The sequence below is a fragment of the Balaenoptera borealis genome, assembly GCF_965194805.1.
Source record: "Balaenoptera borealis genome assembly, chromosome: 16".
In the NCBI taxonomy this organism is placed as follows: domain Eukaryota; kingdom Metazoa; phylum Chordata; class Mammalia; order Artiodactyla; family Balaenopteridae; genus Balaenoptera; species Balaenoptera borealis.
This window is the reverse complement of record NC_138872.1, coordinates 8,513,065-8,585,153: the sequence shown is the minus strand read 5'-3', so window position 1 is coordinate 8,585,153 and position 72,089 is coordinate 8,513,065. Positions and strand designations below refer to the sequence as shown.

The window sequence follows — 72,089 nt, the reverse complement described above, 5'->3', positions numbered from 1 at the left end:
CAAAGAAGCTGGCCTGACCCCACAGTTGCACATTTACCAAATGGTAGAGTTGAGATTTGCACTATGTGTCTGATGTTTGTGATGTAGCTCCTGTTTTCTTAAGCACTCTGTTAAAGGCTATCAGGCAACGAGTAAACAAGTCTTATTTTCACATTAAAAAATACAAATAAACCTGATAAAAGATGTCCAGGGCTTTTGTTATTGTTACCTATGTCTTTTTGTGTCATTAAAACCAGCCAATTATTACTGTTTATATTTTCTGTGTTTCTAAAGGATAAGCAACCCAACAAACAATTTACCTGAAAACTGTTAACACTGAGAAACATAAGGTTAAGCTGGCCAGAGGCTAATAGGATAGGCTTGCCTGCAAAATGCCCAGTGAATATTGCTAGTGCTTGCATGTCCTGTAAACCGGAGAATGCATCTCTGGAAATGGTAACCTTCTCTGGATCAGCATTAAATGCCTGTTTTGTTCTTTTCAACTTGCTCAAGTTCATATTAGGGCTCTGGTCCTGATTTCTTTCACCTGTTCTTTAAAGTTGGTGACTTCTTCCCTGGTTGCCACGATAGTTACAACCCCTTCATCCTGCCACGTTATACCCGAATCAATCTTTACTCTTCTGCTTCCCGGGCCATTTATCCTTGCTTGAATTCTAACTTCCAGTAGAACATTTCCTTTTTTGTTTTTTTAAATGCATGTAGGAGAACAAAGAGAACTCAAGAATCAGTACTGCACTCAAGTCTGCATCATGGAATGCTAACATGCCCTGGCCAGAGGGACAGCATGGCCACCAGGAAACTGAGGTCTAGGACTCAGAGCTTGGGGAGGGAGGGAGGGAGGGTGTGTGGGTGTGGGTGTGTGTGTGTGTGTGTGTGTGTGTGTGTGTGTGTGTGTGTGTGTGTGTGTGTGTGTGTGTGTATTGGATTACTATGAATTTATTTGGGGGATTCGTAGAGAAAGGTATCAAAACGAATGGCCTTGTTTACTGCCATTCAGGGCAGCATTAAATAGGAGGTGAATGAACTTTATGTATTTTGAAAGGTATCAGTCTTGCTGACTCTGGCTATGATCTCCGTTTAGCCAGTAACTCAAAGTTCTTCAGTGAGCTAAATTAACCCACGGAATTAGAAGGCATGATGGTTGAGGATGGGTTAGCAGGCTATGATCCATGGACCAAACTCAGTTTACCTAGTTTTGTAACTTAAAGATCATATTTGACCTGTATATTTGAGTAGGATTTCGCCATGCAGATTTGGAAGGAAGAATATTCTAGGACGGGTTGGCCAACTACAGTCTGTGAGCCAAATGGGGCATACCTGCTTGCTTTTGTAAATAAAGTTTTATTTGAACACAGCCACCTCCATTTATTTATGTATGGTCTACTGCTGCTTTCACACTACAAAGGCAGAAACTGGATGGTCCCCAAAACCTAAGCTATTTACTGTCCGATCTTTTACAGAAAAAATCTGCCCACCCCTGGTGTTGGGATTAGGCACTTTGGTTGTCAACAGCCTTAATTCAAATCTCACTTCTACAACTTACTTCTGTGTAAGCTTGGTTACAAACCTATAAAATGGGAATATGAATACCTCAGGGTTGATGTGAGAAGCAAATTCAATAATCCTGGTAGTGCCGACTCAGTGATAGTTATTATGATTCATCTAAATTAAAGACTTCCAGAGGTTTTCCCATATTCTTGGATCTTTTCTGTCCTTATAACAATTAAGTATCAAAAATATTTGAGGAATTTGTGCAGCCACTCTTCCTGTTCCAGGAATATATAAGATCATAAGATACTTGCAACATATTTTCAGTATATTTAATGTTGATTACTAGAGCCATGGCAACTTAGGAAGCGTCCATTGGTAGGCCACGGGGCACTGATTTAGGTCTATTCTGGATATCATTTCAGTTCAGGACTGAAAAATTAAGGTATACAGATGAAATGTCTAGGAGACAAAAAATTGATATAATAGGATCAAGATTCACAATGGTCTCCGTAGCGCCAAATGAAATTTTTTACCAGGGACTGATGTGGATTCTGGCATCAATTATTTAAGTCTGGGAACGGGGAGACTTGGCCAGACAGCAGTTCCTGGGAAGTAGATCTGGGGCTTCTAGTTGGCCACAAGCTCAATTTGAGCCAGATGTATACAGCTGCCAAGGAAATGACTTTAGTCTGCATTAACAGTCAGTACATGCCTTGTGGGTCCAAGGAAGGTAAAGGAAGAAAACAATTTAAATGAGCGAGGCAGCCCACGTTTGGAGAAGGGAGATTAGTTGTGGAGACAAATCACAAATCTGAGCGGGGATCCTGCAAAGTCGTGCAGGCCGAAGGGGAGGTGGGGGATTGGTCAGGTTGATGAGTCATCTGGGATCCGTCAGAGTGAGGAACGACTGAAGGATCTAAGGATGTTTCCCAGGGAAAGAGATGACCACAAGGGAAGAGAGAGCTTTGTGAAAACCCCAAAATTCTTCCACGTGGAAGAAGCTGCCTTACTCTCCCTATTGCTTTTCTGGCAAACTTTGGGGAAGTAAATGTGATACCTTTCGGGGTATCAGCTCAGCTCATGACAGCTCCTCCACCCCTCTCCTGTCCACCCCGAGTCCACTGTCTCAGGTGAGGTGAGACCCTGGAGGCCATATTTATTCTTTACAACCCTGCCTTCCAGTTGACAGCTGATGGGACAAAGGGTGGATGTCTGCGGGAAGCCGGAACAATTATCCTTTCTCTGGGGAACGTGGAGTTTGCCTTGGGGACGGACTGCCTGGCTTCCTCTCAACATGACCACCTCTGCAACGTGTAAATATAGGGTGGTCATTCGACACCAGGACAATGGCGTAGCCAAGAAAATCCATCTACAGAAGAAAAGAATGAGGCAGAAATGCAGAGACGCAGAGGTGGAAGATGGAGGGTTCTGCTTGGCCCGGATTCTTTTCAGCTTCCCATTTCTTGGTATTAGTTCTTCCCAAAGCGTAACTGCCTTCCTGGACATGTGCTTTGTGAGATATCTTTTCGTCCTTGTTATAAATCCCCCTCCCCATTTTACTTCCACCAGGCCAGCTGGGTTGCTTCCCTTGTAACTAAGCATCTTAACTATCGCAGAATGCGGCAGAAGGTAGCTCAGTATATGGAAGACATAATGGTGAATCCTATTCAGCCATTGAAAGAGTAGCCTCAGGAAGTAAGGATATTTCTGTTTCTGGGATCATTCACGTAGGAGCTGAATGACCTTAGATAACTGGAAGTCATAACGAGAATCTTGCACTTGGGCTTCAGAAAGTCTTGGAATTGACCCTGGGCCCTGCCACTCTCTCGCTGTGGGTCCTTGAACAATGTTCTTAAGCTTTACTGAGCCCGTTTCTTCTGCAGAAAGGGGAGAATTGGCATACCTCATAGAACTGTTGTGAGGATTAAATAACCTATTAGTTTGCTATTGCTGCTGTAAGAAATTGCAACAAACTTAGTGGTTTAAAAAAGAATAAATTAATTATCTTTCGGTTCTGGAGGTCAGAAATCCAAATGGGACTCACTGGGCTAAGGTCAAGGTGTCGGCAGGGCTGTGTCCCTCTGGAGGCTCTAGGGGAGAACCCACTTCCTTGGCTTTTCCAGCTTCTAGAGGCTATGTGCCTTCCTTCACTCATGGTCCCTTCCTCCATCTTCAAAGAGCATCACTTCAACCTCCGCCTCTATCGTCACATCTCCTCTGACACTGACCCTCCTGCCTCCATCCTTCACTTCCAAAGACCCCGTGATTACACTGGACCCACCTGGATGATCAAAGATAATCTCTCATTTAAAAATCCTTAACTTCATCACACCTGCAACACCTCTTTTGCTGTGTAAGGTACCATATTCACAGGCTCCAGGGATCGGGATGCAGACATCTTTAGGGGGCCATTACTCCGCCTCCCACACCTAATGATAGAAAGAGCTAACTTTTATTGAAAGCCGTCTAGGAGGCACTGTGCTAAATGCTTTCATGCAGAGTGTTTTATTTAAGCATCACCACAGTGCCAGGGGAGAGACTCAGAAAGGTGAAATGATTTGCCTTAGGCCACCCGACTAGGAGGCAGCAATGCCAAGAACCAAGACTTGTCGTTGGACTCTCCAGAGTCCTCTCTTAACCACCAATGAGAAATGGCAAACCCACAGGCCTTACTTCAGGCACATAAAGAGTCTGTGGTGAACCAGAAAGTACTCACGCTGTCTTATGAGGTCAGCGGCTCCAGAGCTCCAGCCCATAGGCGCCAGTGTTCCAGGAGATGCCATACATCTGGATTAGTCATGTGAAATGTCCCAGTTTTGAAACTCTGGAAACAAGTTCAAACGTTTAAAAAACTCTGTGCTGCCAAATAATACAGGTTGATGGGTGCACCTCACCCCTACACTATTTAATAATACAGGTTGAGGGGTGCATCTCACCCCTACACTATCAATTTAATAATACAGGTTGATGGGTGCACCTCACCCCTACATTATTGATTTAAGATATCTTTAATAATATACTATATATATTTTTTGTATTTGAAGATCTCTGCCTCATCATAATGACTAACAGTTAGTTAGCATTTATTATATGCCTGGCATGATGCTACATGCTTTACTGTCTTATTTCATTCACTAGTATGTGTTCTTAATTAAGAATTTAATTCCATACTTGGTAAGTTATTTTTATTTTCAATGGGATTCTTATTGGCAAATGGAAGACTTTGATGAAGGATCTTACAGAGCAAAGGTTCAGTTGATCTTGGTTCCAAACTTGGCTCTCCCATTTCACTAACTGTGATGGTGGGCAAGTTAATGCACCTCTCTGAAGTGATTTCCTCACCTATAAAGTTTGTTCATAGTTTTCTGGAAGGGTTTCTATGACAATATGATTGTAGGTAGAATTCACTTTCCAAAGCACCATACAGATACTACTTATGATTCACACATAATTCACCAGAAGAACCAAATCAGGAGGTAAACAGCACAGAGACAGTGGACCCTGTTATAAATAGACGATTGAGGTTAAATGTGACATTTCCAGCTAGAACTCGTCACATATTGGGTCTCAGGGCTGGAGGGAGCCTCCATTGCACAACTTAAACTGTCCTGGAACGAAGACAGACATTTGCTGGCTGGGAAACAGGAGTTATGAGTACTACCTTCTTGAGTTTCTAACTCATTGGAAAGGTCTGTGTTCTACAGTGGAGACTTACATGCCCAAAGTGGCAGCAAAGACTGGGTCTCGGGGAATCTGGGTGCTAGTTGTAAACTGGTTACCAATCAGATGGCATTAGGACTTTTTCATTTTCTTGACTCAATATTCCCATCCAGCAAATGGGGCAAATTGGAAAAAAAATCATGTAATCTATGATCAATCTTGTTACTTTAAAAAACAGACTAAAAAGAGACAAGGGAATTCCTTGCCAGTGGATCTCAAAACTTTTCGTATTTTCTGAAGCTGTTTCTGTTTTGGAGAGTAGAACGGTGGTTACCAGGAGCTGGGGTGGGAGCGGTGATGGAATAAGAGAGATGTTTAAGGTACCAACTTGCAACCAGTAGATAAATAAGTCCTGGAGATCTAATGCAGGGCCTAGTGATTGTAGACAACATTACTGTATTATAAACAACAAAAGAAGAAATGATAATTTTGAGACTCTATAGAGGTATTAGCTAACACGACAATGGGAATCATATTGCAATTACAAATTAATCAAATCAATATGTCATATATCTTAAACTTATACAATGTTATATGTCAAACATATTTTAATTAAAAAAGTGGTTTCTGTTTTACAGGCATCTGGACATCAGAAAAAATGTAAATGAAACTTTTATTATATTCGTGTTTTAAAAGTTAAAAGTTCAAACAGGTGAAAATAAACTTTCCTTTCCTCTTTTGGTTGTGGTCTTCTAGCTTTCATCTTCAGACAAAGCCAGTTACAGGTTTCTGGTATATTCTTCCAGAGATGTTCTATGCCAGTGGTTCTCAAGTGGTGGTGATTTTGACCCTAGGGGACAGTTGGCAATGTCTGGAGACATTTTTGGTTGCGACAACTGAGGGAGGGGTACTACCAGCATCTTGTGGATAGAGGCCAGGGATCTTAAAGATGCACAGGGCTTGCCCCCCAGAGCAAAGAATTATCTGGCCCCAAATGTCAATACTGATGAGGTTGAGAAACCTTGTTGTATACCTATATTAGCAAATACAAGTATGCATGCACACACAAACACATGCACACACACCCCCTTTTTTTTTTTTAATTTTTATTTATTTATTTATTTATTTATTTATTTATTTATGGCTGTGTTGGGTCTTCGTTTCTGTGTGAGGGCTTTCTCTAGTTGTGGCAAGTGGGGGCCACTCTTCATCGCGGTGCGCGGGCCTCTCACTATCGCGGCCTCTCTTGTTGCGGAGCACAGGCTCCAGACGCGCAGGCTCAGCAATTGTGGCTCACGGGCCTAGTTGCTCCGCGGCATGTGGGATCTTCCCAGACCAGGGCTCGAACCCGTGTCCCCTGCATTGGCAGGCAGATTCTCAACCACTGCGCCACCAGGGAAGCCCACACCCCCTTTTTATATACAAATGGTAGATACACCACACACTTTACTTCATCTTTTCCTTTTCACTTAACCATGGAGATTGTTCTGTATCTGCACAAATAGATCCTTTCAAGCTGCAGAATATCCTGCTGTATAAATGATCATTTATTTACTCAGTCTCCTATTGAGAGACATTTAGATTGTTTCCAGCTTCTACAAACAATATTGCTATGATTCTTGTTCACAAATGCCCAGATGCTAGCATATCTGTCTTATAATTCCTCTAAGTGGGACAACCAGATCAAATAGTATGTGGCTTTAAAATGTCGATTGGTGTTACCAAAGGTTACAACTAATTTTACATTCTCACCAAGGATGGAAAGAGTGAATCTTGCTGGCACGTTAACAACGAGAATATGGTCCTTCTGTCTTTCAGTTGACTTAGCTTCAACTAATCACACACTTTAAACTAACTGTAATTTCCAACCACTCATTTTTCAACAAATATTTATTCACTGTGTCAGGCACTGGGGTGAGGTGGGAGAAGAGGAATACATCTTGGTGTCTCTCAAAGGTACTCGCAGTAGACTAGAGGGGCGCACAGTTTGTACTAGAGTGTGGTAAAGTCTATAAATTAGGCCAGCGTAGAAGGGTACCTCATTCTGCTTGGTGCTTTCATGGGGACCCGGGGTGTGTCTAATCTTCTAATTTTTCAAGAAATGCTTGGAAATTAGAGTTTCATGTGACAGCTCCTCATTTTTAAATGCAGGCAAAAAATTCAAATGATTTAAAAACATTTTGAGAGTCAGAGAAACCAGGTTTGAAGGGTGGAGCTAGCCTGTGGACTGTAAGCTGTAAACCTCAGACGTTCAGCTTCTATTGCTTCTCAAGGAGACTAACGGATGCAAAACCTCCCTCCACAGGGACCAGTGCTGTGGTATATATGTTTGCATGCATCCTTATTTCTTCAGGATAAATTCTCACAAGTGGAATTGCTCAATAAAATATGGTTCCAAGGCATTTGATATATATTGCCAAGGTGGCTCCCAGAAAATTATGCTAACTTCCATTTCTACCATCAGTACATGAGTGCTTTCCCCGGTTCCCTTGCCAATGCTGGGTATTAATAATAAAAACATCCTTCTGCCAGTTTTACAGTTAAAAATATTCTCATTGTTATATTATTTTTATTATGTATGATATTCCTGGCTAAAGTTAAAATACTGACTTTATGAAAGTTTGGTGAGAACACAGACCTGGAACACTCATACACCACTGGTAGGAATGCAAAATGGAACAACTGCTTTGGAAAATAGTTTGCCAGTTTCTTAAAATGTTAAACACACATCTAACCTATGACTCAGCCATTCCATATTTAGGTGTTTATCCAAGAGAAGAGGAAATAGATGTCCATATGAAAACTTGTGCACAAATGTTTGTAGTGTCTTTAATTGCAACAGCCCCAAACTGAAAATAACCCACATATACGTCCATCAACAGATGCATGGATAAACAAATTGTGGTTTATCCATTCAATGGCATACTACGTGGCAATAAAAAGGAATGCACTGTTGACACATGTGATAATATGGATGAACCTCAAAATCATTATGCTCAAAGGTGCCAGGCAAAAGTGTTACATACTGTATGATTCCATTGAACTCTAAAAACTCTAGAAAGTACACACTAACCTATAGTGACAAAAAGCAGCTCTGGTTGCCTGGTGATGGTAGTGGGGAGCGGAAAAGAGGGATTACAAAGGAAATTTGCGAATAAAAGATATACTCACTAAACTGATTGGTGGTGAAGGTTTCATAGGTATACACATAGGACTGAACACAGCAAACTGTACTGTTTAAAAATGTGCAGCTTATCGAGCGTCAATTACATGTCAATAAAGCAGTTAAAAAAATATCCCTCCACGTGTGACAATACTCTCGTTGTTGTTTTGTTACTGTCATTGTTGTTGTTTACCAAGCAGGGACACTGAGCAGGAGCAGCCTGCCTGTGAACCGCAGGGTTCTGGGAGCGCATTCCAACTAGGCTAGGGTGTAAGCCCCGCCCCCTGGAAGTGCGCCACGAAGGCAGCAGCCTCACTCATGAGCTGGGTGAACATCACTGCATTCACTGACAGCCTCTTCTGTTTCTTCTTGCGGGAGTTGCCTTTTAGAAACCATCTATAAGCTCTCTTCGTATACTAAGTAAGGCTCTCAAATGAGTGTCTGTTGTCCAAAGATGTTTTCCAGCTTTGCATTTTGGAACTGAGTTTTGCTGCTCATAAACCGGTCACATTTACTTCTGATCTGATAACTTATTTCTTGGCAAAGCACTGCCCTGTGAACTCCTTTCTTGGCACCTAGGATCATGGCTTCAGCACCTGTTATTTTAGAAAACAGGTTTGTCCAGCAACTTGTATTTGTAATCTTCCTTGTGATTTGTTTGATCAAGCCCATTGTCTCCGAAGTCGGGGTGCCACTGGCTTACAGGGCAAATGCATTAAGCTTTGATGGGCATTCTGAGGTGCTTACCAAAAAACCCCACTCTTAATAAAATAACTGTCAAGAATGCTTCTCCTTTTCTCTTCTCTTATTTTTATTTCTAGCGATCACCCTCATTTATCTAGGTACTGTTAGGTCCATTTTTTCATATAAGGACACTAACTTTAGGAGAAGTGAAAAGTCTTATCCAGGGTCACATGGGGAACAGGTGAGGAAGCTGAGTTTTGAGCTCATATTGGTCAGACTCCAAATCTCAAATTGTCTCCCACTTGCCACCCTGGGCTTCAATCAGTTCCTTAGGGGATCTGTCTTTCTTTATCTTAAAGGACAAAGATAGAAACATGTTTCATCTTTTAACCCTGATAACAAACCTAAGATCTTGTGCACAATAGGCCTTGAGGTCTAGCGGGTTTGAAGAGGAAAAATAACAGTCTGTGTGGAGTGAGATGGGGGGTGGTTTCTAAAATGTTTTCATTTCAGTCCTACACACAAACGTACAATGGATCAAAAAGTAGTAAGACAATAAGCTCACTTTGTCACACACTGTTCCAGCGGTCAGATTGTGCGTGATAACACCAGGGTGAAGTTTCTCAACTTCGGCACTACTGCCATGTGGGGCAGGTAGCTCTCGTTTACAGCGTCCTTGGCCTCTACCCACTAGATGCTCTGTGGTGACTGCCAAAATTGTCTCCAGACGTTGTCAAATGTCCTGGGTGGGGGGGGGGGTGGTGACTAGAAGAATTGCCCCTGGTAAAGAACCACTGGTCTGTGATTAATAAACGCTCAACAATGACTTTCAGAGCTCCAAAGAAATATCCTTAGGTTATAGGGCCAGTAAAAACACACCGGGCATTTATCTCTCTCTCTCTCTCTGTCTCTCTCTTTCTCTCCCACTAGCAAAACTTCCTAGTGGAAGCTAAATGTTTGATTAGCACGCTTAGAAGCCTGAGAAATGTTTACTTAAACATATGGTTGATTCAAAGAAAACATTTTATCATCCTTTCCTCATTACAGATGATACTCATTGAACTCATACTATTTGCCAGTCTCAGTGCTAAGTCCCTTAATGCGTGTTATCTCATTTAATACTCAGAGCTTTTTAAAATAGGCATGAACATTATCCGCAAGTTACCGATGAGGAAACAGATTTAGGGAGATGAAATAACTTCTTCAGAGTCACTCAGAAGAATTGATGCAGCTGGGATCTTCACCCGAATTTGTTTTATGCTGGGGTTCACTCACCATACCGATTTCCAAAATTATATTCATTCACAGTAGGGCATTTAAAAAAACCCAAAACAAAAAGAAGAAAATAAAATCACTGCTAATCTCACCATCTAACAATCACCAGTGTTGACATTTTGTTAGGAATCCATCCAGTCTTTTTTCTCTGCATTTAAAACGTTTATGAAAGGTGGGATGTGTTTAATATTCTAATTTTTCTCTTGACATTTGGGACTGCTTTTCCATCATGATGTTAAATATTCTTCACCAGCATCATTTAAAAGGGCTGTATCATATTCCAGCAGGGAACATTTAGGCAATCTCCCAATATCAGACATTCTGGTTATATATTTTTTCTCCCTCCCTTTCTCCCTCCTTTTCCCCTTCCTTCCGTCCTTCCTTCCTCTTCCACGTTATTTACTCAGGATAAATTCCTGTCACTTGAATCCTGGTGTAGTGGTTGTCATATTTTTAAAGCTTTTGATGCATTCTGTCAAATTGCATTCTCCCCAAAGGCTGTATTGATTTACAGTTTACCCGCACTGTGTGGATAGATATATTTGTTTCTTCCAAGTAACTCAGGACTTTAAACTTAAAACACACACACACACTTGCAGATATTACAAAGGAAATCGTATTTGGTTTTTATTTGCATTTTTTGACTCCTAGTAAGTCTGAAATCTCTTTATGAAACACATGAGAAATGTATGCACTTTAAAAAAAGTAGTTGGGGCAGCAGTGGTGAAAGACAGAGTCTCTGAAATATGAGCAATATTCAGATACCTTTCAAAGAAAAGAAGTCTTGTAGACGCCAAGTGTTAACATATATATATGTAACTATACAACATAAACGCACAGTAACATAAGAGAAGGCTTACGTCCCTTACACTCATAGTTCTTCGGGAACCCTAAGATCAAAGCAAATTTACAGATGAACACAAAACAAAACTATGAAAACTGTTAAACCCAAATAAGCCACAATAATTTAATATGGTGGTTGAAACAACTGCACAGAAGTGAAATCTGGAAATCTCTGCAGGCAGCTTGGAGTCCCAGTCACAGGCACTTTCTGACGGTGCAGTGACTCAGCCCGCCCACCACTTCTCAACTTCGGGACCAGAGGGAGAGAAACAAAGCCTTCCTGGGGCTCAGATGCACCCTTTACAAGTTCAGCCTGCCTCTCTCTTCTTCCCATTCACTCCACAAATAAAGTAATATAACTTGGAGCCAGTGACCGTCAACCCAAGCACAGGAACCAGCAGCACGCTCAGTTAGAATGCGGAAAGGTTATTTTTAGATGATTTGCAAAAGGGAACATAACATGTGAATGATTTTCTTATAGGGAATTCAAAAGCCTCACTTTGCTGGACTTTGAAATCACTGAGCAAGGATCAGACAGACTGAGAGCAAGTCAGAGCCACAACTTTCTCACCTGTAAAGTGGAACAGTAATAGCTACCTTATGGGACTGCAGTGGGTTGTGTGAGAGTAATGCAGGTAGGCTGCTCAAAACATGCCAACCTGTCCTCAGTTCCTCAGTTGGTTTCTGTGGGATTTTAAAATGACTTTGGCTACGTTGTCTTTACAGGAGAAATGATGCATTCCAAATCGGGATCACGAGTTATTAAAAAAAAGTCCCTAAAATACAAGCTCCAGGGTCCCCACTTTGCTCCACTTAGCCCAGGGGTAGCTTGAGGGCTCTACACCAGGATTTGTATTCATTTTTATTGGTACAATTCAATTTGATTAGTCTCTGTGATCAAACAGTTGGCTGCATTCAGAGGGATTTTCTAAGTGAGAGAATTACTGGCTTCTATGCTGCACAAACACCAGGAACCTGATTCACAACTTTCTGCGTGGGGTCTGACTCCTACGGAAGGCTCCCCAGAGATCTCTGCTCTCCTTCCTGCCATGTGACTCCAGGAAGGCGGCGTTTCAGCCTCTCGCCAGCAAACTCTTGGGAAAATAAAGCTGGCCTCACTGGAGGCACATCCCTGTCAGCCCGGCTTGCTGGAGTGAATCTGCATGCACATTTTGTTGATGTTTCCTGCGTGTCTGCTGAAAATGTAGAAGAATTATCCTCCTTTCTGTCATAGCAGGAGCAGGTGAGGACGCATTTAATGCTTACAGGTTTCCCCATGGGCCCTCTGGCCCCCTATTTCGAGCCTCCCTATTGCTGTGACTCAGAGTCTCACACTCACCGTGAAACCCTGCCAGTCCCTCCAAACCTTTCTAAGAAAGCCTCTGGAAGCCCGACTTGATGATGATGATGGTGATGAATTGGGGTCCAATTTGTATACAATAAATTGCAAAGATTTCAAGTACAGTTTCATGAGTTTCGACAAATATCTACAACATTGTAACCACCGCCCTAATTGATATAGAACCTTCCATCACCCGCATATACTCCTTCACGCCTCTTCCCAGTAAAAACCCTCCCACCCCCATAGCTATCCCCATAGCTCAGGTTTGCCAGTTCTAGAGCTTCATGTAAATAGAACCAGGCAAAATGTACACTTTTGTGTGTGGCTTCTTTCAGTATTATAAGGTTTTGGAGATTCATTCATGTTGTTGTGTGTCTCCTTAGTTCATATTTATTTATTTATATATTTATTTTTGTTTCTTTTTTTGGCCGCATTTTGCATGGCGTGTGGGATCTCAATTCCCTGACAAGGGACTGAACCCGGGCCATGGCAGTGAAAGCCTAGAATCCTAACCACTAGGCCACCAGTTCATTTTTAAATTGCTCCTGGGTCATAGTCCTCTGTGTGGAAAACCAGCACTTTGTTTATCCATTCATCTGATGATGGACATTTATTACTTCTTTTCCAGTTTTTGGCTACTATGAATAATGCTGTAATGGATATATCTATATAACTCTTTTTAGAGACATGTATGTTTATTTCTCTTGGATAAATACCTAGGAATGGAATTTCTGGGTCATAGGGTAGATGTAAGCTTAATGTATATGTAAGAAACTGCCAACTGTTCTCCAAAGTGGGGAACTTACTTGGTTTTGAGATTCCTGATTAAAGTGTGTGCCTCATTACCTGCCCTTTAGTAACACAAGAGCTTGTATTTTTCTTTGTCTGGGTAGAATGACTGCAAAAGATGGCTGTATCTCTTTACCCCTCCTTATATTCATATCCTTTGCAATGTCACCTTTGCAGTGCCTTCCATCAAGAGGTGGAGTCTACTTCCCACTCCTTGAATATCAGTTAGATTTGTGTCTTGCTTTGACCAACAAAAAGCAGGGGAAATAACAGTAAGCCAGTTCCCAGCCTGTACCTCCAAAGGTCTCATGTATTCTGTGCATGTTTTGGGACCCTGCTACTGCCATAAGCACAGGCCTGGCATGGCCTTCTGGAGGATGAGAGGCCGCACAGAGCCAGGCTCAGTTGTCTCAGCTGAAGCCACCACGGACCAGCCTACAACCAGCCGACCTCCTCACCTGTGAGAGGACCCACTCTACGTCAGGAGAGCCACCTGCTCAACCCACAGCTGACTACAGAGGCCTGAGTTTAACTCTGAAGAGAGGAACCACTTGGCTAAACCCACAGACTCAGAATCAGTAATAAATGCTTATTGTTTTAAGTTACTGAATTTTGGGGTGATGCGTTACACAGCCATACCTAACTGACACATTTCTATTAGGACAGGTCTTCACCTCTTCCTCTACCACTTACTACTTGGGTAAACATGGTCAATTTATTTACCACCTCTGAACCTTAAGCTACCGCATCTGTAAAATGGATATTGTAATGCTTACTTTACAAAATTGTTTTGAAGATCAGATGAGTAACTGAAATAAAAGAATATAACAGTGCCCAGCTGATAGTACGTACTCAATAAACTCTTGCTATAGTAATAATAATTTTAAAAAATCACCACATGCTCTTTGTGCCGTAACACATTTTCTTGCAGCAGAATCTTCCATATTTTAGAAGCAGAAGTGTCTACACATTCTGAAGGTGTGTCCTTCCAGGTTGGAATATGAGCTCATTTTTTTTTTCACCAGACATTTCATAGTCACATGATATAGTTAAGCTATTCGTTTTCATTGACTGAGAAAAATATAATGGCAAATGCACAACTGTAAATTCTCAAGGGCTGTTGCAGTGGATTTGTATTATGGGAAATTACAACAACATTGCCAATACATTTAAAAGCTAGTGGTACATGAGAAGTGAGATCCATGTATTTAACTGACAGATACTATTTTATGTATATACCAAATCTGGGGTCTTTATAATAATTTCCTCTCTTCGTGAATCCATCCATCAGCTTTCACCACTGCTGGGGACTATAGCCCAAAGGTTGGAAACCACTGATCTAGGTCAACAGTGGCCTATAACACAAGGTCCTGTGTGGCCCAAGCTTTCCTCAAGCTGCTTACTTTTGGCCCTTATGTCTCTATATTCATCTCTATATTCATTCATGTGTCTCACTTATTCATTTTGCTCCATCCGTGGCAGCCTTCTGGCCGTTCCTCAGTCACCCCCCCAAATTAGTTTTTTGCTCTTTTACTGCCCCCCCACCCCGACCCCGGCAGCTCTTCACACAGGCGGCTCATCCTTTATTCAGACTGATGCTCAAATATCCCCTCCCTAAAAAGGCCTTCCTCAGCTCTCCACGTAAAGTACATACACCTCCTTCTACCCATTCTTCTATTTCCTCTGGTTTTGTTTCCTTTTGTGCACTTCTCTAATACTGTTTAAATGGCTTATTTCTTTATCTTTTTCTTGACTGTTACACCCTGCTACAGGATAAGCCTCATGAGAGAAGGCAACAAGCACTGTGCAATGCCTGACATGTAGTGGTGCTTAGTAAGTTTTATTCTAATAGATTAATCTTATTTTACAGATGAAGACCCTGAGGTCCAGAGAGGAAGAAGACAGCCAAAGTCATGTCGCCTGCGAGCAATTAAAATCAAGGTTTCTAAATCTCTTGATAATGTTCCTTCACACCATCACCCAGCCTCATCCAACCTGAATTAGTAAGGATTCAGTTTAAATGCAAGAAAAGCAATTGTTTGGGACTTCCCTAGTGGCGTAGTGGTTAAGAATCTGCCTGCCAGTACAGGCGACACGGGTTCGAGCCCTGGTCCGGGAAGATCCCACATGCTGCGGAGCAACTAAGCCCGGGCGCCACAACTACTGAGCCTGCGCTCTAGAGCCCGTGAGCCACAACTACTGAGCCTGTGTGCCGCAACTACTGAGCCTGCGCTCTAGAGCCCGCGAGCCACAACTACTGAAGCCCAAGCGCCAAGAGCCCGTGCTGCGCAACAAGAGAAGCCACCGCAATGAGAAGCCCACGCACTGCAACGAAGAGTAGCCCCCGCTCACCACAACTAGAGAAAGCCTGTGCGCAACAACAAAGACCTAATGCAGCCAAAAAAAAAAAAAAAAAGAAAAGCAATCAAGCAATCGTTTTAATGAATTAAATATAGTAGAAAAATATTTTTCTTTCACATCATCTTGATGGTAAGCAAAGATTATGGGTATCACTGGGTAACAAACCATGTCAAAATTTTGTGGCTTAAAAGAATAATTTATTTTTTTCATGATTCTGAGGTTCACGGGGCTCAGCTGGTCACTTTTCCTGCTCAGTCGGGGCTTTGGCCACTGAACAGAGAGTTGAGAGGAGATCTGCAATAATACCATGTATTATTTCCACCATACATGTAAATAATCTCAAGAGCAACAGTAAAATGTAGGAAAAGCGTTAGAAAGTGAAGAATTCTGAGTATCTGTTTCCTTTAAGTTATATATATACACGTGTACGTATATATGTGTATACGTATACAACACGCATGTGTATTATTGTTGTAAAATATACATAAAATTGACTTTAGCCATTTTTAAGTGTACAATTCAGTGGCATTAAGTACATTTACAGTGTTGCCTAAGCATCAGTACTATTTCCAGAACTTTTTCATCATCCCAAACAGAAGCTCTGTCCCCATCAACCAATAACTCCCATTCCCTTCTCCCTCCCCCAGGCCCTGGGAACCTCTGTTCTTTCTGTCTCTATGAATATACCTATTCCAGGTACCTCATAAAAGTGGAATCACACATTTGTCCTTTTGTGTCTAGCTTCGTTCACTTAGCATATCCTTTGTATTTAATATCCTTCATTTAATCGTAAGCGTGTAGAATTTAATTTTTTCAAAAGCTGCGTTTAACCACCAGCTTGTGAGATTCCTGAAGATTTAACCACCAGCTCCTGCGCGCTGGCAGAGCGGGCTCCAGCGCAGCCCTGAGCCAGCCCCCGGTCCAGCCATCGTGGGTCCAGAACTCCAGCGTGGGACGCTCGACTCCACAGCCCTGCTCTTCATCACTGGTCTCAATGGATTTCCTGACCCCATTCTATTCCATCACCAGCGACCTCATCACAAACCGTGGCAGATGTAGGCATCCTAACCCCCCTTTAGAAACGTGGGAGAACACCTGGGAACACGAATGGTGCTTCTGTAGCAAGGTCAACACTTACTGACTCATATTAGGCCAAATACATAGTAAATTTGACCCTCCCCAAAGCCATTCTGTATTTTTAAGGCAAGAAAATTGAGAAAATAACTTGCTCTTGAAATAGCAGTATCATGTAAATTTTTTTCATCACTTAGAAATGAAGTCTCTCGCCAGGAAATTGTATGCTCACATCACTCATTCACCTGCACCTAACTGGACTGTGCACCCACCCTCATTCGATAAATCTCTGGACAGAAGATGAGGACACGATTTACACACTACAGTTTTTTCCCCGCATTTTCTTTGCAAGGGTGCAGCCATTTTCCTCGTAGGAACACAAGTTCATAGTGAAATGACTCAGTCGGTGAATCTGACAATTAGATTCGAAGGGTTGAACAGCGGGTAGGGCAGCAAATGATGGCGGACAGCCCGCACAGCAGCTGGAGCTCGGACTGGGTGCCCTCTCACGGCAGATCTTCAGCTCTGTTGGGGATTCTTGCCTGTGGGCCTCCAGGCAGGTTGCTCAGCCCCTCGGAGCGTCCCCTGGTCATCGTCCCATGGCCGTGCGATGGGTGGCTGCCAAGCCAGCCTCTCAGCAGTTTTCCCCTTGTTCCCTCTGCCCAGCCACACACTCCTGCCAGAGGGCCTTTGCCCTCGAGGCGCCCTCTACCAGACACTTTTCCCCAGACACCCACGACGCTCAGTCTCTCACTTTACTCCATCTTGGCCGAGATGCCACCTCTTCATACAGGAATTTCTTGACCACTTCAGCTGAAAGAGCACCCCTCTCTGCCAGAATCACTCTGCCTCCCCTTCCTGCTCTATTTTCTCCACAGTCATTTTCTCCGCAATGGTCCAGGATGTAATTGTTTTGTTTTGTTTAATAGCTTTATTGAGATATTCACATACCATGTAATTCTTCCATTTAAAGTGTACAATTTAACGGTTTTTAGTATATTCATAGCCTTGTGTAACCATCACCACAGTCAATTTTTAGAACATTTTCATCATCTCAGAAAGAAACCCAGTACCCTTTAGATATCATTCCTTATTATCCCCTTTCTTAGCCCTAAGCAACCACTCATCTACTTTTTGTCTTAGATTTGCCTACTTTGGATGTTTCCTATAGATAGAATCATGTAATATGTGGTCTTTTGTGACTTCTTTCATTTAGCATAATGTTTTCAAGGTCCAGCCATGGTGTAGCATGCATCAGTATTTCATTCCTTTGTATGGCCTAATAATACTCCCTTGTATAGATATGCTACATAATTTTTTAAGTCATTCAGTAGTTGATGGACATTTGGGTTGTATCCTCCTTTTGGCTATTATGAATAACGTTGCTATAAACATTCAAGTTTTTGTATAGACATGTGTTTTCATTTTTTTCTTGGGAATATATTTAGGAGTAAAATTTCTGGGTCCTAAGGTAACTCTGTTTAATCATTTGAGGAACTGCCAGATGGTTTTCCAAAGTGGTTGCACCATTTTACATTCCCACCGGCAGCATATCAGGGTCCAACTTCTCCACATCCTCTCCAGCCAGGACGTATCTGTTTACCTGTCTGCCGTATCCACCCCTGGGATGTAAGTGGTCTGAGGGAAGGGACTTTGTTGAAGCTGTTCACTCCTGTACACCCCTCCCCACTCTGGAATATAGATGATAACATTGGATGAATGAATGATTCTATCCTTCTTCTTTTCCTAGAACCTAGCATAGCACTTGGCATTTATGATGGGCTTGGAAATCTTTAAAACTGAAAATACTGGTGATTGCAGAGTCCATTCGAAATGCATCATATGTGCATTTAATTTTTAGGCTGAAGTTAAGGTCATCCACCCCCCTTCCCTCCTACCATAAAAATACACACATTTTCACAAACAAATCCCACTCTCCCAGTTAATTCTCACAACTGCAAACAAATCTATGAACTCATATCAAGGCCACAGAGACTTAACATTCGAGCACCTGGAGGTAAGCCCCATGATAAGCAGGCCACTTTCAGGCTCCCCACCGTCCACCATCTACTGCTGGGACAGAGTCGTCGTGAAGACGAGGCGATGTGCGTGCCTGCAAGCACACCGGCATGGACAGGCTCCCTCCCTGTGCTCGTCTCTTTAGTCCAGCTCAGAGGATCTTCAACCTGGAACGCGCATAAAAAGGATTCCAGAGCTGTATGTGCCAAGCCATACCTACATCACGGGAGATTTAGGCTCAAGGGGGTTTTCAAGCGTAACTTGGATAATGTGATTTTAGGTTAATCCTGACTTTCAAAATTATCTTCCACCCCACATCCTGCCTCAGAAAGGATGCCTCTTCACCGTCGCTCCAGAAATGGACTCCAGCAACAGAAGAGGGTCTGAGGGCTTAACTGGGGGGACTGTTGAATCTTTCATTTATAAATGATACAGCACCTGCCAGTCACACTGATAAGTGAACTGGCACGTATCACACGAGCACACACAGGCACCAGTAGACCTTCCTAGCAGTTCCCAAAGGACTACAGGGGAGCAGCCACAAGGATGGATACCATTTCCCAAACTCAAAAGACCCTGTTGCCGTGTAGGATGTGTTCATTTCTTTCTAAAAGTACTGCTGGCCCATGCACTGTGCTGGGCACTGTCCAAGACATCGGGGGGTGGAGTCAGTGACTAAAATCGAATATCTGCTTCAGGGAGTTGACAGACTAATGGAGAAATCAGGTAATGAACAACTAAATGTGTTGATTTATAATATAGTATCAGGTGGTGACGAATGCTGTGAGGGAAAAAATACAGCATGTAAAGGAATAGGGAGTGACAGGAGGGAGAAGCTATTTTAGATGGTGTCCAGGGAAGAACTCTCTGCAAAAAATGTCATCTGTGTAGAGGCTGTGATGAGGGTGTCTGGGGAAGAGCATCCAGGCAGAGGGAACAGCAAGTGCAGAGGCCCAGAGGAGGAATAAGCGTGGTGTGCAAGGACCAGCGTGAAGGCCAGTGCTTGCAGTGAAGGGATCAAAGGGAGGCGGGAGACATGAAGGATTAAGTTGGAAGGTACCCAAGGGCCAGATTGTGTAGGACATCATAAGCCACGATAAGGACTTCGGGTTTCATTTTATTAAGTTTTATTTGGATGGAAGTCATTGGAGGGGTGCTTATATATTGCTTCCCTTAATCCTTATTAAAAATATTACCTTACTTAAGCCTTATAATAATACTGTGGGGGTAAACATTGTTATCCCCACTGGGACACCAGAAAAGTAAGGCTCAAAGAGAAAAAAATAACGTGTCCAGGGTCACGCAAATGGTCACTACTAGAGTCAGGATTTGATTCCAGATAGCATGACCACCTGGCCCGATTTCCCCAGGACTGGCCCAGTTTTAGCACTGAAAACCCTGCATCTGGAAAACCTCTCCCTCCCAGGCAAAGCAGTATGGTTGGTTACCCTAATTCCAGGTTTCTTTGCCTCCAAACCCCATATGCAAGGATGATTCCAGAACCCTGGAAGAAAAGGATCAGAATTCCAGGGCCTGCAAGCTCCCTTTCTGAATTCTGCCAAGGAGGAAAAAATGTCATGTTAACTGCTCCCTCGAAAGAATTTCATCAGGGGCTTGGCAGCTAAGAGAGAAGGGTACTCCTTACCTACAGTGACTATCTAATATATCATACAAACTGGGATGCTATGAAGGTGAAAAGGATGCTATGAATAATCACATGGAAACTGCAAGCATTGTCCAGGGCAGTCCTGAGTAAACTGGGCCAGAGGACCACCCAAACTGTATCTGGTTGCAGAATCTGCAGGGTGGATCTCACCAGCAAGGCTCCAGCACCGGTGTGTTTCTCTTCAGCCTTTTAGCTCCAGAAGCTCTGATCAAAGTCTTTGTCTGATAAAAAGCCTGAAGTCCTCTTAGCAGAATCAGTTGAGATACATGTGCCCTCTGCTCTCTGTCCCATGTTACAGTTTTCAAGCTTCAATAGTCACAGGGATAGTTTCCCTCCCTTAAGTCACCAATGACTCAGTTTGATTCTGTTAAAAGCACTGGAGCTTCCCAGTCAAAAAGAACTGGCATAAGTAAAACAGAAATAGTAGCTACTATTTCTGAGCATCGATTACATGTCAGGCACGGTTCTACATCATTTAAGCATCAGAACATTCCTTGGAGGTGATGCCATTATCCCCATTTTACAGAAAAGGACACTTAGGCTCAGAGTAGTTAAGGAATGTGTCCAAGGTCACACAGCCTGTATGAGGCAGGCATAAGAGTCTGAATTCAGGAACATCTGACAGCAAATCTTGGCTTTTCATTAGTACAGTCTCTATCTTGTGTGGAGATGTTTGATCTATATTCCCTTGAACGCTTGTGCTAATTGCTCTCTCCACAGGAATCTTTAACCTGGTGCCCATGATCTCCCCAAGTGATCCTTGGATAAAATTCAGGATAAATAAACAAACACATAAACACATAACACTAACCTGAATATTATTATTTTTCTTTTCAAAAATGAGAGGAAATTAGCAGTATTTGAAACTTTGTCACCAGTGGAAACCAGATACGTTCATATCACATCAGTTAAATAATTTGAAATATCATTTATAGTTATTTCCACTTCAGAATTACTGATGTTATTAGACTTCATATTGGTCTTGTCATTTAGTGTGTTAATAAAAAAGCACATATATTATCATAGTACGTATTTGTTAAAAAATTTTGTTTAGTAACTGCGTTTTAATATAATTGGTTTTCTTTGCAAGTCTATGCATTTTTATAGATTTAAAAACCATTCTGGGCTTCCCTGGTGGCACGGTGGTTGAGAATCTGCCTGCCAATGCAGGGGACGGGGGTTTGAGCCCTGGTTTGGGAGGATCCCACATGCCGCGGGGCAACTAGACCCGTGAGCCACAACTACTGAGCCTGCGCGTCTGGAGCCTGTGCTCCGCAAGGAGAAGGGCCATGATAGTGAGAGGCCCGCGCACCGCGATGAAGAGTGGCCCCTGCTCGCCGCAACTAGAGAAAGTCCTCACACAGAAACGAAGACCCAACACAGCCATAAATAAATAAATAATTTTAAAAACCATTCTGAGAAGGGCATAACAGGCTTCCCCAAGCCCCCAAAAGGGTCCACGACATAAAAAGACTGAGCTCCTGTAAAGAGCTGGGAAGTGGGTCATTTGTTTAATAAATGATTCACTGTTTGGGCACAAAGTTTTAAATAATTTCTTTACAATATCACCAAAACTTGTACATGTAAGAGGCAGGGAAAGCCTTAATGGAAATATCTCATTCATTCGTGCGTCCCTTAAACAAACATTATTTGGGCACCTACTGTGCATCAAGCCCTGTGAATGGCACGGGAGACGGGACAAACCAGAAACTCTGCTTTCACAGAGCTGACCTCGCAAAGGGTCAGGGCAACCATACAACAATCATCACACATATAATTAGGTAACACAAGGGTGACAGGGCCTGGGGTGGGTGCTCTGGGAATTCCCTGACTGCTCGCCTGAGGTCTGAAGGACGGGTAGGCATTAAATGGGCAAACAAGGTGTGGAAAGTGAGCTGAAGTTGACTTACACAGGCTCATAAGAGCCGACTGATAGATCTGAAGGGATTTTGTGATCTGGTTGTTAAACACAGCCACGATTAAAAATTAAGCTATAAAACTAACAATTAAATGAATTATATTTAAAACAGAAAAGAAATACCTCTAGCACTGCTCCAGACGTCATAGCTGGTGGGGCCTAGTGTACTCTTACATCACTCGACGATGCCGGTGGTCAATGCTACTCATTTCAAATGTCCCCTTTCCACTGAGAGCTCTCGGGAACCCCTACAATTCCCATCACCTCCTATTTCTCTCCCCTGCTTGCTTTACTTTCCTCCATAATTTTTATCTCCCTCTGCCCTACTGTATAACTGGATTATTCATCTCCTGTCTTTACCATTCTAAGGTTGAACTCCATGAGGGCAAGGAGTTTTTTTCCTGTTTCCTTCCCTGCCAGGTCTCTAGTTCTAGAACTGTCCTGGCATATAGGAAGCCTAAATAAATATTTTTTGGACGCATGAATGCTGGGATTTGAACACTTGTTACGAGTTGACTGATGATTTTAAGAGTCTGTTTGCTTAACCCCCATCCCTTCCTGGCTAAACCAGGGGCAGCACTCTGCCCTGCAGCACACTCCATTCTGACTCACGGGTTCCACCGCCATCCGAATCCACTTGACGGTTGGGAGCCTTCCTCATGGAGCTCATTTTTTAATACCAGAGAAACTCTTAAAGTCAAGACTCTAATCTATGACTTGAACTTGAATCCTAACTCTTCTTATGCAGGAAACTAAAGATACAGATCCAAAAGGCTTTACAGAATTTTAAGGAAAAATCAGAAATGTAACAAAGTGTCTCCTAATGATCCCTTCAACTGCTCTTTGACATTAGGAGTGCACCTCCTTAGCTAGAAGCACAGTAGTCAGATGTGCAGTCCTAGAGCAGCCTGCCGGGGTTCAAATACTGGCTGTGCCATTGGCTTTGCAACCTCGGGGAGTGAATTAATCTCTGCCAGCCTCAGTTTGCTCATCTGTCTAATGGGAATAATAATATCACAGTTCAACCACTCCAAGAAGCCACCGAAAGGCAACACCATGAACCAGTAAGAAAGAAAAAATTGTTACTAATTATAAAATAACCCACTGACTCTAAGGCTTACAGGGACTTTAGAAATGTTTTAAGTAGAGTTGCTGCATAAAATACAGGATGTCCAGTTAAATTTGAATTTCAGATAAAAAATGAATAATGTTTTAAGATCAGTGTATCTCATTTGGGGCATACTACTTGGGACATCTCTATATGAAAAAATTATTCATTGCTTATGCAGATTTCAAACTTAATTGGGGTCCTGAATTTTATTTGCTAACTCTGGTAATTCTAGTTATAAAGGCCAAAAACGTTATGTCCTAGACTCTGTGAAATATGGTAGTGCACATAGCGTTGGGAGGTGCGCGTCGAATGGATTAACATAGGAAAAGCCTTAGATCAGTGCCTGACACACAGCAGACCCCCACGAAACGTTAGGTGGTGTTGTATATAAGATAGCTCGTACCAGTTCACCAGCCTGGACCTCCTGGAGAACCCACCATTCCATCCCCAGGCCTTGGCTCAGAACTTCTCACCCTGCAAGAGTCCAATTTATTTATTCAGTCAAAAGAGACTCCTTTTTCTTTCTCAATGAATGGAAAAATACCCCTCTAAAAAATGCAATGAATGGAGAGCTTCAACTTTGTTTTTCGCCCCTTTTCTGGACTGGTTCCCCCATGGTCTCAATCTTTTGAACGCCCCCAGGGTGGGAGGTGGGGGAGTCTGTTGCAAATCTTCTCTGAAGTCTGGAAAGAGAAATTTTAGATGAGTCCCTGCAGTGAGCTCCTCTCCTCGATGGTGCCTCCACCCCTCCAGGAGCCTTCTAGCACCTACCTGTGGGAGCTCAGGTGTCTGTGGCCAATTACATTTCTTTTTTTTTTTTTTTTTTGGACGTGTTGGGTCTTTGTTGCTCCACGCGGGCTTTCTCTAGCTGCGCGAGCGGGGGCTACTCTTCATTGCGCGAGCTTCTCATTGCAGTGGCTTCTCTTCTTGCAGAGCACGGGCTCTAGGCAGGTGAGCTTCAGTAGTTGTGGCACACAGGCTCAGTAGTTGTGGCTCACGGGCTCTAGAGCGCAGGCTCAGTAGTTGTGGTGCACGGGCTTAGCTGCTCCGCGCCACGTGGGATCTTCCTGGACCAGGGCCCCAACCCGTGTCCCCTGCGTTGGCAGGTGGACTCTTAACCACTGCGCCACCAGGGAAGCCCCCCAATTACGTTTCTGTCCTACTCATGAAACTGCTTAATTAGCCTAATAGCCTAATTGCAGGGCTGCGGTCAGCAGGCTGCATGGGAAGGGGTATTAACCCTGTATTTCCCTTGCACAATGCAGGCTCCCAGGGTCCCCTGTGGCCCCTTTTACCAAGTTCCCTTGCAGTGGCCAGAATACACTACAGTTTGCTCGGAATCTGTCTGTTTCAAAATAACAACAATAATGTAAAAATAATAGTAATATGTACTCATGGTCAAAAATTTTAAACAGAAGTGTAAAGTGAGACCTCAAAGTGATCTGAACACTCATCACCTGCATTCCAGCTCCACTTCCCGGAAGTAAAAATTGCCCACAGTTTCTAATGTACACAGGAATGTCCTACACTCAAATTACATATACATATATAGGTATTAGTCTGTAAGCATATGTGCATATTTGGGATGTATTTACATTTTTGATACATAGTACCAAACTGGAAAATACAGTCTTTCTTCTGTTGATGTTTAGTTTTTCTAATAATAATAAGCGACATCAGTAGAACGCAATGTACAGTGCACTGCATGTTTTATATATGCATATATAAAAATATATACATATATTGCATAGATTCACCCATACATGTCTGTTCCATTTATTTTGCACAAATGGAATTATACAGTATATATGCATAGGTGACCTGCCTCGCTGGCTGTCTTTAATGTCTACACTTTAGAGCCACCAGTTCTTTCTGTGCCTTTTTTTCTTTTTGGTCACACCCCTCCGCACGTGGGATCTTAACCACTGCACCACCAGGGAAGTCCCCGGCCGTTCTTTCTTATAAGGCTGCATGATATTCAATAGGAGGGACATGCCACAATTTATTTAATGAGCCTCCTATTATGAAACACTTAGGTTGCTTTCAGATTTGTGCTACACTCACACACACACACACACACCACGCAAAGAAGCAAATGAAACAGGGAAACATCCTTGAGTTGGTGGTGGTGGTGATGGTGGTCGTGCAGCTTCAAAGTAGCCCTGTTGGCTGGACCAATCGGAAGGCAGCAGGCAGTGGGACCCTTTGTTGGCCCTTTAGCTGCTGGACCCTGGGACACCCCAGATGGTTCCAGGGAGAGGCCAAGGCAGCCTGGGTGGTGGATTGATGGGCCTGAGGAAGCAGCTGTTGGCCATCTGGTATGGAAACCCTCCTGTATTTTAAAGTCAATATGCTTCTCCTGGTCCTCCTTGTTGGCTATTGTCCCTGTTTGAACATATCCACATATTTCTAACCCTGGAACTTCTGGATCAAATGGTATGAACACTTCATCTCAATTACGCTATTATCAAAATTTTCTTTGGAGTCTTTTTTTGGGGGGGAATTAAAAAATAATATTAATAGATGACATTTATAAGAGCTAGGCACCCACTAAGCGCTTTATACATCTGATAGCCTGCAGTCCTCCCAAGAACGCTGTGGGGCTGGTATTTTCACCACCCCCATTTTACAGGTGGGAAAACTGAGACTCAGAGGCTGACTTGAGTCACATAAGTCAGAGGTGGTGCTGGGATTCAAACCTATTTCCATAGGGCCCTGCAGCAGCTGCTTGATTGACTTTCTATCAGTAAATCCTAATGAGACGTGAAGAGAATGAGAGGGATGCCCACAGTTCCCGCCTGAGGGGGTCACGAGCTCACACACATACATGCACACATACGCATCCAGGTGACAAAGAGACAAAAGAACAGGACAGATGTCAGGTTCCTATCAACAGCATTTGTAGTGTTATGAGGGGAACTCCCAACAAGTGGCTGCACGGACTTCACTTTTCCAAGCCTCAGGTTCTTCATCAGGAAATGGGAACCATAACCCAATCCAGCTGAGCTGCTGGAGGGAACTGAGTCAACACACATGAATGCCTGTGGCCTGGCACTTATCCTTAGGTCGGTGTGTGAGTCCAAGGGCCCCTTCAAACTTCTGAGAACATAGCTCGGTGATATCAGAACCAAAGGGGGAAGAAGACTGTCCTTTAAGGGCTGACCATTCCTCCCAACAATGTCCTACTCCTGCTCCCAAGTACACTAAAAATAAAAAATTTCCCCAATTCTATAAATGTCTCGTTTACCATATGAAAATCGGAAAATATGATTAAGTTTTAAAAGACAAAAACAAAAATCACCTGCAATGCAGTCTACTGCTAACATTTGGCATTTATGTTGATATACATTTATATTCACACACTTTAAACTGACCCCAAATATTCCATCACAACGTACTATGCCTCCCTCCTGTCTGGTCTTTGCACTGTGGCCTGTGTGGCTTTTCTGGGACACAACGGGGACCACTTCATGCCTTGGATGGAACCCTTTCAGTGGCTCTCACTGCCCTCGCTGTTCACGCTCTTTCACTGAAATATAAAGTCCACACGTCCTGGAGGGTTTCTCTTCCCACTGTCTTCTCTCTCTATTCCCTTTCTCCCAGACTCAGTGTCTCTGCTTGTCACTGAAGAGCTCAGCCCACTTTCCCTGTTGAACCCAGTGATACAAGGGAAATCCAGTTTCACCTTCTCTGGGAATCCTTCCCAGCTCCCTTCCTGGGGGTCTGCCCCTGCTCCCCTAACCCCTGTCGTCCCAATGATCCCTGATCACACTTCATCGTTCTGCCTGGTTATCTGTCCTCATCACAGTCTATGAACCTACGAAGGCAGCCAGCCATGTTTTGTGAACCAAATTATATCCCCGATGTCTAGCCTGAGAGCTTGGCACTGATATCCTCATTATGCGCTTAGCAAAGTGATGAGCAAGCCTGGGAAGCTTTCACTTAATATAGCAGGACAGACTGAGGGCAGCATGTGTATGTCTTCATACTCCATGAGAAGGGGTGAAGCGGGGCAGTAAAGGAGGGACCCCCAGGTTATCTTAGACACCGGCTTTAGACACTCTCCCAAGAGTCACGCAATGTCCAGCCTTACTGTGACTCACTCCCAGCATCGTGAGTGCTGGCTCCACCCCTGGAGTTCATGCCAAAAAAGATCTAGGGAAACAGGAATAATATTACTGATTAATGTTGCACTGCCCTCCCCATAAGGTACCCAGATCCTACAAGTGTTTCACCCAGTTGCTGGTGCACAGAAACCAGAGTTTCAACCACATTGCTCTGCACACAGGTTTCTTCTGAAGTTCTCACCACCACTACTTTCAGCTTAACAGGTGTGCACACAGATGTCTTGTTTTATTTTTCGAATATCTGATGCGCCGTGGGACACTGACATCGGCACCAATGGACTCAGTAGGCAGAGACCATCAAGAAAGCTGTGCGTGTGAGAGTGTGTGGGTGAGAGTGAGCAAAGGCATTCGAAGTGGTTGCGCGGGTGTGTGTTCACCTCCAAAAGAGGGGACGAAGCCCCGAGACAATCCTACTTTGGGAAAAGCTCCTCGGCATCTCCCGTGCGTATCAGGGTGTTCTTATCTTTAAACATGGGAGTGAGCAAACGTGTCCGGAGGGGCTGAAAAGGTGGAAAGAAGAGGCCGTATCAGAGCTGAGCTCTGGAAAAGAACGACCGTACCGTTCTCACCACCCAGAGATAACCGGCGACAGCAGGCTGGTGTACTTTCTTTAGAATTGTTCTGTGTGCGTGCGTGCGTGTGTGCGCGTGCGCCATACCATGTTTTACACGCCATTTTCCACGGTTTAGTCAAGTACGTTATGAGCATCTTTTCATGCCACTAAATATACTTTTATACCTTAATTCTTAGGGCTATCGAATATTCTATTTTCTATTTCATGACGGGACTATATTATTCCCTCATTGTGAAATATTTAGGTTTCTAACGGCAAAGCCCATTAACAATTCCTGGGAAATAAAAACAGAATCTGGGTAATAAAATAAAGTCTAACCTTTTTTTTCCTTTGTGCTTGGTCTAGTTTCACTGGCTGGCAGAGGGCCGCGTGAAGATGCCTCGCACCTGGAACTTCAGACCAGGCTTCCCACCGTGAAACGGCTGCGCAGGAGCCTTCCGTGGGGCTGCGCATGCGTAAACACTGCACACGGCACTGCAATTCAAGATGGCGGCGGCGGGCTGTGTGCAGTGACTGCGCAGGGCGCTTGGATCCAGAGCATCGCGAGCCGTACAGCTACGCTCATCCCGCGAGAACTCCGCCCCCTCCCCGCTGACCCTATAAAGCAGTCCTGCGCACAGCCTGTTGGGAGAGCGTGTGCTGTGGAGCGCGCGGACGGGTTGTCAGTTCTTTTCTCAAAGAATGACGCTTTCCTTTGCTTCTGAAGCCACCTCGGTCTCCTTCAATTGGCTCCAAGGACGCCAGGCCGGAGGACGCTTCTTCACGCCCCACTCCAAAGGTGGGTAACAGGTTATTTTCTATTTGTCACTGTATTACAGTGCAGTTTGGCATTTAAAAATATCTGTTTATCAAATGGAATGGCGTTTGGGAAAGGCTTAGTGAATATTCAAGTTTTTTACTTTTTGCTATTTTCATTGTTCTCGTTGGCTCATCCGGGTGTGTTGCTCTCTTGGCCCCGACCCCATGGAAGTTTTCTGAGGGCAAAGACTGATCCTAATTCCGCCCTTGAGGTCCCCAGACCCCAGCACAACACAGGGCATGTGGTGGGAGCCCAGGAGGAGAGGTCAGGTGTGACTTGGTCACTGATGGGCAACAGCTGACCACTGCAGAGACTTGAACACATATGGCACAGTTTGTAGTTTTCTTAAATTAAGAAGTAGATCCTTGAGAGAACTTTCTATTATGCATAGGTACATTTTAAAATGTGTATGTATCGTAAACGTACAGCTCAATGGAATTTCACCCATTGAACAACAGGTCTGTGTGAACAGCCACCAGATAGAGACATAGAATATTCTAGCACCCCAGAAACTCTTCTCGTACCCCCTTACACTCCATGCATTAGTTTGTTTTGTTTTGCTTTGTGGTCGTTGTAGGTGCCTTTTTTCCCCCCTTTTCTTTCTTTTTCAGATTCAACCTTAGCAAATGGAATCTTGCCTATAGCCTTGGGAGAGCAAGCCCTCCTCACTGTCTGTTGCTCTGGGCCCATAAGGGGGGCTGTTGATGGAAATGCAGAAAGACAGCATTTTAATAACAAAAAATTAACGCATTTAAAAGAGCTGATGAGATACAGTTGGAGGCTAAGAACATTTACAAGAATATCATCCTACTAACCTCTTAGTACAGACCTCCACGGGAGAAAATTTATACGCGGCATTATCTGCTCCTGTGTTTAGTAGTCAATCATACATTCATTTCATCTTCATTCTTCATTCATTCCATCCAGCAAATATTTTGATTGATTGCCTGCTACAGGTCTTAGACCAATTGTGTGTGCTGGAGAGAGAGCAGGAATCAGAATCGATAAAGCCCCTGCCCTCAGGGACAGACAAACAAATAAGAAAAGCATATTGCATGTGAAATGGATGTGGTGCTACCTAGAGGGGACAGGGAACTCCAGCAAGTGGCCCTGTTTTCTGCAGGCAGTCAGAGGAGGATCTCCTACGAGGAAAGCCTTTAGAAGAGCCATACGTGGGAAGAGCATTCCAGGAAGAGGCCCCAGCAAGGGCAAAGGCTCCGAGCGAGGCTCGGGCTACCCGGCATATCTGAGGAGTGGGAATGAGACCCAAATGGTTGGAGCCAGAGGGCCAAGAGGAGGAGACTGGACGTGAGGTTAGGTTGTTTTTTTCCTTCTGTTTTTGTTTTTTGTATTGGGTCTATTTTATGGCTGGGATTTCTCCTTCTACGGGGCGGGGAGGGTGCGGGAAATATGACATCAGGATGTGTTAGGTATGCCTTAAATGTGAAAGCACAAAGAGGAGTTGACTGTGCTTCATTTTGGGGGGCATATGTTTCACCAGGTGGGAGGAGAGGCACAGTGTGGAGGGCCCCGTAGGTGATTGTTGTTGTTTACTCTGAGGGAAATGGGAAGCCATGGGAGGGTTGGTAGCCTAAGATGTACATGACCTGGACTAAAGATCACTCTGACTGCTATTGAGATATTTATAGGGGGCAAGAATGGAATCAGGAAAACAAGTTTGGAGGCTAGTACAACACTCCAGAGGAGAGAAGATTTTTTTTTCTCCCAGTTATTTATTATTGTTTAACAAACCACCCCAAAATTTGTGGCTTAAAACATCAATAGTTTATTATTTCTCATGGTTCTGTGGGCTGCCTGGGCAGTTCTTTTGCTTCACAAGTATCAGCTGGGTCCTATTTTTCTCCATCTTTGCAGGCCTAGTTTTTTTGTTTTTTGTTTTTTTAAATGTTTGCCCATATGTATTTGACCTTGTTGGCTGTGGGGTGTTTTTATGTTTCCATGAATATTCCCAAGCTTTGTTCTGGGATGCAGTTAAATGACCTGGAAATGGTTTGATTCTTTCAGGTCTTGCTTTTAAGATTTGTTTGGCAGGATCAAAGCAGCATTTAGCGTCCAAGGCTAATTATTCTCTGCTACTGAGGCAAGACAGTGTTCTGCCCACTGCCCCGGGAATTGTGAGGTGGTCCGTCTGGGCTGTGGGAGCTCCCGTGTGGTTTGCTCGAATCCAGGGTGGTTGTCTCCGAAGCCTCGAAGTTTCTTCTGGCTTGTGTGCTGACCCATAGTCAGCCGAAGACCTCACGCGCGTCCTTCGCTTGTCTCTGGAGTTCTCTCTCTCCACCCCACTCCTCTCTAGGTTCCCTGCCCTCTGAACTCAGCTGCCTCAGTCTCCCCAGCCTCTCAGCTCCACCTCTTCAGCTCAGAGTGCATCCTGCTTCTCCTGGGTTCTCCCTCCCCAAACATGTTGACTTTGAGATGCCTCTTAACCATCCCAGAGGAGATTCCTTGAAATGTTTTCTGGAAGAATCCCTCCTGACACCCCAGACTTCTCGTGTTCAAGGTGAGTCAAAGACTCAGGTGCATCTCCTACGCAATGTAACGTTGCCTGTCAAGTGATTGCCTTGACATTTGGAATCTGACTCTGGACTCAGTCTGGCAGCTGTAACTCCTTAAATTATTTCATGTACTGGGTCTTTGATTGGGTTGATGAGCCTCAAAACTTTAGCTTTGTTTCTTCCCTGATCAGGTAAAGGAAAACAATACATTGGTGATTCTGGTTATCCCTTATTTTAAATATACATGGAAGAGACTTTGCTTTTGACTAATGGGCTGCAGTGCTATTTGTTAGTAGTAGCAGCTAATGTCCTGGCATTGGTGAATGACGTAGTCTTAAAAATATTAGTTAGAAAGTATTTCAGGTATTCTTATAATATCACTCTCACTCGCCAGCTTCTATATTAGCCAAGACTCTTGCTTGCAATTCATGGAAGTCCACCTCAAACTAGCTTAAGCAAAAGTCCTAGAAGAAATCCCCTTACATAAGTGGAATTTATAGGCTCCTATAGCTCAAAAGCTTAAGAGGTGGGGAGGCGGAGCCTGATTCAAACAGTCTTCAAACCTCTCTCCTTCTCTGTCTCTCTCCCTCTGTCTCTCTCTCCCTCTTAGTTCTCAATCTGGTGGGACCAAGTTTTGGTTGGCCTTAAGGTTTTGACCTGCGAGAGAAATAGAGAGCACTCTTCCCAGTATCTCTGGCAAAAGTCCTGTGGGGAAGGGGATCCCAGTTGGCCAGGCTTGGGTCCCCTGTCCGTCCTTGGTGCAGGGTCAGGAGGAGGTCAGGCCCGCAGGGTGATAGTACCGGAGCAGCACTGATCTTCTGGGCCCTAGAATTCTTTGCTGTGGGGGCCGACCTGTGCATCGAAAGACATGTAACCGCACCCCTGGCCTCTACCCACTAGATGCCAGTATTAACCTCCCTCCACCCACCGTGACCGCAAAAATAACTCCAGGTATTGCCACATGTCCCCTGCTGGGCAAAATCACCCCCGTTGAGAACCAGTTCTATGGAGCGAGAGTAGTTTTCTATGGGAAGAGATGCCGGCTGGGAAAATAGGCCTGTGACCTATTCCAGTGTGTTTTCTGAGCAGAACAGAAGGAGGTGGACCAGTTGTTGGGATCTGTTAATGTACAATGAACCACTGACGGGTGCAATTTAGTGCAGTGCTTTAATTCTTACAAAATAATTTTGTGACAGGGTACATAAAAATTGGGGGATACCTGTGAATGTGTTCGAGATGTTATAAATGTTATAGCAGGACCAGAAAATTCTCTGGTGTCATGATAAAAACCAGAAACTAAGACTGAAATACCGAGGTCTATTTTTTTTTTTTTTTTTTTTGGCTGTGCTGCGCAGCTTGCGGGATCTTAGTTCCCTGACCAGGGATTGAACCTGGATCCCCACGAGTGGAAGCACAGAGTCGTAACCACTGGACAGCCAGGGAATTCCCATACCGAGGTCTATTTTGGCTCAATCTTGTACTAGGTGCATGATCTTTCTTAAATTATTTAATCTCCTTTAATCCTCGATTTTCTTCAATATAAAAAATGATTAATGATGTCAGACAAAACAATAATATATGTGAAAGTCCTGGGTAAACTTTAAATGGCATTCAAATTGGAGGTGTTATTTAAACGTACTTTTCAATTAATTGAACATGGACGCTGCTTCGGTGATTTCTGAGTTTTTAGAATAGTGCATTCAGGTGTGTTTGGGTTTATTCTGTGACTGTGGAGCATGGTATTCTTTTTCTTATTCTCTCTCTTCCTTTTTCCTTCTCTCCCCTTTTTGGTTAACGTAGAGATGTCAACGTTATAAGAAAGAAGACGGTTATTTTTAGTTTCTAATATGTTCCAAAAGGCAAAAGAATTGCTCACCTGAGAATTATCAGTCTCTTCTGTTCCTGCTGTTTAAAAAAAAAAAAAAAAAGAAAAAAACATTTCCAGTTCATTTAGCTGACTGGTGGGTGAGAGTCCTAGGAATGATCCTGTCCTCAGGAAGGCAGACACTATGTTCCAACAGCGCATGGTGTATACGTTTTCAGCTTTCTGGCTCTGTTCCACCTTGGTAATAACCCACCCGGTTAATTCAGTGGGATTTAAGCTTCTGGTCTTTGTCTGAACAAATCAGAAATTTCCAGAAAACGTTTGAACAAATCGTGGAACCTAGTCATATTCAAGCGTAGAATATATCCCAGAAACAAACAGATGACCTAATCCCATGTCAGATGCAGGGGCTAAATGATTCATCTCTTAAAAGAGTCTTACAGTCAGTGTTTACTTCCCAAGTGAAAGAGAGAAAATTCGCTTCGTGATCTAAACCAGTTGTAGGAACATTTTCAGAGTGTCACCTTTTGGAGCAAACGTTGTTTGACTTTTGGATTAGATTCGTGATTTTTTACGCAAGACCGTCTTTAGAGTTTTGGGTTAAGAATGCTGTGTTTTTTTCTTTTCTGTTTGTGGAGACAGGCTTTCCTGGGTGACATCTCTTGTTGTGATCACTATTAGTGGATCGTTTTTCATACTCTTGTTTCAAATCTAACAGTTGCTGAAATGAACACATACATTTCTCAACCAGTGAAATATCTCCTAAAAGGTGCTTTCTTCTCAGCAGGAGGCTTTGGTAACTTCCGGAGAAATTCAGCATTCTTTAAGTCAGAGACTACACTAATAATCACGATTTACATGTGAACATATAAACTACAGGAAATCAGAAAGAGAGGGAGAAGAAAATTTTATGTGCTTGGCTAGGAGTCTTTGAATGTTTATAGTCTGGGAACGGATACTGTGAAAGTCTTTCTGGGATTGACATATATACACTAATATGTATAAAGTGGATAACTAATAAGAACCTGCTGTATAAAAAAATAAATTAAAATTTTTAAGAAAAGTCTTTTCTGTTGTTAGGGCCCACATTCCCACCCCACGCCCCCAATCCTCAGCCTTGGCTTTGGAGTCAAAATAGCACTCTTCTTACACTTGATAGTATTAGAGGAGATTTTTTTTTTCCCCTTGGCATATTTCTACAGCTGGAAACTAGGGAAGCAAGGAGGCTGATTAATCGCTTTCTAGCTAAGCACATTAATACTATCCTCTTGGCATCTTCCAACAGTTTCTGTTTTATTTTGCTGTAAGGACCTGTTTCCTTTCTAATGAAATTTTGGTGCGACCTTCTTGTGTGAATGCTTCTTTCTGGGCCCTTTGGGGTTTCCTTTACCAGTATTGTTTTTTCTACCAGAGAGCTAATATCGGTGGACCGCTGCAGGCCCTTGAATCGTGGGTGAGTTAGAGATGAGATGGATGCAAGCGTGTGGGGTGGGGGAACGGAGGAGTCAACCTCTGCTCTTCCGAATATGTCCTCAAATACACGTAGCTCTCCATTCATGGTGTATATGATGACTTGGCCATTCCAACTGCTGTTAAGTTTTGAAGGGCCAGTCAACAGAGATAATAATCCAAATCATTCTTCTTCTTAAAGGGTGTCTGAGAACTCTGGCCACAACCTAGTTTTTAAAAACATAACATATTAGTGATTAGAACAAAATTTTTTCCCAGGGCTCTTCTAGATAATGCCTCCCTAAATGATGGCTCAGATGTATGAGTCAGTCTCAGGAGCTGACCATTAAGCCACTGGCCAAGCTTCTATTTTTAAGAATCACTAGGAAAAACTGGAAGCAACTTTAGAAAATAAAGGAAATACTCTCTGTCCTTTCTTTTTTTTTTTTTCCTTGTGGGGAATGAGAAGAGACAGTCTTTGATTCATGTACAGCCAAGATCTAGGAATAAAACAAATACAGTAGAACCCTTTCCTAAGTGGTAGGCACAGTTCTAATTCCCACAATTTAGAGATCTGTTCTACATCAAGGTTTTAGTGTATGGGGCTTGTTGTCAACCACACACTATGATCTGTGATATACCTAGGGTTGCCTGAATATGAAAGCAAAACTTTGCAATAATTTATTTTATTGGATTTGAACCCACTAAACACAGTTCTTGAGTTGTGTACACAGTCTCATTGTTCTAATAGTAAACATTGTGTCCATTGTCAAGTTTAATTAAAATGCAGTGAACCTGTGGCCACTGTGGACGATGGAATCCATGAACGGATAAATAGCTCTGAGATTGTACACACCTGACGTTTTAAGGGCTTCCTGATGATCAAAGTTCAAGCACATTTAATAGTTTCAGCAGTTGTACTGCTTCGATTTGTGTTTATTTTCATTTCCCCTGGGCAGAACTCTCTAATCTGGGCTTAACTTTTTACAACATACTTTTGAGAGGGGCTTAAATTACCCTATTCTCGTAATAGCAATACTCTTAATATGGAAGATTTTAAAAGTGTCTCTGCCCACTTGAAACAGAATTTCCACTACTGTGCATTTATTCTGTAGATACAGGAAACCCAATTATTGTTTGGAATTGAACTAGGCCCTTGAGGAACGTGAAACTCTCCTTGTTTTCTCCTCCGCCCCCCACCCATCATCAGACATGGGTTTTATTTTATAAAATTAAATAAAAATGGATGATGTGAGTGCAAATAGCTACAGGGAAGGGAAAATCTATTTGTAAGATCTTTACACTTGTGCCTAAATAAGATTGTTCTCTGATTATTTGCTGGCTGTTTATAAGGGAAAATCATTATTCCTGGCTCCTAAGTCTGGAAGTCATTCATACAAGGAGGCACAAAATATTCCAATCGTTTTTATTCCCTCAGTTTTCCTATGAGTATTCATTCAATATTTTGGCTGATAATACAGTGAAAGAACAGGCTCTAGGCAGTTTTTCTAGAAATCAAGATTTATCTACTTCTTTGGATAATCAAATATTCCTTGCTCAGAAAGGCCTTCCAAGAACAACCTTTATGAAATACTGCTAGAGCCCTCACCTCCCATCTCTCTCCATGTTCTTGCCCTGCTTTACTTTTCTTCAAAGCATTCATCAATACAGGTTATTTATTAACACCCGTATTTATCTGCTAGCTTATAAACCTCTAGAACAGCGCCACCCAACAGAAATCCAATGCAAGCCACATAGGATATTAAAAATGTTCTAGGAAACACATTCTAAAGGTAAAAAGAAATAAGTGAAATTAATTATAATAGTGTTACCGACCCAGGCCCTTGGACTGTTTAATCAATAGAAATTGCTAAGAGGCCAGACGAGAATTCCAGGCAAGCCTTTATTGGGGCTCGGGCTGCAGCACAAGGGAGTGAGAAGAAGAAACAGGTGCCTTTGCACTCTCCCTGAGAGGAGCTGCCTAGGTCCTTAAATGGGGTAATGACGGTGGTGGGGGGGCGGGTCTGTGGGGCGGGAAGGTGGCTAGCTTAGGTGGTCTGCCCACCCGCTCAGTGGTGCTGCATGCAGGGATCATACACAGTCCCCTGCTTTTGCTCCCAGCACTGCAGAAATGGCAGTTGGTTTGTGGCCTTTTTGTATCCTATTGTTCATAATTGCCCCAAATGCCCATTCTTGCAGTTATTTTAGTCCCTTAGAGTTACTTTGTATTCTGTTGCCCAGAGAGATGTTAGCCCAAGTGCAAGCACTCCGGTAGAGGGTCCCAGGTCCCAGCCTATCTCAACAGTATGTTTTATTAAACTTAATACATCCATAATATTATCACTTCAACATCAAATCAGTATAAAATGATTGCTAATGTGATATTTCATTTTCGTTTTTTGGACTAAGTCTTCAGAACCTGGTGTCTATTTTATACTCCCAGCACCTCTTAATCCCAACTGGCCACCTTTCAAGGGCTCAAGGGCCACATGTGACTTGTGGCTGCCATGTTGGACAGCATGGCTCTAGGATGTCATCTCCACATGGTTAGTGGCTTTGCTTTGTTAACTAGAGAAAATAAATACTAAGCACATTCTGAGTGCATAGTAAATAGTGAAATAGCAAATGAATATTAAAATTATAATGATCACAACTGTTTAGCCAAAGGTCTGTGTATTATATGTCATCCAGCATGCTGCAATGCCTCTGGTTTTCTCTTTCCTAACATTTCCCTCTTGTCTACTACTCTAAGAATATCAAAATGTAAGAAAAGTCACTGTGATCATTTATTCTGCCACTGACCTACTTTTGCTGGGAAAAGCCAAAGGCTATATCCTGTGGTGACTCTTCTGCCCTCCCACCCCTCAGAATGGACCCATTCGAGTCTTGTTTCTGCTCATTGCCTCTCCTCTTAGTTCTGTGCTCCCTCCCTTTGATAGTTCTCAAGCTCCCTAATCAGCAGTGCTTCCTATCACTTTTTAAAAGATCATACATCCCTTAATATTTGGGCAACACCTCCTTCCCTTCTCTTCCTCCTGTCAAGTCCAGTAAATAAAGAATGCATTTAGCACCTTCTTTGTGCCAGATACCATGGAAGTAGGCACTGCACATACACCTCAGGGCAGTGTAGACACTGGCCCTGCTTTTGAAGCACTTTCAGTCCAGTGGCTGAGAAAGACAAACAGTCATTACAGTGATGACACAGGAGAGTGTCATGGCAAAGGCACAGGCTCTGGGAAAAACAGGGTTCAAACCTTGGCACCACCACTTACTAAGTATATGGGCTTGAGCTGATCACATATCTCTATGCCTTAGTTTTCTCATCTGTAAAATGGAGCTAATAAAAGTATGTACCACATAGTGCTGTTGTAAGGATTAAATTATAGTCGGGTGGGGTGGGGAGAAAAAAGATTATCTACAGGCATACCTTGGTTTTTTTACACTTTGCTTTATTGCGCTTCACAGATATTGCGTTTTTTACAAATTGAAGGTTTGGGGCAACCCTGTGTCGAGCAAGTCTGTTGTTGCCATTTCCCAATGGCATCGGCTCACTTCATGTCTCTGTGTCACATTTTGGTAGTCCTTGCACTATTTCTTTTTTTTTTTTTTAATAAATTTATTTTTATTTTTGGCGGTGTTGGGTCTTCATTGCTACACACGAGATTTCTCTAGTTTCGGCGGGCGGGGGCTACTCTTCGGTGCGGTGCGCAGGCTTCTCATTGCGGAGCACGGGCTCTAGGCGCGCGGGCTTCAGTAGCTGTGGCTCTCGGGCTTAGCTGCTCCGTGGCCTGTGGGATCTTCCCGGACCAGGTCTTCAACCCGTGTCCCCTGCATTGGCAGGCAGATTCTTAACCACTGCACCACCAGGGAAGCCTTCCTTGCACTATTTTGAACTTTTTCATTATTATATTTGTTACAGTGATCTGTGACCAGTGATCTTTTTTTTTTTAATTTTTATTTATTTATTTATTTATTTATGGCTGTGTTGGGTCTTCGTTTCTGTGCGAGGGCTTTCTCTAGTTGCAGCAAGCAGGGGCCACTCTTCATCGCGGTGCGCCGGCCTCTCACTATCCCGGCCTCTCTTGTTGCGGAGCACAGGCTCCAGACGCGCAGGCTCAGTAATTGTGGCTCACGGGCCTAGTTGCTCTGCGGCATGTGGAATCTTCCCAGACCAGGGCTTGAACCTGTGTCCCCTGCATTGGCAGGCAGATTCTCAACCACTGCGCCACCAGGGAAGCCCGTGACCAGTGATCTTTGATGTTACTACTGCGACTTGTTGAAGGCTCAGATGATGGTTAGCATTTTTTTAGCAATGAAGTATTTTTAATTTTATTTTTTAAGTATTTTTAAATTAGGGTATATGCATTGCTTTTTTAGACATAATGCTATTGTACACTTAACAGTATTTTAAAATTAGGGTATACGCATTTTATTTTAGACATAGTGCTCTTGCACACTTAACAGTGTAAGCATAACTTTCATATGCACTGAGAAACCAAAAAATTCACATGACTCACTTATTGCCATATTTGTTTTATTCCAGCGATCTGGAACTGAATTGGCAATATTTCCAAGGTGCCTGTGTATATCACCATTGCACCATTATACTCTTGTAAAGAGATGACCTTGGATCATTGCCAACTGTGGTTAAGAGACATGCATATCTAATGTATTAGACTTACTAGAAGAGTGTCTGGCATTAGCATATTTCTAAGTGTTAGATATTATTATTATTATCCGTATTGGAAGAAGATGGACCTTTGGGAGAATTCAGGGGGCACAGCAGCCCAGACAGTGAAGGGTCAGGTGACATTTCCTGGAGGAAACCCCATCACCAGTGAAGCCTGATGAGGAGTTTAAGGGGGAGGGAACAACATTTGTAAAGACCTGGAAGCAAGAGCTCTTACGGCAGTTTGAGGAACTGAAAAAAGTTAAAACTGCCTAAAACGCAAGCCCAGAGGCCTCTGAGGACCAGGTAGAACATATGAAACTGTTGATATTCGACACTTTTCAAACTATAAAAACGAAGGTTATTTATGGTTTAGCCTAATAGTATGGCTAACGTGAGCTGTGTAAAAAAAACAAAAACAAAAAAAAAAACCAAAACAAGAGCGAGCTCCTTAATACACGGTGTGTCGTGGGACACCGGGTCTCATCGGGACACCTGCTGCCCCTCGGCTGGGAGGGCTTGTGGGGAAGAGAAGACCTGGGCCCAGGTGGCCTGGGTGCATGGCCGGCTGCAGGTGCCCTGTGGGACTGAATATACTCGGCGGTGCCCATTTTAAAAGTCCAAAGGGTGAATTTTATAGGTTGTTTTTTGATTTTTAAAACGTTAGCTCAGATTTTGGGGAGGGGGGCACAGTAGGGACCAAAGCATTTGTCGATCAAACATGGCTCCTTAACTACTAGCTGGTAATCTGCAGCCTGAGTTTAGACCTGGGGGCCAGGCGGTGGGGGTAGGAATGAGGCTGGACTTCTGAGTCCAAGACTTTTTCTTAGGAGTGAATTACTGAACATTTTCCCCACTTTCTCTGGCCCCGCCTGCTGCCATCTCTGTTCAAAGTCATTTCCTTCTGAAGCCCTCCAGTGTCTTCCCACCACACTTAGAATCACATTCAGACTCTACACCCCGGTTTATAACTCCACCCGATCTGCCCCGGCCACCTCCCCACCCTGCATGGTGTTCCTACTACACTTAATTTTTTTATTCCTGAAACCCACCAAGATCATTTTGGCCTCGGGGCTTTTGCACGAGCTATTCTGTCTGCTTGAGATACTTGTCTTTCAGATAGTCCTAAGACTGGCTCTTTCTCGTTCAGGGGTTGGCTCAAATATCACATCCTCAGAGAGGCTGTGTTGGAGGTCTCCAAAACCACTTCCGGATTTAAGGATTTGCTAGGAGGACTCCAGGACGCAGCATGGCCGTGATTTTTACAGAGAAAGGACACAAAGGAAAATGGGCAGTCAGCAAATATCCAGTGGGTGGATGGGTGGATGGGTGGATGGATGGATGGAGGATTTTACCTGTCCCGTTGCTCAAGGGCAATGCTTACTCCCCCATCTGTACTGTCCTAAGACTTCTCTTTCAGGCTTTTCCCTTTGGCCTGTAGGTACCAACATGTGTACCCGACACGTGTGCCCAGCTGAGAGGCTGATTTCGTGAGTGAGAACAGTTGGATTTTATCCCGTCCTTGACCAGACTTCAACTTTGCAGACTGCAGTGTTTTCGGTTTATCTCGTAGCTGTGTCCTAGCATCCCCCTGCCCTTCAGCCTCCCTCTCCTCCGTCATCCCTTTGATCAATGGCATTATCCTTCTCTGGCTGAACTGTTTACACACACACACACACACACACACATTTTATAAGCACTGAAGCAGTAAAAAAGCAGAACTTTGACCCATACTCTGTCTATATTTCATGGGAAACCTTTCCAAAGAGATTCAGCTGAAAGAGTTTCTAAGAAACTCCCTCATTCCTCCCTCCCTCCCTCCCTCCCTTCCTTCCCTCCCTCCCTCCCTCCCTCCCTTCCCTCCCTCCTTCCCTCCTTCCCTCCTTCCCTCCTTCCCTTTATCCACTTTTTTTTTCACTCTTTCATAAAACTCTGAGCCAGGCACTTTGTCAGGCATGGGAGACAGGTGTGAACAAGACAAACACCTGTGGTTTTTATCCTTAAAATCTGGCTTTCAGATGCTGCACGCATGGACACTAAGGTAAGGAAACAGCAAGCGGCAATCATTTTGTAAAAGGTCCCAGAGGTGAGGAAGCCACTGAGGTTATAACTGTTGGCTGCCCTACTCTGCACTCAAAGTAAGGCCACGGGTGCCAGGACTGGCCGTGTGAGGAAGTAAAAAAAAAAAAACAAAAACACCTCTTTCCAGCTAAGAAACTTAAACGAGCACCGCTGTGTCCAGCCCTGCTCGTTCAGCCTGTGTCTGGAGCTCAGTTTCTCCACCTGAGGATGGCGCTCTCCCAGGCTGTGTGGCTATGGGGTGTGTTTTCTACTTTTTTTAGTGGTTGCCCTAGAATTTGCAGTATACACTTAACGTACCTGTGCATTTACTCACATTTATAATTGATCCAAGTCCACTGCACCACTTCACAGGTAACACCAGTACCTTAACAATCCTAATTCCTCCCCCACCCCTTGCATCATTGCTGTCGTTCTCTTCACTCATGCAGAAGCGCGCGCGCACGCAGGCATACATAACTGAATACATTGTTGCTATTATTATTTTGAACAAGCTGCATCTGTTAGATCAATAAAGAATAAGAAAGATAAAGGTTTTTATTCCACCTTCACTTTTTCCTTCTCTGATGCTCTTCTTCATGTAGATCCGAGTTTCTGATTTTTTTTCCTTCTCTCTAAAGAACTTTTTAAATTTTAAATTAATTAATTAATTAATTAATTTATGGCTGTGTTGGGTCTTCGTTTCTGTGTGAGGGCCTTCTCCAGTTGTGGCGAGCGGGGGCCACTCTTCATCGCGGTGCGCGGGCCTCTCGCTATCGCGGCCTCTCTTGTTGTGGAGCACAGGCTCCAGACGCGCAGGCTCAGTAGTTGTGGCTCACGGGCCCAGTTGCTCCGCGGCATGTGGGATCCTCCCAGACCAGGGCTCGAACCCGTGTCCCCTGCATTGGCAGGCAGATTCTCAACCACTGTGCCACCAGGGAAGCCCCTAAAGAACTTCTTTTAACATGTCTTCCAAGGCTGGTCTGCTGGCAGCAAATCTTCTCAGTTTTTCTTGGTCTGAGAACATCTTCATTTCTCCTTCACTTTTGAAGGATAATTTGCCTGGAACAGAATTCTCAGTTGGTCAGTTTTTTTCTCTCTCAACGCTTTAAGTATTTCCCTCCACTCCTTTTGTGTGTTGGTTTCTAGCAAGTCAGGTGTCATCATTATCTTTGCCCATCAGTAAGGCGATTTCCCTTTCCTTCATGAGTTTTTCCTTTATTTTTGATTTTCTGCCATTTAAATATGATATGCCTAGATGTAGTTATACAATATGAAGAAATAAGATGTAGCCTAGACATAGCATTTATCCTGCCTGATGTCTCTGAGCTTCCTGGATCTGTGGTTTAGTGTCTGACATTCATTTAAGGGAAATTCCCAGTTATTAGTGCTTCAAATATTTCTTCTGTTGCTTTTTCTCTTTCTTCTCCTTCTGGTATTCCCCTTATACATATGTTATACCTTTTGTGGTTCTCCCACAGCCCTTGGAAATTCCATTGTGTTTTTTTCTTTTTTCAGTCTTCATTGTCTATGCTTCTTGGCTTATGAGGATTCTATTGATATATTGTCAAGCTCAAAGATGCTTTCCTCAGCTGTGTCCAGTCTACTAGTAAACCAATTAAAGACAACATTTCTGTTACAGTGCTTCTTATCTCTAGCATTTCCTTTTCATTCTTTCTTAGAATTTCTCTGACTCTCTGCTTACATTGCCCATCTGCTTCTACATGCTGTCTACCCAGTAGAGTCCTTAGCATCTTAATCATAGTTGTTTTAAATTCCCAGTCTGAGAATTCCAACATCCTTGCCACATCTGAGTCTGGTTCTGATGCTTGCCCTCTCTCTTTCCAAACTGTGTTTTTTGCTCTTTAGTATGCCTTGTAATTTTTTGCTGATAGCCTGACATGATGTACCCAGTAAAAGGAACTGCTATAGGTTTTTAGTAAGGTGGTGATGAGGTGGGAGGGGAGGGGGGAAGCGTTTTGTAGTCCTGTGTTTAGCTCTCAGTCTTTTTGCGAGCCTGTGCCTCTGGACTGTGAATCCCCCAATGCTTCTCAGTTCATCTTCCTCACCCCCTAAGGTGGGACAGGTGGCTAGAGTGGGCTGAAGCTGGGTATTTCCCTTCCTCCACGTGGAGAGTTATAGGGGCCTGGAGTTAGGTATTTTCCTTCTCCTAAATCAGTTAAGTTCTTATAAAATCCCAGCAGGTGAAGTCCTGGTTAAGAAGTTTCTCCTGAGGGCAGACCTTGTTAAGAGGTACAGAGTGGTCTGGCCTATTTCAGAATGCTTCCTTTTCCCCTCCCCGGCTGGAAGAATGAGGGGACTTTTCTCCAATATTCACTGTGAGTACCTGGTCCAGTAAAACAAAATGTGGGGATCCCCCCATGACTGGGTACCCCTGGAGTTTTTGACTCTCAGATGTGTCCACAGCAGCCTCCAGCAATTCATCAATTTCAATACCGGTTTCCCTATGCTGGCTGGCACTGGCTTCCACCAAGGTTGATGGTCCAATAAGTGGTGATTTTCTGTATTCAACTGTCTGTCTCCCCAATTTTGGGGCAGTGGTTTGCCCTGTGACCTCATTTCTTCTACTGATCTAAGAAGAGCTGTTAATTGTTTTCAGTTTGTTCAGCTTTTTGCCTGTTTCTTTGATGGAGAGGTGACTTCTAAGCTTCTTACATGATGGACCAGAAACCGGAAGTCTGCCCACCAGTTTTAAGAACCAAAAAAGTGACTGATTGAGAATGTCAAGAATTTTTTTTTCGGGGCGGGGGTGGGGGTTTATTGGGTTAGAAATGGAAATTTTAGGCTTCTGTTGGAAGTTTCAAAGGTGCCTGAAAGAGAAAGTTTTGAACGATATTCTGGCCACGTGCAGGAAATGGTGATATTGCAAAGCACATGAGTCCGGGGACCAGCAAAAGGGGAGCTTGAAATCTGCTTCTCTCAACACCCTGTTGTGTGCCCCAGGTCAGTCACTTCCCTTTTCTGAGATTCCTTATCTAAAACTGGGTGTTGGGACATTTACCGGAAGCTGTTGAAGGGATTAGAGGTAATTTGTATAAAGTACATAGTAGAAGGTATATTCCCAGTTATTTTGTACATAATAGAATAGAAACATTATAGATCATTATAGACATAAAGTTTTTTCTTCCTTTTACTATGGAAAAAAACCCCTGAATGTTCACTTAGCTCTCCAAGGACACAGGAAGAGATTCAAGGTTAACACAATGCAAACCAAGCTAGAGAACGGTATGTGGAAAAGCGAATTTGAGCAACGTAGAAAACACAATTCATCATTCAGATCTGTCCGAAGATTCTGGGCACGTGGCAAAGTGTAAGAGGATGAACTTTTCCCCTCGCAGCCTTGTCTTCACTGGGAAGTTTCTCCCTTGAGGGAGTCACTTTATAATATAGTAATTGAGTAGGAAGAGAGAAATCTCTTGCTAAAAGCAGTAAGTGGCTGGGTAGCAAATCAGTTATCAGAAGCATCACTAAAAAAAAAAAAGAAGTCTGTACTACTCAGCACCAGGGTATTCTTTTGTGGCTGGGAGAGTAAACTTATATAAAGCACAAAGGTACCCCCTCCCACTTTGAAAAATCTCCAACTTCTGTTTCCTCTGCACTTGGAGGGAAGCGATACACTAAAATTAAGCGGTGGCTTCTCATCGCGGTTAGCAGCCTACACTTGGAGCCAGTCTGTCCTGGGTTTGCAGCCGGGCTGGCCACCACTTGTCCTCGTGTAACCTGGGGTGAATTAACCGACTTCTCCAAGCCTCCACTTCTCACCTGTAAAACGGCAGTTGTTGCAAAAATGAAATTTTGATAATCCCTGAAAAGAACTTAGCTCAGTGCTTGTGAAGGTTAGTCATCATGATTTCTAGAAAAGGGCGGCTTCAGGACGTTTTCGGACTCGAAATCCGTCTCTGCAAACAGTGACTCAGAAAGACTTTTGAAATTAAAGGAACAATTTAGAACAGGTTTTAAAAGTTGGGAAAAGATGGCAGTGGGGACGATCAAGAGTAATCTTGCCACCTGGAAGAGAAGCCAACATCCTCCTGTGGTTTTGCTTTCCTAGAATCACTTCTGCTTCTAGCCTGGAAGTGGACAAAGATGGAGAGAGATTGGAGATGAGCAAAATGAAAGCAAAGCAAAGTGTTCCATCTTCAAGAAGGGTCCCCAGAGTTATGCAGCTTCCCAGTTCTGGGTGGAACCCAGAAGCTATTGCCTCTGAGCAGAGGGCTGGATGAGCCGATGCGTGTGAAGCCCTTAACAACAGTGTCGGGCGCCAGGTAAGCCCCGTTTCATACTGTGCTGCTGGGTCTGCTCCCCCTGACACCCACGTTCCCAAGGGGCACAGAGCTGCCCTCCAGGGAATCACACAGTTTCTCGATTTCTCAAAAATCATACTCTTTTTATAGATAAAGCACAGAAATATGCACAGTACATGAACAGATATATAGTGTATATGTGGTATTAACATATCATGGGGGGGTAATTACAAAAAACAGTCTAAAAATATTCCTTATAGGGGGGATGCAAATGAGAAACATGTTAAATAACACTGGCTAACACTGATATAACGGGCTGCGGGGGATGTGGACGGGGCAGGCACCCAATATAAGACTAGAAATGGCGGGACCTCAGATGGCAGGAAGGTGGTGGTGGGGGATGGGAGGAGGGATTTCGTGTGTGCGGGAAGCACGTTCAAGTGGGAAAGTCCCCCTGAGTGAGCGGCATCACCCTCTTTGCTGCCGCTCCTACTTCCTAGTTGGGAAGGCAGCGTTGTGTAAGGAGGAGAGAAGGAACATCTTGGGAATTCCGGCTCTGCCATTCATTTGCTGTGTGGTCTTGGGCAAACCACTGACCTCTCTGAGCCACATCTATAATGTGGGACTAGCAATATGAGAGTCCGAGTGAAGTACCTGAGGAACAGCAAATGTTTAGTAAATGTGATGTCATTTTTACACTGTCCTCCTTGTCCTGTAAAATGGCAGATGACCCAGTAGTGTTTGAAATTTTCAGGAAGGGAAATCACTTCCTTTGAGGTGAACTCCTATCCACTGACATTTTATTCAAATTTTAGTCCCTCTGTCTTCTTTTTAACCCTCTCTTGCAAAGCTCTGGTTCTTAGTTTTCTTTTGAAATTTCCAGTAACACATGTATTAGGGATGCATTATTTGCCAAGTATCAAACACACATTATTTTATTTAATCCTCACAACAGTCCTATGAAGCCAGCACTTGATATATGTTTTTTTTTTAATTCAGCTATTCTAATAGGTTTGTAGTGGTCTCTCATTTTGGTGACTAAAGATGTTGAACATTTTTTCATTTGCTTATTTGTCATCAGTATATATTTTATTTATGCCTGTTCAAATCTTTTGCCCACTTAAAAATATTGGGTGGTTTGTTTTCTTATTATTGTAGTTTGAAAGTTTTCAAACACATATTCTGGATACGAATCCTTTGTCAGATATATGATTGGCCAACATTTTCTTCCAGTCTGTGGCTCATCTTTTCATTTTCTCAACAGTGTCTTTCACAGAGCAAATGTTTTAAATTTCGATGATGTCCGGTGTATCAACATTTTTTTCTGTGGATGAAGGTTTTGGCGTTGTAGCTAATGTTTTTAAACACCGTGAGCCAATCAAGATGCATCTCTGGGCCACGTGCATCCTGCGGGCCCCACATTGGGGTGGGATTTTTAGACTAGAAGGAACCTCGGGGGATGTGGAAGCCATGACAATGTGCTTCTCGGGTCTCCCGCAGCAGGGCCTGTAATTGACCGAGGGTCCGGATGCCCTGCTCTGAAATCCACCTTTGTGCCAAGACCACATTTCCCCCAGGTTTCTCCTTACCAGTGACTGCCTGCGACAGGGGTACTAAAGCAGGCTCATTTCTGGGAGACGTGGCTTTGCCAGAACTTTCTTAGAATTGTGCCACAGGCTCAGACTACTCCTACCCACCTGTTCTTTTTTCTTTTCTCCTCTGCGGGGGTTAGACAAGCGTTGTGGTCTAACTCTTCTCCCAGCTTCCTCTGGCTCCTTTATCGTATTCCCATCCTGTGGGTTCCCCCCCCATGAAATGTCTTGTATGTCTTTTCCCAACTTGGTATCTGCTAGTATGACTGCCTCACCTGCCGTGCCTGGCAGGTAATATAAATGGATAAAGTGGTTCAGGTGAGGCCTGAGGTGAGTTAAAACCCTACCCCTGTTTCACGAGGACAGCTTGTATCTAATTGTGATTGTTGCCAAGGAGAAAGTGATCCCAGGGCAGAACATCATTAGTTTTTAAGGAGAAAAACTACAAAAAATTATAATCCTTAATTCACCCCTCTCCTTTGACAGAAGGAATTGAGGCAAGGAAGGGAAATGCCTTTTCTAAGATCACTCATGTAGTGGGTGGCAGAATGTGGCCAGAATCCAGAGATACTAGATCCCGACCCAGCTCTTTCCCTTCTTCCTATTTATTGATTAGGTGGGTCTGTATTCGTCATGTAACAAATCACACACACACACACACACACACACCCTGCGCCAAATGGCAGCTTATAACAAGGTACGCTTACTGTCTCACAGTTTCTGTATATTGGAATCTGGACTCTGCTTAGCTGGGTCTCTCACAAGTCTGCATTCAAAGTGTCAGTTTAGGCCAGGGTCTCATCTGAAGGCTAAGTTGAAGAATCTGCCTCCAAGCTCATGTGGCTGTTGGTAGGACTCCTTCCCTCAAGGGCTGTTGGACTGAGGACTTCAGGTCTTTTCTTGCTGTCTGTCAAAGGCCACCCTCAGCTCCTTGCTGCGTGGAGCTTCCCAACATGACAGCTTGCTTGCTTCGTCAAAGTGTATAAGCTGAGCAGGCGACAGAGAGCGTCTGCTAGCAGAGGTGGAAGTCACAGTCCTCTGTAACCTAATCACGAAGTGATATTCTACCATGTTTATTGTATTCTATTACTAGACAGTCACTAGGCCAGCCCACACTCCAGGGGACATGAATACAGGGGGCCATGTTCGAATACTTCCTTGGACATTAAGACACCCCCAGTTGTGTTGGATCTTTCCCCTGTAAACCAAGACACTACTTTCATGGGGAGAGGTCGGGGATCTATTATATTAAAATGAAAACAAGTGCTGATGTAACTGCAGGACAAGATTGTGGAGGGAGAACTAGATCAATGTGGACAAGAAAGGAAGCGATGGCAGGGGACAGGGCTGGGGTAGAAAAAGAATCTCCAAGCCAGGGCAGCAAAACCCTCTGTTTTCCCCACCAGGCACCCTCACCATGTTCTGTCTTCACTTTGTTCTATGCCATGGGCACGGAAAACATTGTTGTTCGCAAAATTCAGGACATGGCTTTTGCAGAGATCGTTTGCTCTCGGATTACTACACATTCCTTCTAGTACTGAGAGCGCTCATAACTGTCGAGGAGAAATACGAGGATCAGAACTGTCTCCTTTGCATATAGGGAAGAAGCATGGGACGGTAATGAAAATAATGATCACCACTAATATTTGTCAAGGGCTAGCTGGACAGCCTGCCTGGAGCCCACCAGCTTTGCCCCATTGAGTCCTCAGAACAATTCTGTGAGGTTGTATTAATATTCTCTCCATTTTACAGAGGAAGAAACTGAGGCTTAGAGAGAGTGGGAGATTTACGTAATGTCACAGCTAGATGGGGCTAGAGCAGGAATTGACCCATGTTTTATTTCACTTCAGTATCTACCACTAGAGTATTTCCCAAATTTTATTCATTCATGTATAAACTGTCAGAGCTGCTGCCATATCCAATATCATTTATTCTACTATCACATACAGGATACATTTTAGTACTCTACCCCTACCTTGCAATGATGTAGACTCTGGGCTATGGCAGAAGTGAGTTTAACCCTGCTCCTATCACCTCTCTGAGCTGCAATTTTCTCATCTCTAAAAGGGGAGCATGGGCTCAACTTGTCTGACAGAGAAACAGATCATGGGAGTGAATTAGGAGGCATATTGTTAGATTCCCTAGAAATATTTTGCTGAAGGGACCCTCAAGGAATAGGATCTATCTTTATTAACTCTTCTAAAAGATATATACATGGTTAGCATATTTTCAACATCATCATCAATATTAAGGAATTCCTTAGCACTTTCCATGACCTCCGAGAAATTTGCAATTAAGTGTTAAAGTCGGCATGTAGATTTAGTGTCCTGGAGTTCGAGGCAACATTAAATAGTCTTGTTACTCTATTTGGAGCACATACATTTGCTCTAGCGTTTTTGCTTGCTTGAGGGAACCATAATGACGGTATAACATCGTGATTAAGGGTACGGATTTTAAGGTCAATCAGATCTGGTTTTGCTTTCTGATCGCTCCATCCACTGGCTTTGTGACCTTGGCTATCTAAACGTTCTCTGCTTCAGTTTCATTAAATCAGTTGGGAATGCTTTCAGCTGTAAGTAGCAACCACCATAACAAAAAGCCTACAGAGACTTAGGTTGTTTTTCCCCTCACTTAAAAGGAAGTCCAGAGGCAGGAAGTTGTTATGTTTCAATGGCTCCAGAATGTCAGAGCTTTGCGATTCTCTCTTCTTTACGCTTGCAGGATGCCTAACCGCTTTACTCGCAAGTCGGGGAAAAGGAAGGCAAGTAGAACCAAGGACATCTTTTCCTTTTTGAGACAACACAGCTGCCCAGAAAACTCCCAGCGATCTCCTTCACCGGCCTGAACTGTGTTACATGGCCAAGTTGCAAGGGAGACCAGGGAAGGCTCCAGAATGGAGGTGGGTGAGGGAGCGGGGGCTGTGGTGGGGATTATGTCAGATAATGCATGTAACTGGAACAGGGAAATGGAGGCTTCATTCCAGTGTCCTGCAGTGAGGGCACTTCACATCAGAGACAGGGCAAAAACCTGGTTTTCTACCAGACTGGAAGCTCCCTGCAGGGAGGGTTTTCTGTCTTTCTCGTTTATTATTCTAGCTTGATGCCTAGAACACAGATAACCATATGGTGCTTCTCAGTAAATATTCGATAGATGAATGAATGGGTAGTAATCTGATACATTTATTTGATTTACTGTCATTCATCATTTCCTCAGAAAACATTTATTCATTGCCCCTAAACAAACATCAGAATGTAAGAATCATGAAAACAGGACTTTTGGTAGTGTATTATTTATCTCTTGCTGTGTAACAAACTACCCCAAAACTCAGCAGCTGAAAATAACAAACATTTCTTATCTCACACCGTTTCTGAGGTTAGGAATCACTGAGAGCAGTCTGGACAGGTGGCTCTGGCTCAAGGTTTCTTGTAAGTAGTCACGATATAGTCAGGATGTTGGTCGAGGCCGCCAGCATCTAAAGGCTTGACTGGAGTTGGAGGATCTGCTTCTCAGATGGAGCTCACAGGGCTGCTGGCTGGAGGCCTCAGTTCCTCCCCATGTGGACTTTTCCATAATGCTGCTTGAATGTTCTCAGGACATGGCCGTTGCCTTCCAGAGGGAAAGAGCAAGGAGGAAGCCACAGTGTGTTTTCTGACTCGTCTTGGATGTTGCTCAGTGTCATCTGCACAATATTCTACTCCTTAGAAACAAGTCATGAGGTCCAGCCTAAGCTCAAAGGGAGGGGCTTCTGCCTTGTGAAGGGGGAGTGTCACCGAATATTTTCCCCCAATATGTTTACACTTTAAAAAATTCTTTTTATTGAAGTACAGTTGATTTACAGTGTTTCAGGTGTAGAGCAAAGTGATTCAGTTAGACGTATATATATTCTTTTTCAGATTCTTTTCTTGTAGACATTTTAAAACCACCAGTGTCTATTCCATTCATTGTTGTATTTCTAGCATCTAGATATGCCTGGCTCCTATAATAGATGCTTAATCAGAGCTGGTTCCAGGTTGGTAGGCCTTGAAGGTTATAAAATTTGGGGGCTTTAAGAGAAAGGATGTAGAAAAGTTATGAAAAAAGTTATAAAAGTTAGTATTTATTTAGAATAAAAGAATATACTACAAATTACCCAATTTTTAAAGCTGAAAATATCACTGACATCACAAAATCCTCCAAATACCATCTTTATTTTTTATTAACTACCTGACTTTTCCTATTATTATTATTATTTTTAAAATAAATTTATTTTTATTTATTTTTTTTTGGCTGTGTTGGGTCTTCGTTGCTGCACACGGGCTTTCTCTAGTTGCAGCGAGCGGGGGCTACTCTTTGTTGTGGTGCATGTGCTTCTCACTGTGGTGGCTTCTCTTGTTGTGGAGCACGGGCTCTAGGCGCGCGGGCTTCAGTAGTTGTGGCACGTGGGGTCAGTAATTGTGGCTCGTGGGCTCTAGAGCGCAGGCTCAGGAGTTGTGGTGCACGGGCTTAGTTGCTCCGCAGCATGTGGAATCTTCCCAGACCAGGTCTTGAACCCGTGTTACCTGCATTGGCAGGCGGATTCTTAACCACTGTGCCACCAGGTAAGTCCCTCATATTATTTTTTATTGACTACCTGACTTTTCCTGTAATGTGCGTTTCCTATATATTTTGGCTACACACTCTTGGATTACCTGTTAATATGACAGTGATCTTGGATTATCATTTTCTTTAGAGAGACTACTAGAAAGAAGATTTAATCTTTCCACCATCAGGATTGATCAAAATTTGTTACTGTCGATTTGGAAAAGTTTCTTTTGGCTTTGCAACACATTACTGGTTAGGTGATGTAAATTTTTAGGATTGTTGTGTCAGATTTGGGAAAACATCTGTCCAGTTTTTTATAATATGACCTGTAAGATTTTAGGCAATTTGAGTTTTCTAGGGCAGTGATGAATCTCAAATACTCTTTGAATGAATGACACCCATTAACTAGTTTGTTGCTTTCCTTTTTGTAAAGATGGAGCATTTCTTTTATGTTATCTTTGTCAATGCCAATATTTCTTCTTCCTGGGTGATCGTTATCATTTGCTCCTCTTTAGCAGGTTGTAATGGTTAATTTTGTGTGTCAACTTGACTGGATCATGGGTTGCCCAGGTGTTGGTTAAATGTTATTTATGGGAGTGGCTGTGAAGGTGTTTCCAGATGCAATGAGCACTTGAATCAGTGGACTCAGTAAAGCAGTGCGCCCTCCCCAGTGGGGCGGCATCATCCAGTCCACTGAGAGCCTGAATAGAACAAAAAGGCAGAGGAAGGAAGAGTTCAGCCCTTCCTGGCTCACCGCTTGAGCGGGGACATCGATTTTCTTGCCCTAGGTACTCCTGTTGCTTAGGCCTTTGGACTCAGACTGGAACTACACCACTGGGTCTCCTGGGCTGCCAGATTATAGACAGAAAATTGTGCAACTTTCCAGCCTCCATAATGGCGTGAGTCAATTTCCTAATAATAAATCTCTTCCTATACATACATATCCTATTGATTCTATTTTTCTGGAGACTCGTGATTAATAGAATGATTTAAAAAAACCCAATAGCCTAGTTCCTAGTTTTATGCAAAATTATCTCTTTTACTGGTATCACTTATACTTTGACAGGGAACTCACCAGAGTTCCAAGGCCAAGGTGTATCAAATATAAGTTACCTGATATATGGGAAATGCACCAAATTTGACTATCCTGTGTGTCTTCACACACATCCTTGCTGTTTATGGAACTGTCACACTGAAATTTAAATTTCAGAGTCCATCTATACAGTTTTATTGGAACTTAGACATGCTCAGCCATTTACTTACCGTGTACAGCTGCTTTCATGCTGCAGCGTCAGAGGTGAGTAATTGAGACGGAGCCCACAGAGCCGACAAAGCTTAAAGTATTTAGTATTTGGTGCTTTACAAAAAATCTGTTGACCAACCCCTGTCCTATGGAAATGAGCAAGAGACACACTCACCTTCTTGGCCTCCTGAAGCAATGGCCATTTTTCAGTCCCTAAAATATACCAAACTGTGTACTGACTCGAGACTAACCCCTCCGCTCTTCTCTCTGGAGAACAGTCTTCTCTCAGCCATTTTTGGTCTGATCATATTCATCCTTCCAGCAATTTCCCCTACCTAGAGAAGACTTCTCTGGCTACCTGTCTAAAACAGTTTCTATTATTCTTTTTTTTTAAATTGGCTGTGTTGGGTCTTTGTTGCTGCACGCAGGCTTTCTCTAGTTGTGGCGAACAGGGGCTACTCTTCGTTGCGGTGCTCCAGCTTCTCATTGCGGTGGCTTCTCTCATTGCAGAGCACGGGCTCTAGGCGCGTGGGCCTCAGTAGTTGTGGCTCGCGGGCTCTGTAGTTGTGGCTCGCAGGCTGTAGAGCACAGGCTCAGTAGTTGTGGCGCACGGGCTTAGTTGCTCTGTGGCATGTGGGATCTTCCCGGACCAGGGCTTGAACCGGTGTCCTCTGCATTGGCAGGCGGATTCTTAACCACTGTGCCAGCAGGGAAGCCCAGTTTGTATTATTCTTAACCCTAGTTTCCTGTTCTTTTCAATAATAGTCCTGCCCATGGTTTGTAATTATTGACTTGTCTTGTTCATTAAGGTTGCTGCCCCTTTTACTCTGCAAATTCCCTGTCAACATGTCTGTCTTTCCAGGGTGGGTAAGAGTGTGAGCTCTGAAACCAGACAGCCTAGGTTTGAATCCCAGCTTTGTCACTTACAAGTTGTGGAAGCTTGGGTAAGTCACTTATCTTCTTGCTTCTTCCATTTTCTCATCTGCAACATAGGGATAATCATAGTAACTACGTAGTAAACATAGTAAGTACTACATTAAGTTTTGAGGATTAAATAAATTGTAGATAAAGCATTAAGAAGGAAGCAGCAAAGGAAGCCATGAACAAAACGAAAAGGCAATCTACAGGCTGGGAGAATATATTCGCCAACAATGCGACCAACAAGGGCTTAATTTCCAAAATATACAAACAGCTCATACAACTCAATATCAAAACAAAACAACCCAATCAAAAAATGGGCAGAAGACCTAAATAGACATTTCTCCAAAGAAGACATACATATGGCCAACAGGCACATGAAGAGGTGCTTAACATTGCTAATTATTAGAGAAATGCAAATCAAAGCCACAGTGAGGTATCACCTGACACGGTCAGTATGGCCACATCAAAAAGTCTACAAATAATAAATGCCAGAGAGGGTGTGGAGAAAAGGGAACCCTCCTACACTGTTGGTAAGAATGTAAATTGGTGCAGCCACTGTGGAAAAGAGTTTGGAGGTTCCTTAAAAAAACTAAAAATAGAGTTACTATATGATCCAGCAGTCTCACTCCTGGGCATATATCAGAAAAAGATGAAAACTCTAATTCAAAAAGATAATGCACCCCAGCGTTCATAGCAGTACTATTTGCAATAGCAAAGACATGGAAGCAACCAAAGTGTCCATTGACAGATGAATGGATAGATAAAGAAGATGTGGCATATATATATATATATATATACACACACACATATATATATATATATATATACACACACACACACACACAATGGACTATTATTCAGCTATCAAAAAGAATGAAATAATGCCATTTGCAGCAATGTGGTGGACTTAGAGATTATCATACTATGTGAAGTAAGTCAGAGAAAGACAAATACCATATGATATCACGTATATGTGAAATCTAAAAAAAATGATATAAATGAACTTATTTACGAAACAGAAATAGACTCACAGACATAAAAAAACAATCTTATGGTTGCCAAAGGGGAAAGGGAGGGGAAGAAGGATAAATTAGGAGTTTGGGATTAACAGATACGCACTACTATATATAAAATAAACAACAAGGACCTACTGTATAGCACAGGGAACTATATTCAACTTCTTGTAATAACCTATAATGGAAAAGAATCTGAAAAAGAAATGTGTGTGTGTGTGTGTGTATATATATGCGTGTGTATGTATATATATCTCTGAATCACTTTGCTGTACACCTGAAACTAACACAACATTGTAAATCAATTATACTTCAAAAAAAAAAAATACTAGTAAAAAAACCAAAAAACAAAACCCAGTACCTGGTAAGCAATTGATAAGGGTTAGTTATTAATACTTAGTACTGTATCTTCAGGGTTGAACACAAGAGTACAACCAGTATCTCTTTGAGTGAACAAAGTTTTAGGAATGAAGCATTTGTGGAAATGAAGGCTTTATCTAGTGCCTCATACCTCTTTTATTTTTTAACCATATGCTGTTTCATTTAAACATTATGGACCTCAAGTTTCATTTAGTCCATGAAAGGCTATAACTGACCTTGATTTACGTAACAAATCAGTAAGGCAAGTGTTTGAAGCATTTTTTTTAATTACTTTTTTTGTGGGGGGGGTGGTAATTTAGTATCTGTCATGGTATGCCCATGGACAGATTAAGACCTATAAGCATTATGAGGCCTACATCAGTCAGCTATTGCCATGCTAATGTCATGTAACAAATCACCCAAAGCTCAGTGGCTTGAAACAATAATTATTTAATCTCACAAAAGCATCTGCAAATTGGCTGGTTTTCAGATGATCTAGACTGTCTGGGCTGGGCTTCAAGGTGTGGGTTACATCAGGGTCTGCTCTAGGTGTCTCTCATCCTCCTTGAATGAACAGGCATGTTCTTCTCACGGCACTGTTGGACATGCAAAAAGAGCAAGACCCGCGGTGTAAACACGTTCTGAGGCTTTGCTTGCATCCTGCTTGCTAACAGCCTATTACCAACAAAGTCACATGACTGAGTCCAAGTCAGTGGGTCAGGGAAGTATATTCCATCCAAAGCAGGAATGGGAGAGGTGTGTTTCCTGAACAATAATACACACTATCCCAAGACCCATAACCAAATAAAAGTTAAAAATCAAACTAAAATGAAAAGTTATATTTTTCAAAGAGACAAAAACATGTACATGTCAAAAATAGCTTTTCTGAATTTTCTGGTTGTCTCCTTTGGTGGGCAAGAGGGGTTGTAATGGTGTCCCTGCTTTTCTGGTCCTTTAAGTGTGTGTCTAGTCTTCATTTGGGGCCAGCCAGCACTGATGAGTACTCCTTTTTGTATCCAAGTGCCCAGCACTTGGTAGGTATTTGACATAGTTTGTTGAATGCAATTGTTGAATTCTATAAATGTATGGCAATTGCATCAGTGCACGATAGCTCTATTTGCTATACAGAAATTCAGGAGCATTGTAGGTACTGCACGTTTCTACATCAAAGCTTTAAAAGTAGTTGTGGGGTGTGGAGGTGCACACAACTTCTGACACTGCCGTGCGTACCTTGGAGGCCTCCAAGCAAGTCGTTGCCTTTGGGTTTCCTGTTTCTCTGTTTCGCCTGCAATGGAAAAGCGATCGCTTTCTCATCTGATGTTGCCCAAGGGAAATGTGTGCCTGGAAGATAATCAACAGAGAGGAGAGTGTAGACAAGTAAATAAACAGTTTAATGAATATAAGATAAAACATGAATTAGGGCTTCCCTGGTGGCACAGTGGTTAGGAATCCACCTGCCAGTGCAGAGGACACGGGTTCAAGCCCTGGTCCGGGAAGATCCCACAAGCCGCGGAGCAACTAAGCCCGTGTGCCACAACTACTGAGCCTGTGCTCTGGAGCCCGGGAGCCACAACTACTGAGCCCGCATGCCTAGAGCCCCTGGTCCGCAACAAGAGAAGCCACCGCAAAGAGAAGCCCACGCACCGCAACGAAGAGCAGCCCCCGCTGGCTGCAACTAGAGAAAGCCCGCGCGCAGCAACGAAGACCCAACGCAGCCAAAAAAAAAAAAAAGCCAAGAATTAAAGCCAGCTTTCAGAACGTCACATTTTCCTTTCATCTACTGTTTATTCAGTGATTGCACAATTACAACTTGCATAAATGATTTTATATACCTAGTAGTCTATAAATATCTCCAGTATGTATATGTTTGTAGATAAGGAGGGCAGGGACGATCATGATTGAACAAACATGTTCTGACATAGAAATAACCTTGCAAATACTACGATGTTCAGATTCTACCAATGCTAGTTTTTCCTGACCCGGGGAACTCAGTGTTACGAATTTTATTAATAACTACCTTTGAGAGACTAACAAATGCCACACATTGGGGTGAGATATCTCTATATATTATTATTTTTAACCCATGTAACAGCACTGCCATGTTAGAACATATCCCTATAGTAAAGAAGGGAACACAGAGATGCAGTAAGTAGCTTGAGCCTGTATTTGAGCTCTAACATGCTTCACTAGAAAATCAGGCTGTTTTGAAAGTTGACTACCCACCTGTGTACAGGGAGGGCCAGTTGAGGACAAGCAAGCGTGGCATATAGATATCCATGTGACTGTCGCATCTTATTTCTTGCACCAGGATTAACGGAACAGAACACCCAGTGTGGGAAGCCACCTCAGGGCCACCCTGCAAATATTTGTATACCTCCCCACCATTCTGTTTTCCTTCAGTTTTGTAGTGCAGAGCTTCTTTATTAGATGACTAAGATAGGCATGGTAAACATGTCACCCGGATTGTCAGATGCCTCTGGTTTGGAAATGTTCACTCAGAGCCATCAGTGAAGCCCAGAGATGACATCTTACAAGCTGGTGATAAAGCTTCAAGTAGCTTCCACTGTGAGAAGGGCTTAATTATGTGTGATTTTTCAAGCAGTATCTGTAGATTATACAGATAAGATGTCTCCTTTCTGTCTGGTGTGTGCCTTGTACTAGCACCCTTATTGAATCATGACTGCTAGCTCTCCTTGGTTGTGAATTAGGGCCCCAGGAGCCTCCAATCAGGTTTAGCCATTGTCCTCACAAAGCTCATTATTGCTCTTTTGGTTGAAATTTGAGGGGCCGAACAACCATTAGGTAAGTATGCAATGTCAGGGGAGCAATTTGGTTTGAAAAGTCTCAGAAACGGCCTTTAAAAAAAAAAAAAAAAAAAAAACCTTCTAGGGCATTTCTTTTTTGAAAAAATAAGTTGAGTATCTCTGTTTAAAAAAAAAAAAGGAGGGTTTCTGCCTTTGCAGTTAAGAGCAATCCTTAGAAGGCATCCAAAAAAAAAAAAAAGTTGGCTCTGTTTTCTGAATTGCTAGTTGGGAGAACAAAAGCAGCAAGGGAAAGTTTGACTTGACTTCCTCTGCAATTTGTTTATATCATCGGAGCAGAAAGAATCTCAGGGCTCAGCTCGCCACTTCCTGAATAAAGAGAGAAAAATGCCCAGAGTGCTGGATTCATTGAGAAGTGCAGAGCGGTCAGCAGAAATCCTGACCCCGACTGTGGGGCCCCGAGGGCAAAGGAAGAACTTTCTCCATTCAGCTACGATCTAAGATAACTGCGAAGTCCCCAGTCACCAAATACTCCCCCAGCCCTCCGAGTGGCCACAGAGAGGCCAGCTGGAAGGAAGGTGCAGGCTTCCCTGGCTTGTTGCTCTGGAGTCGGCTTCATCCAAGACAGTATTGTCAGTCCATCCAATTCAGAGACAGCAGTGGCAGCAGTGGAAGTGCATTGAAATTACAAATATTTACTTGAAAAAAAAAAAATGTCCAAATCAGATGTAACTGAGATGATAAGGTTCTGTTTACTTCTCTAGGTAGTAGCCGGGAAACAGCCAAACCAGTTAGGTAGGAAACTTTCTTTTTTTGGTCAGGTATGTACTGAATCACTGGCAGCAAACTTCAGGGATTTTTAGGAGAGAAGATTTCTTTCTCTCTAGGTTCTCCTGGGCAGAGTGCCTGTATTCCTTCCCCTCCGCACACACACTTTTTAAAAACAATTCGAGGCCAGCTGAGCTCATCTTGATTATTGCTGTTAGTTTCCTGCCACTTGTCTTTGTAGGCTGGAGTGAGGCCGAAGGATTTAGATGAAAAACATCAGGCTGCTCTCCTCTTCAAGAAATCTTACCTGTGTGGTTTCCTAGCTTGCCTTTTCATAACTTACTCGGTTGAGGTCTGCCATGGCTGGCCTATTTATTAAAGAGAAATTTGAAATCAGTGGGTGAAAGGGCTAAGAAAGAGAAAAATACAGTTGAGCAGTGAATGTACTTGGCTGAGTACCCTTATGGGAGACTGATTTCATTGGCCTTTGGAACACTGGAGGGGATTGCAAAACATGCAGCTAGAACAGAGAGAATGCAGATAGAAGGTGGGGGGCAGAATGGGGAGACAAAGAGGGTTTCCCTTTCCTCAGAAAGGGGGGATCATCATTACTAAAGTGCGTTTCTTGGGGCAGCTCAGAAGCAGGAGAAAATGCCAGGTAATAAGGCTGGTGGCCATTTGAATAATGAATAGTATAACACGCAGTGATTTCAAACCTCACAGTTTGTTATTGGAAGTTTTTCTTCCCATTTGGAGGGCAGGTTTCCATCAATTCTCTTGTCTAATTCCTGCTTCCTGCCAAGCTGCTGCTGTTTTCAAGAAAACACTTGGGTCATCGTTTGAGAGCTTCAAAAATCTCAGTGTTCAGTTAGCCTTCTTTTGAATCCCTTCTGACGGTTGGTTAAATATGGGTCCAAAGTCCTTTCTGTAAGTAGGGCGGATCCTGGGGTGAGGAAACTTAATTTTCTGAGTGTTAAGAAACAAAAATAATGTTTTAACAGCACCATTACTAGAAAACTTGGAAAATGCATTCTTCTAGTCTGTTCTGTTCAATTCCATTTTATGGACCTCTGAACATTTCATAGTACAAAGGGCTATTATATAAAAAGGACACTCGGATATTCTTCTTAAAGGTTCCCTTGTACTTTCATAGCATGTTTACAAGGTTACTAAGTATGCTTTCTCATCACTGTGTTTTAAATGGCTTGACTATTACTCCCACGTTTGAGAATCATTGAAACTGCCTGAATGGAACCGGGATAGCCTTTGTTCCCCATTGATTTGGAAACAAAAGACACAGGAAAAAAAGTTTATTTTGCTGCTGCATGCCATATGCAGATGAACGCATTGTCGATTAAATTAAACCAAGGATCTGAAGACTTTTTCAAGCCTTAGAAAGAATGTTCTTATAGTTACGGTACATGTTAGAATTTGCCCTCCAGTTTTCATTTATTCCATTGTGCTTGTGTCTAACGTTGGGGTTATTTAAGTCACACACCCAAGTCTTCAGGAATAATAAAGCGTAATCAATAGAGGAGAATCAGCATCAAAAAAGACAAAAGTTGCTATGTTGTTTCTTAGGTGGGAAATACCAGATGGACATAAGTAGGCAGTGCCCTCCATTCATTTTCTCCCTTCTCCATCTTTTCCAGTTTCTCTAGACCCGAGATTCTCGTCTTCGGCACTGTTGACATTTGGACTGGGTCATTCTGTGTTGCAGGGGGCTGTCCTGTGCGTTGTGGGGTGTCTACCAGCTTCATGGGCCTAGACCCCAGATGCTGGCGGCACCCCTCCACGGTCATGACAGGCAGCCTCGGCTCCTGTAGCTGCCACATGTCCCCTAGAAGGGGGGTGGGGAGGACGTTTGGATCGCCTCAGGTTGAGAACCACTGTTCTAGAGCAACCCACCCACAGAATCCTGTTTGAAGGAGGAAGAGAAGATTAACTTCGTGTTCGGCCAGCGATAGTGAAAATCACTGGTTACAAAGCAGTTATTTTAATCAATTCATAGAGTTAGATCTCAAAATATGCGAGCGCAAGAGAAGGAATCAAAGGACTCAGACAACTTAATAGCCAGCCCTTCATTTTACAGGTGGGGACCATTGCAGGAAGTGCATCCCAGCGTACACAGCTAGGTGGTGAGCTAAGGCTAGTTATTGCTAGCTTTTTTTCTTGTTATTTCAAGTAGTTCATGGATTCACTTACCTATCATTGTGCCCCTCCTACTGGGAAGCATCTCAGAGTAGACGGGAAACAACGCATCTCAGGATCCTTTTCCTTATGACCGTGAAGTAATTAATATTCACTAATTTAATTTTCAGTGGCTAGAAATGGGCATGTACTACAGTAATAAAATACACATTTTATGAGATACTGTTAGAATAAAAATGTATCATAATGACAATATGGCTAAAGAAGTTTAAAACACGTCTTAATAAAGATGTATCTCTATTTCACTAGGATGTATAGTTCGTATCAACTATTTTTATTAAATATCGAAAAAAGAGAAGCAGTGCCCAGAACCACATAATCTGAGTCCTGTATATACAATAATAAAGCTATCAGTGTTCATTTTTAGTATTTTTTTTTTTAAGTTTTAAATTATGAAGTGTTTTGAACGCTGTGACAAGTGGACAGAATAAATGGTACAATAGTCAGTACATGTACTTACTGCTAAAATTTACTGGTTTCCAGCTCTCCCATTTCAGAGCCTTTACTGGTCCTTCTGGCAATCATTTATCTGCATGGCTCATTCCTTCCTTCCCTCATCCAGGCTGAAATGGCACCTTCTCAGACAGGCCTCCCAATCTTTCTTTATAGTGATAAAACTACAGAGTGTATGCTATATGACGAACAGAGGGCGCTATCCGTCACTTGCCAGCCAGCCCTGCTTTAATTTTTCTTTATAGCACATATTATATATAAATAACGTGTTTGGTTTACTTATTTGTCTGTTTCCTCCAACTAGAATCTAGCCTGACGCCCTGATGGCTTTGTTTCATCTAGTAGTGCTCATAACAATGCCTACCTAGTACACAGTAGGCGCTCAGTAAATATCTGTTGAATGAAAGTGTTGTCCGGGCAAACTGTGGGCACGAGCAGGCTGGTAACAATTTAGTGTGGGTTGATGAAGTCTTGCACTCTTGTAAATGACCTTTGTCTTCTCAAGTGTAATATTTAATTGGTTTGGCATGACAAGTTAAATATTGCAAGCAGTTAATCATTTATTCATTTTAAATAACAGGTTGTTTTTTAATAGAAGTCTAATGAAGAAAATAATAATGGACTCCCAGCCTACTGATCAGAGAAGCCTACTGATATTTAAACAGCAAAACAAAAGTACATGCTTATAGTTAGAAACTTGAAATTGCATAGAAAAGTTACAGAATAAAAAGTAGAAGACATTCCCTATCTACAAAAAGAAACACTTGTAACCAATTTCTCATGAATTGTTCCAGAAAATTTCTCTATGCCTATAGGTATACATTTACTAGCAAAATATACCTTAAGTTGCTTTAAATGCACACACACACATGCATACACACATACCAGAATGGTTTCTTTAACCCTTGCACAGTTTGTACTGAGATATTTATTTGCTCAACTATGTGTTGAACATCTGTCTTCCATCCAACTGTACCTGCCTATCCACCATTCTATCCCCCGTGCCTGGCACACAGCAAGCCTCATTACCTGTTTGTTGAACAATTGGTTAAACTGGTACACACTCTTCAACAGCAGGTGCTATGCTTTTATTAATGTACCGTGGCCAAAACACGATTCTTACGCCATTAGTGAAGTTCTTTAGGATTTGTATTCAATGAACATTTATAAATTTTTAAAAATTGTTAGCATTCTAGGTGTTCTCATGTGAATTAGCTCATGCAGTCCTCAGGCAAAATCTCCTAAAGTGATTATTTTCATTTCTGTTTTTCAAATGAGAAAGACTCAGATATCAAAACCAAACTATAGATGAAGATGTAATATTAGGAAAAAGTTCTAGGCCTCCATGCCCTATTTATATTTCTAGGTAACTTCATTTTTTTTAACCAATCTCAGCAGTCAGAATGCTGTGAACGTTTGAGCTGAGCTCTAAATACCAAATATTTCTGTATAGTCTGTCATGTCACAAAGATACATTTCAAGTCTCTCTAATTAGCCCAGCAGATGAAACAAAGATCTGAAGACTTACTAAACACTAACAAAACAAACAAGCAAACAAAATTCCTCTAACACAAGAGAAACTTCTTGACAGTGTAAAAAATGAATCCACCTGGCTTCTAAGAAGCAGGCCAGAGCAGCTCAGAATCAAAACACAGGAAGTAAGTTGTAAATGGCAGAATGAATAAAACAACTATTTTGGGGGTGAAACAGAATCTGCTCTCTGCACTTTAGATGTCACCTTTCAAAGTGAGGAGGGAGCACGTGGGGTCAAAATGTTCACCCAGGGGCTCCATTTTCAAAACGAAACAGCCAGTATACAACTCGGTAAAGTAAAAAACCATCGAATTACATGGTTAAAAATGGGTGAATTTTATGGCATGTAAATTACATCTCAAGGTGTTAAAAAAAAAAGGAAGAGCCAAATTAACAGTTAAAAGTTGTTTTATCTTGCCAGCAGGCAGCCAGTACAGATTCAGGTGTCGTGTGTGTGTGTGTGTGTGTGTGTGTGTGTGTGTGTGTGTGTGTGTGTGTGTGTGTGTGTGTGTGTGTACTTGTGTACGTGTGTACTGTGGTCTGTGAGTCCAGTATGTGGGGACTCGAAGGTTACTGTTTAATATTATGTAGAAAACATGTGCAGAGCCAAGGAGGTGAAAACAGTTCTCTCATAAAAAGACGATGGGGCTGGGGGGCTCCTGAGAAGTCAAAGGAGTTGAAAAGATGAACCTTTTGTCCTGGAGGTGTCATCACGTCCTCCTACTGGGGTGAAACCACAGAGCTTAAAGCTTGCCTCCCGCTTGCCGCTTCCCTGTTGATTCTGTTCCCTCGTAATAGCAGCCTTGTTCCGTCTGCCGGGATTCAGAGATTTATGGAGGCAGAGTGTGAGGGGAATTATTTCCAAAAGAAATAATCGCAGGAACAGTGAGACGGAAGGAGGAGGAGAGAGAGAGGGAGGGAGAGAGAAACAGAAACAGAAGAGCGATTAATTTCCAGGACAGAATAAAATTGGCTATCATGTCATTAAAGTGTTAAAACACTGCCAGCACTATAAACTGACAGCGATGCCTTACGAAGAGCCTTCTGTTGGGACCGGACGAGTGAAATGAAACTCAGAGGGAAGGGGATGGGTGGGGAGGAGGACCTGCTCACCGCCAGGAGCAGGGCTGTGCAGTTAAACCTCAGGTCGTGGTTTGATGCCCTTCTGACTCGCGGAGACAAAGGCCACCTGCCAGCCTGGGGTCAGGCAAGACCTCACACTCCACGTGAGCACCTCCTGTGGGAAGAAGGAGAAAAAGACGCGTGAGCAAACCTCAAAATTACTGACAAAAGAAAACAAAGCCTTACTCAGTCTAAAAAACCAAGTGAGGTTATTTTTCTGAGAATTACATAAGCAAATGCCCCACGCTTACCTCTGATTATTATCTCTTAATCATAGGTTTAAAAATGTCAGTAAAACTATGTCAGACTAGGACAGAGGTTACTTTGGGGAAAGAATAATGATTAGGAGAGGACACGGGGGGACTTTCAGGGTGCTGATTTCCCGGATATGTGACAACTTTGGGAAAATTTATCAAGCTGGATATTTCCAATTTGCGATTATGTATATTTTACTAACATTAAAAAAATGCCAATATGATCTCGCTGTTCCTCCTTCCTCATTCATTTCAAAGTTGATGTGACCAAAGAGAGCTTGGATCCTCCTCTAGCTGTGTTGCCCCCACTTAGCTCATGGTAGCCTTCAATGACTTACCCCAAGACTTCAGCAGCATCCTGGATTCTTCTTTCCTCCTGCTGGCTCTACCTCCAAAGCAGATCCCATATCTCTCTGATTTCCTCCATCTCCACTGGCCTTCCAAGTCAGCGTCCTGTTTGGCTAGACAGTGGTTAATGGACTGCCAATCAGGTTTCCTGCTCCCTCTCGTGCTAATCCAGTCTCCAAAGTTACCTTTTTTAAAAATGGAAATCAGGTGACCACATCCTCAAAGTCCCCCGACAGCTTCCCGTCACGTGTAAAGTAAGACCCAGCTGTGGGTAAGCCTTCTGGAGTTGCTTTCCTTCTATTCCTCTAACTCACTAAGCTCATTCCTTCCTCCGGAACTTGGCTTTGCTGTCCCTGTCCTGGGTCTCAGCTCTCCCGTCACCTGCCCACTGAGGCCGCCCCCAATCAACTATGACAGTCACCACTCCCCATCACATTACCGTCACGACACCTAGCACTATATGACAGGTTAGGTTGTCTCTTAGTTGTGTTGTTGATGGGATTTCTCCCTCACTAGGATATAGGTTCCCAGAGAGGCAAGGACTGTGTCTGTCCTGTCAGTATCTCCCCTTGGATGTTATAAAAATAGTCTGAAACATCACATGCCTGAAACCCAGCTCCTGGAATTCTCCCTCCCCACCACCACCACCTCCCTCCAACCTGCTTTCCTCATAGTACTCTGCTCGTGGCAACTTTGTTCATTCAGTGACTCAGGCTAGAAATACTGGAGTCACCCCTGACACCCCTTTCTCCCCTCACATCCCACCTTCAATCCATCAGCACTTCCTGGTGCCCTTACCTTCACAGAGCCTGACAACTCATCTACCACGTCCTGCCCCTGCCCTGGTGCGGGAAGAAAAAGGGTTCCTGGAGCTGCCTAACCACCCCCTACATCTCCCTGGGCCCCCCTTTCCATTTAGTCTCCAGAGTCAGGTTATTTGAAAATAATTTTTTTTTTTTTTTTTTAGCCGCTCTGCACGGCTTGTGGAATCTTTAGTTCCCTGACAAAGGATTGAACCCAGGCCCTTGGCAGTGAGAGTGGAGTCCTAACCACTGGACCACCAGGGAATTCCATCGAAAATAATTTTAAATCCCATATCTCTTTCCAGATGTGTCTTTCCAGGGACTCCCCATCTCAGCAAAATCTAAAGTCCTTCGGTGACCTGCACGCATCTTCCCTGACTGCCTCACTCACCCACCCACCCTCTTTCCCTTGCTTTCTCCACTGTGGCCACACTAACCAAGGACACACCCCCTCAGACCTTTGCACCTGCTGCTCTTTCTGGAATTATCCCCCAGGTATCCCCCTCACTTGTGTTCCCTCACTTGTCGGGGTCTCTGCCCAAGGAGGCTTTCTCCAGCATCTCTCTTCAAAATTGCCCCCATCCTGACACTCCCTATTTCTCTCCTCTACTTATTTTTCTCCAAAGCACTTAAGGCTCCACAGACTTATGTTATATTTATGTATTCATTGATGGTCCCTTTCCCCCAAGTTCCATGAGGGTGGAGATTTTTGTCTCTCTGTCATGGCTGTGTCCTCATTGCCCACATTTGTGCCTGGCAGATAGTAAACACTTATAGTTTATTAATAATTAATTGAATGAAAAGTACATGCTAAAGATTTAAGTCCTCATATAGTGAGTGAATGAATGATAATTAATAGAACATTGCTGAAGTCATTAAATCAAAGATACACAGAGTTTCTATTGTGGATCTGAAACCAATCTAACCTGTTCTACAGTAGTATATACAACAGACAAGATCTCTGGTCACCTGGAACTTGCAGTCTACTTGGGGAAAGCAACTGATCCAACAACTGCAAAGAACATCTCATTACAAACTTGGTATTGCTGGGAAGAAAGAGGACCTTCTGAGATCATGGCTCCATTAGAGAGAACTGGGAAGGCTTCCTCAGAGGAGGTGACATTTGAGCTGAGATGAGAAAGTTTGGGTGTACAGGGAAGTGGGGGACTGGGGAGGGCATTTGTGGCAGAAGAAAATTCCAGTACAAAGCCCCCCCCACACACACACACCCAGACTTTTAATCCAACGGGTATGGATTAATCAGTTACATCTTACTGTTTCCAAGATCCTAGTGAGCCTTGGTATTTGGTTTCTGATATTTACTATTAAGTTCATTTTCTAGCTGCCAATATTAGTGATGGTTGTGATTCTTTTCCTGATGGAGGTGGGAACCACCTCCAAACTCAGGAATCCGATTAAATATTGGAGACCTCAGAGTTTATACAGTGTGTGGCTGGATTTTTACATCATCCTTGTTTGTTTTCTTCTTTTTCCAGTCCTTCCACACTGGCTGGTCATTAAAATTTAGAGCTCACCCTGGGTTAAGTGGATGATTTCCTGGAAAACAGCTGGTTGAGCTTCCCCCCGTGTGCCTCTGAAATAAACATCCCCTTTGGAGAAAGGCTTTCTTTACTGCCTTCCTGCTCAGCATCTTTTTTGCAATTTACATTCCTGTTTTGCATGACTTCTCAGAAGAAATCTAGAAGAATAATCACTAAAATAACAGCCAAAGGTTATTATGCACTTCATAGTGTTCCCAGCCCTGGGAGCTAGGTACTATGATTATCCTATATTCAGAGATGATGACCTGAAGCTTGGAAGTTAATGTGTCCCATATCAATCAATAACTACAAAATGGCAGAGGCAGGCTTTATGTCCAGACCAGATGACTCAAGAACTCGCGCTCTTAATCATCAGGCCACAAGGCCTCCTTGACCCCAAACTGAAAAGTCTCCTCTTAACTTCATTTTCTCCAGCTGTTGGATGAAGGTGTGGAACCCAAGGTTCTAATTCTTCCAGTACATGTGCAGACAGTGGGGTTGTATTTTCTCTTGCAAAGGCAACCAACTCTGGCTGACCCGTGCTGAGAGGAGTTTAAGGGACTGATACTGAGTCACTCACAGATGGGGAATTGAAAGCTAAGGAAGGAAAAAGGAGAGGAAGGGAGGAAGACAGAGAACCAGAGCTGTCCCATGCGTCTAGGGAGCAAGTAGACTTCTCAAAAGTATTCTTCTGGAGTAGGGGAGCTGCAGTTTGCTTTCCACCCTGCCTCACTCTGGTGAAGATCAGCCATCCCAGAATCTACAGTGTGTTGACTTAATCTTGGCCATGGATTCATCCCTCGGCTAGGAAAGGGCAGGGTGCCTTGACAGTCCCACCGGGGTGACTCATGATGGGGTGCGTATTTCCTCAAAGAAAAATCAGGGCACTGTAACCCAGGCAATGGGAAATGGATGCTAGGCTTCTCGAAAAGAGCTGACCCCACTCTACCGTCAAAAGGTCAGAAGTGAAAACTCTTTTCAGTCTTGATGAAGCCTTTTGCTCCCACTTGGAGTGGCTCATCCTTATCTAAAGGGTGTCTAGTGCAGGGCCAGGCAAAGAGCAGGTGCTTAGCAAGTAAATGTGGGATAAGTAAGTGAACTGAAAAGAAAGAACATCCCTGATGCTGAATCATTGCTCCCGCTTATAGACCAGACATCACACCTCATTGAAACTAGCATCCCCTGGGATGGGCTTTTTGGGTAGGTCCCTTCCCAGCCGGAGTTCTTAACCAATTGAGAAATAAGACAAAAGAACGAGCAGGTTGTCTTAGTCCATTCGAGCTGCTGTAACAAAAATACCCCAGACTGGGTGGCTGACAACAGAAATGTCTTTCTCACAGTTCTGGAGGCTGGCAGTCAGAGATCAGGGTGCAGCATGGCCAGGCGAGGGCCTCTCTGAGTTGCTGTCTTCTCACTGTGTCCTGCAGTGGTGGAAGGGGCAAGGGAGCTCTCTGGATCTCTTTTTATAAGGGCACTAATCCCACATGTGAGGACCCCAACTTCATGACCTGATGACTTCCCAAAGGGCCCCATCTCCTAATGCCATGACACCGGGGATTAGGTTTCAACATGTGAATTTGCGGAGGGGAGGAACACACAAATATTCAATCTATAGCACAGATGGGAGCCAAAATGTCACCTCTATTGCTGATAAATCTGGATATCTGTGGGCCACTGGGCTTCCCCACACTGACCCCAGAATGAAATGAATCTTCCAGTTCCAACACAGGAGCAGAGAACAACTCCCCCTCCACAAGGAGATAGGGAGCAGAGGACAGCTTGATTCTTTCCCAGTTTACCTACCAGATAAGTCTCTGCTCCTCTCCTGAAGGGGAGTGGGTGAAGGGCAGGGAGAGGCCAGGAGTTGTAGGAGCAAGGGGAGAAGCACTCTTTCCCAGCTTCCTGACTGGGCGCCAGGGGGCCGGGGGAAGGTACACAGGGGTGTTGACCCCAGGCTGATACCAATCTACTCTGCAGCCGTGTTCATATTCTTTGTGGCTATCTACCAATTATGTTTTCACAGCTGTGACCAGAAGTATTTCCATCACTCGGGACATGACACCAAAACACCTGGTTTTGAAATGTGGAAAATTTTGTCAAAGGACTGTGAAAGTTCTCTTAAAATAGGAACATTAAAAGCCCCAGAAAGGAAGGTATAATAATTATTATCATCAACTCAGGTACAATCAAAGGCCAGTTTGCCTGACACTGAATGGACTGACAGGAGAACAGTGGCTAAACTTTGGGGTCTGAGACTCCCAAGTTTGAATTGCTGCTCTGCTCCTTATTAACTGTGTAAACTGAGGCTTGTTGATGCCCCTGGACCTCATTTCTGCAGCTATAAAATAAGGATGATAATAGCTTCCATTCCATAGGGTTTTTTTTTGGTGAAGATTCTAGAGATAATGTATTTCAAATATGCATACACCTGGCACAGAGTAAGCTCTTAATGAATCGTAGCTAATGCTCTTATGATTTTTTTCTCATTGGTGATGATGTTTAGGGACCTCGTGTTGCCATGAAATACTCTTTCTGTTCACTTGCATTATCCTCTGGTTGTTTGCTAATGTGCAGTAGAAACAACCCTGGAAGAGGAGTCTGGGGGCCCAAGTTCAAATCCAAGTTCCGGTACTTTCTAGCTGCATCGTAATTGACAAAATCACTAGAACTCTTTGAGCCTCAGTTTCCTCATCAGTCATGGGTGACATCATAGACAAGCTTAATTTGAACTTGAAACATGAATTTTTCCTTCCTTGGCGCATTTTTTCCGTCACCCCTTCGTCTATGAACAAGTGTCCAGCCAGCGTCTCAGCTCATCTGCACGTCTGCAGGGCAGCCCTTCCCCCACCCACTGCACGTATGCATTTGCGCCAGACGTTTTTTTTTGTTTTGTTTTTTTTTTAAATTTTTTAATTTTTTTTAATTTTTAATTTATGGCTGTGTTGGGTCTTCGTTTCTGTGCGAGGGCTTTCTCCAGTTGCGGCAAGCGGGGGCCACTCTTCATCGCGGTGCGCGGGCCTCTCACTAACGCGGCCTCTCTTGTTGCGGAGCACAGGCTCCAGACGCGCAGGCTCAGTAATGGTGGCTCACGGGCCTAGTCGCTCCGCGGCATGTGGGATCTTCCCAGACCAGGGCTCGAACCCGTGTCCCCTGCATTGGCAGGCAGATTCTCAACCACCACACCACCGGGGAAGCCCGCGCCACACGTTTTTAATGAGCAGCTACACTGCGTGCCAGGCACTGTTCTCGAAGCAGAGTTACGTGTTAGCAAGACGTGGTCTCGGCCTTTCAGAATCAGAGGAAAATGTCAAGGGACTCTTCTCTGTATTGTGTCTCCCGGGGTCAGCCCCTCTCCCTAGTCAAGCTTGCTCTGAGCTGTGGACACGATCAACATGATCCAGACCTAGAAACATACACACTGTCACACCCTGGTCCACTCTCCCTGAACCAGGGGCCTTGTAAATCTCCTTATTGGATTCCAGCTGATGATGCACTGAGTTCCCCCGACAAAATTCTCCCAGCCTCAGGCCTCCTCTCCACCCCAGAGTGAGATGATTCAGATTCTTTAACAAACTTCTTCTTCGGAGCAGCCCCGGGCCATGGTGATGTTATGGGAGCACCAAGGTCCTGACTCAATCAAGAGGCCTTGCCATAGGCAGACATGTACAGAAAACAAGACAAAACCAACAGCAGTGGGTAGGTCACGTCCTTTCTCACTGTTCCTGCTGGGACACCCTTGGCCAGCTTCCCTGGGTGGGCAGGCTGGAGAGCTGAGCTTGGACCACATGTGCCTGGGTACTCGCATACTGCCTCTTAGTACCAGTGCAGCCTTGGGCAAGCAACTCACTCTCTTTAGGCCTCAGTTGCCTCATCTGTAAAATGGGGATGATGGCATTTACACCTAAGATCATCATGAACGTTAATGGAGACAAAGTGTGAGAAGCATTTAGTGTCATGCTTGGGGCATAATTGCTCAATAAATATCAGCAACCATTCCTATTAGGACACGTCATTATTCTCACATAGGAAAAAGACCAACGCGGTTTGATAAAAATACATGACTCAGGGCTTCCCTGGCGGCACAGTGGTTGAGAGTCTGCCTGCCGATGCAGGGGACACGGGTTCGAGCCCTGGTCTGGGAAGATCCCACATGCCGCGGAGCAACTGGGCCCGTGAGCCACAATTACTGAGCCTGCGCGTCTGGAGCCTGTGCTCCGCAGCAAGAGAGGCCGCGACAGTGAGAGGCCCGCGCACCGCGATGAAGAGTGGCCCCCGCTTGCCGCAACTAGAGAAAAGCCCTCGCGCAGAAACGAAGACCCAACACAGTCAAAAATAAATAAATAAATAAATTAATTAATTTAAAAAAAAAAAAAGAATATACTTGGAATTAAAAAAAAAATACATGACATAAAATGTATGGCCTGGAGTGAACCCTTCTCCCCCTCCCCCCATGGCTGACTCCTGTTCACTTTTGAGGTCATGGCTGTAACATCATCTCTGTGATGCCTTGGCTACACATTGGCAGCACCTGGGGAGCTTTTTACAGTTAGTGATGCCTGGTCCAGCCTCCAGAGGTTGATTTAACCAGGTGCAGCCTGGACACGGGGATTTTTAAATGCTCCCCAGGAAATGCTCGAGTTCAGCCAAAGCTGAGAGTTACTGCTTTTAAAGGCAGTGGATCGTGGTAGCTGAAAGCCAGGCTGCTGGGGTTTGAATCCTGATTCTGCAACTCACTAGATGTGTGACTTCGGGCAAGTTGTCAAAACTTAGTACCTCAGTTTCCTCACCTATAAAATGGGTATAATGATAATAACAGAACTTACCTCATAGTGTTGTAAAGATTAAGTAAATTGATATGTGATACATTTAGTACAGTGCCTGACAGACTTAGAGAAAGACCTTTAATTATAATTCCTTTAATTTCTAAAAA

The 72,089-nt window shown here is 43.4% G+C and overlaps 2 long non-coding RNA genes across 2 annotated transcripts; one reads left to right on the top strand and one right to left on the bottom strand.

Moving 5' to 3' along the window:
- The first annotated feature begins 28,490 nt into the window (after positions 1 to 28,490).
- Positions 28,491 to 50,085, top strand: LOC309614416. Its single transcript, XR_014236162.1, has 4 exons — positions 28,491 to 30,209; positions 31,211 to 31,414; positions 45,483 to 45,696; positions 49,989 to 50,085. It is a non-coding gene; the product is annotated as an uncharacterized lncRNA (long non-coding RNA).
- LOC309614413 lies at positions 47,908 to 70,346 on the bottom strand. The gene is made up of 11 exons (XR_014236155.1): positions 65,001 to 70,346; positions 64,806 to 64,920; positions 64,205 to 64,328; positions 63,782 to 63,903; positions 61,100 to 61,235; positions 59,611 to 60,812; positions 59,202 to 59,262; positions 56,595 to 56,705; positions 55,825 to 55,960; positions 53,998 to 54,052; positions 47,908 to 51,310 (listed from the first exon to the last, which is right to left on the bottom strand). It is a non-coding gene; the product is annotated as an uncharacterized lncRNA (long non-coding RNA).
- Between the last annotated feature and the right edge of the window lie 1,743 nt (positions 70,347 to 72,089).